Genomic DNA, 72089 nt, shown 5'->3' with positions numbered 1-72089 from the left:
GTCGCATGGTCTTAGTAGCTGTAGTAGAAGTCATTCTGAAAACTTCTGGCCATTTCAAGTGGGCGTCGATAACAACGAAAACCATATAATCTTCTAAAGGTCAGCAAAGTCCATGTAAATACATGTCCAAGGAGTCTGAGGTCATGACCAAGGGTGTAGACAAGCTAGGACAGAATCATGCTGAATTTGCTGACACGTGGTATAGCACTTTCCTTTCCTCTCAATGTTTTTGTTGATCCCCAAACATTAGACATGACGCCAGGTGATGACCTTCATCCATACGTTTCCAAAATTATCTTTGTGAAAAGATTCCAAAACCTGAGATTGAAGTGAGTTTGGAATGATCACTCATGTTCCCCATAAGATGCACCCGTGATGCATGTTGACATGACACAAATTGTGTAAACTGAGGAGTCTTATGAACCAACATTGTACCCTGTAGTGTCATCCCCTTTACAGGAAAAATCACATTAATGTTTCTTTGTTGATGTTTGTGCTAGTGACATGCCACCTATCCATGAAATTGAGATAGAACACTTGGGCTGAATTGCCTTTGGGCTGACAAGAACTTGGGCATGGCAGGTGCGACAGCCTATCAGCACTGACATGATGAGTCCCTTTACGGAATTGAATAGCATAGGAATTAGCTGAAAGTAGCAGTGCCCATTGCTGCATACAAGCAGCAACTAATGATGGAATTCTGTGTTTCAGTCCAAAAACTGAAAGTTACGGGTGATGATCTATCAGCAAGGTAAAATGTCTACCATACAGATAGGTACAGCACTTCCAAATTCTGAAGGGAAGGTTGAAAACTTCTCACTCTATTTGCACATAGATCTTCTCAGGAATAGTGAATGTTTGTGATGCAAAGATTATTGGTTTTTCCATGCCATTAGGGAAAAACAGGGGAAAGAATTGCACCCACTCCATATGGTGAATGCCAATTGCAAGGGTGTAACCTAATTACTGTGTGAAACTGGTGACAAGACTTCAATGTTCACTCAACTGTCCAAATCAGCTTCCACCAGAGGCTTCAGAATGTAGAGCACAACTCTGGGCTTGCAATACTTTGACTGACTGTCAGAGTTAACAGTGAGCTTCTCCGATATGTTGCTCATCTGTCCAAATTCTTTTTCAAAAGTGCTGAAGTGTCTGTCCAGTATTTCTTGAAGACTTCAAGGTGCCTTCATGATTGCTTTGATCTCATGATTTCCAATTCACCTTTAGCTTCTCAAGCCAAGATCTGCCAAATAATGGTGGATACTTTCCTTCAATCACATACAAGGGTAAAGACTGTCCAAATAGCTGAACTTTCACTTGGAATATCCCTTTTGGGATTAACTATTCTCCTGAATAAGTCTTCAAAACCATGGAGATTTCTCTCAGAGGAATTTTTGACAATCTGGTGATAGGTAGATGAAGAAATCAGTGGAACAGCAGCTCCAGTACCAAGCTCCGTCCTTTTAGGAACTTCTTTGATCAAGGGTGAAACCCAGATGCCATCTCTGACTGCAGCTTCCAATAACACATGTAGTGCTAGGTCAGCTGAACTGTGTGACAGGTCATTGTGATGTGTCCTTTCTTCTGACACTTTCTGCAAATAACTAGGCATGCCCAGCAATCCTTCTCAGAATTTTCTCAGAGTTTTCAACAAACTTACCAATGTTGCCAAAAAAGTTGTCATTTCTCTGTTCTTCTGTTGGACTTAATGCTTTCCAATGCACTCTCCACAGAGAAATTATTTTTGTTATTTCACTATCTGCATCTGACTGGCCTCTGCTGGCTGTGCACTTACACACACTTTTGGCTGTAGTTGGGCTCTGCCCATTGGCTAGAGACCCTTAGTGCAGGCTACACTGTTTCTCTTGCCGCCTGCTTGTAAGTGGTCAACAGAGATGGCTGCTTACTTCCCCTTCACTATTTCTTTGTTTGAACAGTTCTGGCAGTAACTGAAGAACCTTTATTCTGTCTTTATCTGTGTACTTCTCCCTCTCTATCTGGATGGTTTATGCTGTCCCAGGAGCAAAAACAGCAGTCTGTCACCTTGTGCCTCCAGGTGAACTTAAGTCCTTTTTCAGTGGTATTATTTGCTTACTTTTTCTTCTTCTTGGTCAGGCAATGGGAGTATTGGACACTGATGGGATATAAATTCCTTGTTGCCAAATGTTATATTTCTGGAACCAGCAGAGGAGATAGACACAGATGCAGAGTGAGCTGATGGACATACCTGCAGAATGTGGGGGCCAATATATGAAGCTAGAGTCGGAGAGTCACCCCTGTGTAGGGAAACAGCACAAGGCTGATGCAACCTTTAAGCCTCATTTTGGGGACTCATTGCCACTTTGACGGCCCTTTTTAGGGATGAATTTTACCCAGAGGAAGCCCCTGACTCCAAAGCTTCAGGACCCGCATCAGTTTGCAATCGATTTCTGGGCCAAGTTTAAATGGCTGTTTTTTACCAATAAAATTTCAAATGGTTGGTGGTCTGAATACCTGAGAGACCGTCTCATCCCACAGGTGATACTACAGTGGTGATGATAATCTCCGCTGTTCAAACTAGCACCATTTAACCCGGAGGAGATTATCAGCAGGGTGTTCTCAGTGAGGAAGCCTGAAGTCCAGCCATCAATTCCTAACTCACTTCTTCACAGGCTGGATTCAGTACCCTTCAGGATATACCACAAGGCTGTTCTCCAAGGGAGAGGCAGTGAGGAAGATAATGCTGGTTGTTGGGAGGAGAGGAGGTATTGTTGTCCTGGAAGGTTTTATACTTATGGTAAGTATTTTATGCTTGATTAAGGTGTAAGTTTTTATGGGCTGGAATGTGCCTAATACTGAATATAGGTAGTTATGAATTTTGTAGGGAATTAAATAAAATAAATAAAAAGAATGAAGAGTCCTTGTGGCACCATAGAGACTAACAAATTTATTTGGGCATAAGCTTTCATGGGCTAGAACCCACTTCATCAGATGCGTGAAGTGGAAAATACAGTAGCAGGTAAATATATAGATAGTACATTAAAAGATGGGAGTTGCCTTACCAAGTGGGGGACACCCCTCCATGTATAAAATGGAGATAATGGTAATGACCTCCTTTGTAAAGTGTTTTAAAATCTATCGGTGAAAAATGCTATATAAAAGCTGGGCATGGTGATTACACAATAAACAATGCTGTTCTTCAAAATAAAATCAATTTAGACTGGATAGTTAGTTTAAAAAGAAGCTCATTGAATCATAGAAATGTAAATCTGGAAGGGACTTTGATGTCATCTAGTGCAGCCCCTGGCATAGAGGCTGGACCAAGTAAACCGTGGCCGTCCCTGACATGTGTTTATTCAACCTGTTCTTAAATACTTCCAATGACAGGGATTCCACAACCTCCCTTGGAAGCCTATTCCAGTGCTTAAATACTCTTAAAGTTTGAAAGCTTTTCCTAATATCTAATCTAAATCTCCCTTGCTGTAGATTAAACTCATTAGGTCTCGTCTTACCTTCAGTGAACATGGAGGACAAGTGATCACCATCCTTTCTATAACAGCCCTTGACGTATTTGGATACTGTTATCAGGTCTGTGACTCACTCTATCTTCTCAAGACTAAACATGCCCAGTTTTTTAAACTTTCCTCTTAGGACAGGTGCCACAGGATTCTTTGCTGCTTCTACAGAACCAGACTAACACGGCTACCCCTCTGATACCTCTTAGGACAGGTTTTCTAAAACATTTATCTTTTTTTTTTTTTGCTCTTCGCTGGACTCCAGGGGTGCTGAAACAATTTGTACAGTGGAGGTGCTGAGAGCCATTGAACCAAACTATAAACCCTGTATATGGGGAAAAACACTTCAAGCCAGGGGGTGCTGCTGCACCCCCAGAACCGCTAGTTCAAGAACCTATGCTGGATTCTCGCCTATTTGTCCATGACTTTCCTAAAGTGTGGTACCCACAACCGAATATAGTACTTCAGCTGACTTGTTTGAATCTGAATAAACCAAGGATAATTTGGGTTTTTTATCCAATGTAATTGTTTCTCAATAACATAACAGATTTTTTAATCACAGATAGTTCTATTCAGATGAGTCACTTTTATTAAGACCCAGTCTGATTTGATTAGAAAACTAACTTCAAGAACATCCCCTATTATCTTCCATTCATCTGATCAGCAATCTGCAGCTGATGCCCCATGGAAAAAATGTTTTTTAAATGGTTCTGCTAATATTTTTTTTCTATAGTTCCTGTTCTAAGGGCATTCTGCAAAGCTGTCAATATAGCATCTTTCACCAGAACTAAATGTAAACAAAGAAATGGGCAGAGGACTGGAAGAGATGAAAAAAATTGGATCTTGAATGATGAAAGCAAATCTCGCTTAATGCTTATGATGAAATTCCATTCTAAGCCAGGCCTAGCATCCTGTTTTCTTCTTTATTTTTGTCTCACAGGGCCAGACTGTTATAACATTACTCACGTTGGGTAGCACCTTACTTCTGAAGTAGCCTCATTGAAGTCAGTGGGCCTATTCATGAAAGAAGGTATGATTTGTTCCACAGAATGGGCACCAGCATCTGGCCCACCATTTTTTTATTCATCCTTCTTGGATTGTTGGTGGCAGTGTTTTCCCTGCTTCTTTTGCCTCTTGAATCCCGCAACTTTATTGTCTGGAAACATATCTTTAGATTCATGTTGTTCTCTCTCAGTTTCTCTATTGCTCTGCTATTATTATTTGTATTTTGGCAGCACCCTTAATAAGATAAAAGCCCCATTGTTCTAGTCACTTTAAATACACATACTAAGAAGGAGTCCTTGCTCCAAAGAGTGTATACGCTAAATAGCCATGGACAACAGTGGCACAGAGATTTGCTCAAAGGTACAAAATAAACGAAGGATAAATCTAAGACTAGAACCCTGGTTTTCTTTAACCTGATCCACTGAACCACGTGGCTTCCTGACCAACTTGTGCTTAAATGAGTAACTGTTTTATCTGACTCTGTGAATAGTTGTGAGGAAAAATTTCCATGGAAGATCCAGAAGGCTGTTCCTGCGTGAAGACTGCTGGTTCCACAGAACAAGCCCATGATGGAGAATTCAGCAAGAAACAAACTCAGGAGTACCACTTGTCTTTCCTTCCAGTCAGAGCCCAGCATGGTCTGTTGATCAACCTTTTGTATCACCTTTTATCCTCATTCTGCTACCCATTTAATGCTTTGTTCACCACACACCTGCAGTGTCTTTACCCTTATGCCACTGAACCTCTTGGACCTAATTCTTCTCTCTCTTGCTTCCGATCAGAAATAACTCCATTAAATTCATGGAGTTACACTGGTGTAACTGGAAGGATAATCAGGTTCTGTGCAATATTAACCCCTTCTGTGTCCACTCTTTCTCATACATCAGTACAGAGCCCTACAGCACTGCTGTAAAAATAATTTGCTAATATTAATGTCTCTTATAATCAGAGCAGACCGACTCCAGAAGCAGGAATAGATCCAACTTTTGTGTTAATGGAGTTTTCTTTAAAACCCTGCTGGGCTGTCTGAGTAGCTCCACATTTTGGGAAACGGAATCAGGTAACTTGATTAGCATAGCAACCAAAATGACTGTGATTTCCTGTCCCTTTAAATGTTCAAGGGGATCTGTATTCTCTCTGCTCCACAGTGCAAAGCCTCATGTTCATGTTTGTTTCATGTTTGCAGACAGAACAATAAAGGCCGCTCAGCCCCCTGCCGCTCTGGGGTTTCCACCGCCGGCTCCTGCCAGCCCAGCCGGGCTCCCACCGTGGGTCCCACTCAGTGCCCGCTGCTGGCCTGGGGTTCCTTCCCCCAGGCTGGCAGAGGGCTGAGACCCCAGCTGGCAGGAGCCTGCGGCTGAAACCCCAGAGCGGGGCTGGCGGAGACACTCAGCCCACCCCTGAAACCCCAGCGCTGGACGGGCTGACCCACTCAGCCCGCTCCCGCTCTGGGGTTCTGACTGCTGGCCCCTTGCCAGCTGGGGTCCCTGCCGCAGCCCCACTCACCTTGCTTCCAGCGCAGGCCCCTGCCAGACAGGGTCCAGGCTTCCGGCCCTGCTCAGCTCCACTCACCTCAGCTGCCGATCTGGGGTTCCAGCCGCTGACCTCCTGCCAGCCGGTTATCAATTTATAACTCAGAAGCCTGGTGTGCAGCTTAAACTAACTAAACATGTGCCACCAGACACTGGAAAACTCAGCAAGGGCAAGGATCACACTAAACTAATAAGAGCTGCTTTTTAATTTACTTTTAAATAAAGCTTCTGAAACATTTTGAAAACCTTCTTTACTTTAAATATAACAGTAGTTTTGTTATATATTATAGACATAGAGAGACCTTTTAAAAAACGCTAAAATGTATTACCGGCACACAAAGCCTTAAATTAGAGTGTATACATGAAGACTCGGCACACCACTGCTGAAAGGTTGCCGACCCCTGGTTTACCCTGAGGATTCTATTTTTAGCTTTTTCTCCTTACGAAGTTCCAGAGACTTTGAGGATAACTCTCTGTGAGCGAGATTATGTCACGTGCTTGCAAAACAACAGATTCCTGTTGAGCTTTCTCTTTAGTCTCTTCTTTCTTCTCCACAGATTATGGTGTTGTTGCCTTAGTGGTTCGTGAAAGCCTGACAAGCTTTTAGGCTAGAACCTCTCATGTGTCTAATCTTCTGAGGCCTGGAGAGAGCTCCTTGACCTTGTTGAACATTAGTCTGCAGGACTAAGGGTCACAGTTTGCTCACAGTTGGCTTTTGGTTGCTGTGCATGTGTTCCCTCTGAACTGTGCTCATTGTGGAATTTGTATTTTCTGTGCTTTTCTGTGAATGCGTTCAGTCTGGGAACCAAATGGTTTTCATCCTGGCAGGAATTAGACTAGGGGTACATTTACATATCATGTAAATTCCAGCATGAAGAGACAAACCTATGCTGGCTCAGATCAAGGTAAAACACTAACAATTTAAGGCCTTGGCTACACTTACAAATTTGCAGCGCTGCAGCAGGGTGTGAAAACACACCCTCTGCAGCGCTGCAAATTGCGGCGCTACAAAGCGCCAGTGTAGTCAAAGCCCCAGCGCTGGGAGCCGCGCTCCCAGCGCTGTCCGTTATTCCCCACAGGGAGGTGAAGTACGGACAGCGCTGGGAGAGTTTTCTCCCAGCGCTGGCGCTTTGACTACACTTAGCGCTTCAAAGCGCTGCCGCGGCAGCGCTTTGAAATGCAAGTGTAGCCAAAGCCTAAGTGTAGCCCTGGCCGTCAGAGCGGCAGGAGTGGCTATCCACCTGAGCACATGACTAGCATCTTGGATAGGCCAGATTCGGAGAATTAAAAAAAATTAAAGTGTGACATTTTTCATGAAAGAACATTTTCAAATAAATAAAATAACAACAACATTGGGTCAATCAAAACATTCTGTTTTGATACATTTGAAATGTTCAGATTTCAATTTAGATATTTTAAAAAATATAGAAAATAAAGTAAAATTCTAAAGAAAAGATCACTTAGGAACAAAAAAAAACCCTTTTCATTTTGAGGAATTTTGACTTTTTCAAAATATCATTTCCCCATTTTCTTCTAAATTAAAATTCATCAGCATTGATAAAATTTTGCAAAAAATGTTGGGTTTGTCAAAATGCCATTTTCCAATGGAATACTATTTCAGTGAACATTTTCTGACCAGCTCTTGATTTAATACCTCTGAGATCTCCCAGAAACATGGGGAATTTGCCTGTTGCTATAGTCTTTACGTGAACAGCTGTTGTGAAGTTGTTGTCATGGTTAGTGTGAGTGTGTGTGAACAGTGCTTCATTCATGGGTCAATACATTTATTTCCAGTGATGTTTATTGGGCCACGTGGGCTGGTAATGCCAGCCTATGGAACTACTAATCAACCTGAGCCATAATATAAGCTTCCCCAACATTTAGAGGAGTTTGGATCTGGAATTTTAGTTTGAGTCCCTCTCTATATGGATGAGCTCCACCATCACAGCTGGGATATCATATAGCGATGACATTATTCCAGAGACATCAAAGGGCAGAACATGTTTGAAATGTGTTTAGCCGCTATCAATATTTATGCACTCATTTGAGGGACAATAAATTGATAGAATGCAGCTTTATAATGCATCAAAATGGCATCAGTTTAAGAACTTTAAATGGAAAATTCCTGCAATGGGGAAGTGACTGGGGGAGGGGTTTGTCCAGCAGACAGATTATTGCCACTTCAAATGCTAAATCCTAGAAATGCCACTGCAGCTGAATGATCTAACTTTCTTCCCCAATTCTGATGAATTTTCATTTAGGAAAAACTGGCTGAAAGATGACAAAGCTGAAAGGTGATCTGCCATGGAGGGTTATGAAAAGGTGGTGAGGTCTGGTGGGGGAGGAACTTGACTCTCAAAGGACCTATACCCATGTCCCAGATCTACTATTGACATTGGACAAGTCGCTTCATCTCTCTGCTTTTGTTTCCCCTCCCACCTTGTGTCTGTCTTTTCCATTTAGCTGGTAAGCTTTTCAGGGCAGGGACTAACTCTTCCTCTGTGTTCGTACAGTGCTTAGCACAATGGGGTCCTGGACTCAGCGGTCACCTCTTGGAGCTGCTGTAATATAAATTAATAGGAATAGGAATAATAAGTCCAGGCACAGTAGCATTTCAACCCTGGAGACTGTAGATCAGAAGTTAAAAGGAATCATTGAAAAGATGCACCCCCTTTCATTCCTAATGAACATCGGTCACTATACCACTACACCATTTCTCACAATTGGTGCTCTGCTTAAGAGAATTCTACATTTGGAATAAAAGAGGCATTGCAGGTCATGACTGAGGAGCACCGGCAGAGCTGCCTGGATGAATCTTGCATGTCACCTACTTGCATTCATGTCAGGCTCAATTTATTACTATCTATAATCAATTGTTATTCTGTTATCTATTGTTCTCCATGTCTGCTGAAGGAATGGGTTTAACTTTAAGGAAGGAATGGGCTTAATCTGCAACAAGGGAGATTTAGGTTAGATATTAGGAAAAATGTTCTAACTGTAACCGTAGTTAAGCTCTGTAATAGGATTTCCCATTATGGGAGTTTTTTAAGAACGGGTTGGACAAACAACTGTCAGGGGTGGCCAAGGTTTACTTGATCCTTCCTCAGTGCAGAGGGCTAGATTTGATGACTTCTTGGGATCCTGTTCAGTTCTACATTTCTACAATTCTATAAATCTAGGCATTTTATCAAGTTGCCCATCACCATATCTGAGTGCGTTCCAGCAGAGGTAAACTCAATCTGCTAGTAAGATGGTATTTTCATTTTTGAACTTCCTACCCTATTAGCCCATTACACTCATTGGTTCTAATTTCACTCACCAAATATTAAATAGTTGCATTGTTTATTTTCCTTCCACATTTTGTTCAGTAATCACTATCAAAGGTCACTGTGAGTCGAGTTCCTTCCCCACCAGACCTCACTACCTTTTTATAACTCCCTATGGGAGGTCACCTTTCAGCCCTATCTCCAGCACAATAAATATGGCAAAAAGCAGCTTTCTTCTTTTCTTAAAAAATATTCCCATTTATGGTGGAAGACAGAATATCCTAGTCCAGAAAAGAATTCTTCAGCCCAACTACTGAGGAATGGTGAAAAAGCTAATGTAAATGTGCCTGCACAGGTCCTAAGAGCATCTTTGTCAGGTATCCTCGCCTAATCACCATGGTGACAGTATCACCTGGTATGAGAAGTCTCTCAAATAGGTGGATCACAGGCCATTGAGAGCATTTTAGATCATAACCAGTATGTTTAACTCCACTTGGAAACCAGTAAGTGTCCAGTGTACATCACAGAACACGGGAGTGGTCATGTTCACCCCTTTATTAAAAGAAACAGATATAAATCTCCTTGGGTCTTTTTTCTTGCTTGTCCTTTCCTACCAGCCTCATTCCTACTGTATCCAGGCTTCATCCAGGAGCCAATCTCTAACAAACGCAGGATAAGGTCTGCAGCAGCAGCACTCCCTGAAATAGAGATATAGACAGTAGGATGACAGCAGCATACTGAAAATACTGTAGCCCATAGCTCCTCATTAACCTTATATCTGTAACTCTGCATCCTGGGGGGAAGCCTTGAGGTAACTCTGCACATATCCTGAGATAAGAAACATCCATCCCAGACTTATTGGGAAATTCTGAACATGTAGGGAGAGAACAATACTGATGTGCAGGTCCTGGAGGCAAATTCTACTTTACATATACATTTTTTTCTCTCCTTAGGTAGTGCAGGTCCATGAGAATCTGGACAGAACCTGCTAAATTTGGACCAGTCGATGACAGGTGCCACAAAAAGTTCTAGACAAGATCATGATGATTATGGTAGCACTTAGGAACCCCAGTTTAGGATCAGGCCCCTATTGTGCAAGGCCCTATACAGACAAGGAACAAAGATCACAGCTCCTGCCCCATAAGCTATGTGTGAGGCACAGACAGAAAACAGGTCAGAAGGCTGATGTAGCAATAATAATAATAATAAGAATAAGAATAAGAATAAGAATAAGAATTAATAATAATAAGGCTGAGATTTTCAAAGGGAGCTGGGCCCCCAAATCTCATTATTATTAATTATTATTATTATTTATTATTTATTAATTAATTTCTTTGTATTACAGTAGCACCGAGGCACCTCAGTCATGGACCGAACCCCATTGTACTAGTTGTTGTAAAAACACAGAAAACAAAGACAGTCCCAGTCCCAAATATCTTATAGGATTAGGCCCCTTTGCAAAACCCTGCCAAACCAGAGATTGGCAGGTGTCTCAACACATCGCTCACCAAAGCATGAGCTGCCTTGTTGTTCCAATGCACCAAAGCCTCATTCCTGAACTCTCCATGCACTGGACGGGAAAAGGCCACTTTCTGCAGCAGGAAAAATAATCACGCAACTGAGAGAGGGAGAGGGGAAGAGTGTCACGTGGTGGCAGCAGCAGGCGGGTGGGAGTGGAGGTGGGGGGGCTTTCAAAAGCCATGAAGAGTGAGGATTCTTTTCTCTTTCTTTCTTTAACCACTTTCTCATTTACATTTAGAAAAATGACATATAGTAATTAGGTTCCTAACTCTGCCAAAACTTTAAATAGGATTCTTTAAAAATAGCCTTTAAAAGTTCAGGTCTTTTTTCAACAGAGGAACAATAGAGTCAGTCTAGTATTTTTTTTTTTTTTAACAATAGTCATTTGGAAATGCAGGCTGAATGCTGACAGGTTTTGACTAACGGAGAAAAGTTTTGGAGCCAACTATAATACTTTCTCTCTCTTTCTCTCTCCCTCTTTCCTCCACCTCTTTCATTTCTCTCTCCTTTTCACTCGCTGTCCACACTGTATGCATTAGAAGTGGAAGAAATTCTATTCTTAACTACTTCCAGTCATGTAGGTTGTCGTTCTCGGTGGCGGTGATGCTGCTTTTTCCACAAACTAAACACATTTGACTGCTAATTTCCAATGGAAAGACACTGGAAGGTTCCTGAAATTAATGGTGTAAGACAAGTGTACAAACTGTCAGCCTCTGAAGTGAAAATTAAGGTGTCACCTTTGCCGAGGCTAAGTATGGGAGGTTGGAGAGGCAGCAAAGATTCATAAAGATTCTCAGCAAGAAAAAAAAAATGACTGCTGATATTTCAGACTTGGAAACTCTGTGTGTGAGAGAGAGAAAGAGAGAGAGGAAAAATATTGGTGGGGGTGGGAGAAGCGGGTTTGTTGGTACAACGAGGAACTTGCAGGACTTTTCAAGCAGAAAACTCTATTTTACACTGAGAAATCAACAGCTTTGCTAAGGACCTGCTGTTGGTATCTTGCTGCTGCACAGTATGTGCTGGGCCCTGAATAATGCTTGTGGGGAATTGTGGGGATTTTTAAGCCACAGCCCCTGACTTTAGTTTCTTCAGAAGCAAAACCATCAATGGCAGAAATATACAAACCATGGAGTTGGAGCCTCCTCTAGCACCTTCGTGCATCAGGAGCAACTCAGCTAAAGCTAATGGAATTATATGCCAGTCCAAAACGAGGGTATAGGAGAAGAATTAGGGCTATTATATCCAGCTAAGAATAAACACTCCTGTTTATTCCTTTGCCTAGAGCCCACATTAGACATAAGATGTGCTGGCAGTCATTAAAGTTACTATCCTAAAGAGGGGATTGAAATAATGACTGTCCATAATATTGAAGCCCGAACCTAATAGTAAGATCTCCTATAACGGATACCCAGACTCCTTTAGACCTTCTTATCAATTCCTGAAAACGTTCCTTTGAAATTAATGATAAGCAAGGACTCTGAGGGACATTTTATTCTAATCACCATACTGTCTGAGCGGACTTTTGTGTTTGTGGCTGTAAAGTTGGGTCAGTGCCTAAAAGGCCACTAGACTAAGGAGCATCTGTGCTTTTGTTGTAGACATCCCCTTTGGTTAAGAGTAGAACTGGTTGAAATTTTTTATAAGTAAAGAAAATGTAATTGGAAAATGGCCTTTTTTTAAAATAATGATTTGTTTTCATATTTTCAAAATATTCATGTTTTCAGCAAAATTCAGTAATAGAAAGTTTTGGGTTTTGCTTTTCAATTTTCCTCCTTCCTACTTTACCTTTTTAATGTATGCGTATGTGTATATATATATATAATTTCTCTCCACTTTTAAGTGGCAAAATAATAAAAGGTAGAAAGAGGAGAAAGTCTTATTTGCCACGTCACATAACAAGAATCAGAGGTCGCCCAATGAAATTAATAGGCAGCAGGCTTAAAACAAAAATAAGGAAATACTTCTTCACACAATGTACAGTGAATCTGTGGAACTCATTGCCAGAGGATGTTGTGAAAGCTAAAAGTATAACTGGGTTCAAAAAGAATAAGTTCATGGAGGATAGGTCCATCAAGGGCTACTAGCCAAGATGGTCATGGATGCAACTCTATGCTCTATGTGGTCCCTAAGCCTCTGACCACCAGAACTTGGGACTGGATGATAGCGGATGGATCACTCAATAATTGCCCTGTTCTGTTCATTTCCTCTGAAGCATCTAGCACTGGCCACTGTTGGAAGAAGGATACTGGGATAGATAGACCATTGGTCTGACCCAATATGTCCGTTCTTATGTTTTTGAGGACTAAAGTACTTTAGTTAACTGATGACGTTTGGGCTCAATGTAAGAGTGGTTAAAATGCAATGGTCTGTGATATGCGAGAGTTCAAACTAAATGATTGAATGGCCCCTTCTGTCCTTAAACTGTATTATATTATGAAATCACTAGTGACTTTCACTACTTATAGATTATTCCAACCTCATGTTGATAAAACCTTTATTGCTCACCATGCCATCTTCCTTTATATACATGTAAACATGATGATCAGTTCAACTGCTGTTCATACAAACTCACTTCATGCATGAAATGCAGCCGTTGTCCAATAGTCTATAGCAACTCTTACATTACACTGTGGAGAGTAAAAAACTCTGTAACCCCTTGAAACTGTAAAGGAATCTTAGGAAGGTGCAGAATATGAATACCCAAGTTGACCAGAGCTGAACTCCTAGTCCTACTCTTGGGAGAAGTGTCATGAGATCTTTAGTAACCACGAGTGACCAGTACTGTGTTATTAAGGCTTATGGGAAAGACGGAAGAAAGGAGTTTTAGCATACTTTTTTTTTTAAAGATATCTTTTTTTGTCTAGGCTCTTTCACCCAGCAGTCATCCCCACTGTCAACAGTAATGATCGTAAAAGGAAATTCATAAAATAGAATGCTTGAAGTGTGAGCAATTTCTTTTTGAAAGTGAAGTGGGTCATGGAGGAAAGACGAAAAAAAAAGAGGGAGAAGGATCTACCGCAAAAGACATGTCCTGTATGTTGAGAGCTAATTTAATAAGCAGCCTCTCCCTGCTTGTGGGCGATTAAACTAAATTGCCAGTCTAAACTTTTCTATGCTGCATTTCAAATGTCAACACATTACTTTGCTATTCCTCTTAATTTCTCACAAAGAAAATGCAAAATGAATTCATTATGTTGGAGTAAGTGGAAAAAATGATGAGTTTCTCTAGAAGAGTAGGCAATGGGGAGAGATTGGGCCAGATGATTATATTGAGATATTTGAATAGCTGGCCATTAGCAAGAGGATCCCCATTACTTTACTGATAATTATATCCTCTCCGCTATGACTTCCCTGTGGAATAATACAATGTTCCCAGTGTAGGAGATAATGAAAAATACCATTCAGGTAGTACATACATGCCAAGAATAGAATGTTGTATTTCTTCCCTTCCCCCCCACTCATGTAGATTGTAATAGATTGCACACCTACGCAATATGTTAATACCTGTTTGGTTGTTCGAGGCTGTGTACAGGGCAAATAAATGTATCTTGAAAATGGAGCTGGCAGTGGAATATCATTCTCCCGATGTAATTATCTCTCCTGTTTAGTGGGCCCGGTGTTTCGCTGAGTACATTTTTGTTAGCTATTATGCAAATGACTTTCAAAACCCACCACGGTGTAATAATGAGGACTTTGGAAGGGATCTTATAGAGATGAAGTTATTTCTCTTTTAAAGAGGTGGGGGAAATATAGCTGTGCGTTCTTTCTAATTAATCCATCATTTTGCACATGCGTTTCTGTTGAGCAATCAAGCAAAATGATGGAAACAAACGAAAAGGAAAGAAGGAGGGGAAATAGAACAGAAGAAAAACACCCACTTATTTACTGTAACTACGTTTTTGTTTTATTTTTGTTCTCCCCTCCCCCCTCAAGAAATACACAACAATCTCTCGTGTGTTATTGCTGCCTTATCACTTCTTGGCATTCTTATTGTGGTTCTATTTTCATTTTGGGGGAATCTTGCTGTGTACTGTATATCTCTCTCAGATTCATTAATTTTCACAGAAAAGTCAATTTGCATCAAAATGCTTTGCTGTTTGGCTGCTGCTTTCCATATCTAGGGGCCTCATGTCTTGCTTGAGAGCTTTCATTTCAAATTATTTACAAGAGGGCAGACCAAAATATACCATTGAAATTGCACAGGTTGGGATCCTGTGAGGTGCAGTGAAATCATGCTTTGAGTTTCTCTGATTCAAGGGTTAACTAGGACAAGTGGATTTTCTTCTTTGTCTATTTCCCCTCTCTCCCCTCCATGATCCAGCACTTACTACTCAACAGGGAGTGTAAACAAATGCAGATGAATTTCAGTAATAACCTATGAAAACATTTTTTTTCTTTCTATGTGTTCATATCAAACAATGTTTTACAATGTTTAGAAGACAGACAATGCATAAGTATTAAAATAGTGTGTTATTTATGGACCCTATTAATGAATCATAATAAGCAAACTGCTGATACATTTTGGGTTCGATTTTCCTCTCGCTCACCCTGGTGTAAATCAGAAATGACTTCAGTGAAGATCGAATAAGTGAGAGGAAAGTCAGGGTTTCCTGGGCAAAGGAAAGGAATTGGTTCAGCATCTGTAATCTGAAATTTCACCTGTCACACAGTGATGTTCTTTCTCTTTGAAGGAAACTCCACCAGATTTTGCAGAGAGACAGAAGTGGAGTTCAGCCGGTTGGTGGGAAGGAAAAGAATGTCTTAACTTGTTCATACTTTTTTTGCCAAGAGGAATGATAAAATTAGGCAGAAATTCTTGGATGTCTCATTCGTGGATCCCTTTGCAGTTAGTCACCTAACTAAATGGCCAGATTTTCAGAAGTGGTGAACACCAATAGCTCCGACTGACTCCAGCAGGAGACCTAACTATCCAGCATGCACTTAGATTCTATGTTCTTTAGGGTAAGAGCGGTCTTTTTGTTGTGCATTTGTACAGTGTTTAGCACAATGTGATTCTGGTCCATGATTAGGGCTCCTAGTCATTACAGTTAGAATAATAATTTAATAAAAACCCAGGCCACTGAATTGGCTACCCAAAACATGAATGTATGTGCACAGCATTTAGACAAGCAAGCTGGAATAGTTTGGCCATAGATTTTTAAATCGACTTATGATATATATATAGATAGACAGATTTTTGAATTACAGAGCACCTGGAATCCCAGGATGTAAGAATTGTGCCAAAATTTTTTTAGCAATTTGATATCTTGAGGGATGGCGATATATTGGATTAGATTACTCAGTCCATTGTAAGATGTGAGACATCCCTTGTGTTGGATGTAGAGTGGATTTTTCTGTCCATAACACATGATTTAATTAATGTATATTTCTGCCTTCAAAATGTTTTCATTTTTTGTTAACACCAGACAGAAAAAAATGTTTATAAGTAAATTAGATGAATGGAGAGATGCGGAGTTTGAATGGATGCACAGACAGATGGAAAGAGTGGATAGGGATTTTGTTTTATGTCTTTTTTTAATTTTATTAATATTTGCTTAAAGTAATGCTTATTATTTCATTTATTAGTGTTATGATTAATGTTATTTCACTTAACATGCAGCTTTTTTGTGCGTTATGTTACATGGCTTGAAATGTCTGGACAAAATCACAGAAATGGAATAAATCTATTAACATCAGTCTACTCAGTGGTCCTGAAAATCAATCAATAGAAAACATGTTTTACATATTTCAATATGAATTTCTTCCTGTCACTCAGCAATGTTTTTTTTTACCATAGAAAATGTATATTTTTACTAAAAAGCATGAAATTTGAAGATTTAAATCTCATTCTTCAGTCTTGATGCAAGGATACCATTATAATTTGCACGGTGCCTGACAGGGGGTGAGCACCTGTAAGAAAGAAAGAAGGTTATTGGTACTCCCTATTCAGTCAATCATTGGCCTCTCTTCTGAGATTTCCAACAAAAATAAGAATCGTTGCCATGTGTGTTAGGAGGATGGGCACCTGTCCACTTATAATCTGACTGAGCCCTGGTCTACACTAAGCTCGGGGGTCGAACTAGGGTACGCGAATTCAGCTACGTGAATAACGTAGCTGAATTCGAACTACCCTAGTTCGACTTACTTACCGTCCAGACGCCGCGGAAGCGAACTCCGCGGCTCCAGGGTCAACTCCGGCAACTCCTCCTGCCGCGGTGGAGTACCGGAGTTCGAACTAGCGCTTCCGGGGTTCGAACTATCGCGTCTAGATCAGACGCGATAGTTCGAACTCCGAGCAGTCGAACTCGCCGCGTCGACCGTCCCGGTAAGTGTAAACGTACCCTGAGACATCCAACCATATTCACATAATCTTTCAAATAGCCACTGGAGACTGATGATTTTCACTTAATTATTAAGGACCTGATCAAAAACTCATTGAAGTCAATAGGAGTCTTTCCATTCACTTCAGTGAATTTTGGATTAGGAATAAAATATCCAGATTCGGTCATAAATTACAGTAAATGTGGGCATGCCCAAATAATGGTGCTCCTTTCTTGAATAGAGGCCACCCACTGCCTATATGCCTTTACAGCTGCTCCTACCTCCAGAGAACTATGGTACTGAAATGGACGTGGAAGCATGAAACTCATCACTTCATAGGTTTCAAGGCCAGAAGGGACCACTGTGATCATCAAGTCTGACCTGCTGCATGATGCAGACCATGGAACTTTCCCAAAATAATTCCCAGGGCAGATCTTTTAGAAAAACATCCCACCTTGATTTTGAAATGGTCAGTGATGGAGAATCCGCCACGACCCTTGGTAAATTGTTCCAGTGGTTATTTCCAAACTGAATTTGTCTAGCTTCAACTTCAAGTTGTACCTTTCTGTGCTAGACTGAAGAACCCATTATTAAATATTTGTTCCCATGTAGTTACTTATAGACGATAATAACTCATTTCTTAACCTTCTCTTTGATAAGTTAAATAGCTTGAGTTCCTTGAGTCTATCACTATTAGGCATGTTTTCTAATCCTTTAATCATTCTTATGGCTCTTCACTGAACCCTTTCCAATTTACAACATCGTTGAATTGTGGACACCGAAACACAACACAGTATTCCAGCCACAGTTGCACCAGTGCCAAAAACAGTTAAAATAACTTCTCTACTCCTCCACGAGATTCCATTGCTCATGTATCCCAGGATCACATTTGCTCTTTTGGGCACAGTGTCATACTGGGAACTCATGTTCAGCTGATTACCCACCATGACCCCAGAATCTTTTTTTTTTTTTTTTTGAGTCACTGCTTCCCCGGATAGAGTACCCCATTCTGTAAGTATGGCCTATCTTCTTTGTTCCTAGATGTATACTGTTACATTTAGCTATATTGAAACACATATTGTTTGCATCTGCCCAGTTTACCAAAGATCCATATTGCTCCTAATCAGGGATGACATCCCCTTCATTATTTATCGCTCCCCAATTTTTGTGTCATCTGCAAACTTTGTTAGTGATAACTTTATGTTTTCTTTTAGGTCATTGATAAAAATGATAAATAGTATAGGACCAAATACTTATCCCTGCTGGAGCCCACTAAAAACTCACCTGCTTGATGGTAATTCCCTGTTTACAGTTATATTTGAGAACTATCATTTAGCCAGTTTTTAATTCATTTAATATATGCTATGTTAATTTTATATCATTTTAGTTCTTTAATCAAAATGCCATGCAATACCCTGTCAAACACCTTCAAGTCTCAGTATATTACATCAACACTATTACCTTCATCAACAAAATTTGTAATCTGTTGATAATGCTCTGTTATCTTGCCCAGGAGCAATGTCATGCTGACAGGCCTAAAATTACCTGGGTCGTCCCGTTTACGCTTTTTAAAAATTGGCACACCATTAGCTTTATTCCAGTCTTCTGGAACTTCCCCAGTGCTCCAAGATTAGTTGAAAGTCAATATGCATAGTCCAGCAAGCGCCTCAGCTCCTCAGCCAGCTCTTTTTAAACTCTTGGATGCAAGTTATGTGACTGGCTGATTTAAAAATGTCTGACTTTAGTTTAACAACCTCCAGAGAAACTAGAGGCATGAAAAGTGTGCTTTCATGGCCATTTGATGGGATTATATCATCTTTCCCCCACAAATACAGAACTGAAATATTTATTGAACACTTAGGCCTTTTCTGTTTTATTATTGATAATTTCACCATATTCATCTAGTCATGGATGAATACCACAGGCCAATACTCATTGCAACCAATCTGCTTATACTAGTAGCACACTCTGCTATTTTAGACCTGACACTTTCCCTCTAATAGGGCCAACTACATGGGATGTGGATATGTTCATTGAAGGATCATAATGCAATGAGCAAACTAACTGTTCTTGATCCAGTTTTACCGAGGTCCCCGGAAGTGAAAGGTTGACAGCGTGCCAACTAGCCCCTACTGCAGCATCAGTAAATGTAACATGGTGTCCTATGCAAAATGATGAGAAACAACTATATTTATGGTTTTTTTTCACAGCACAATGGACATAGCATCTCCAATGGCAGCAGCTTATTGTACCATCCAAGAAAATCATGTACATCAGGGATCGGCAACCTCTGGCATGCAGCTCACCAGGGTAAGCACCCTGGTGGACCAGGCCAGTTTGTTTACCTACCGTGTCAGTGGGTTCGGTGGACCGTGGCTCCCACTGGCTGCGGTTCGCCGTCCCAGGCCAATGGGGGCGGCGGAAAGTGGCGCAGGCGAGGGATGTGCTGGCCATTGCTTCCTGCCACCCTCATTGGCCTGGGACAGTGAACCGCGGCCAGTGGGAGCTGCGATTGGCCGAACCTGCCAACGTGGCAGGTAAACAATCTGGCCCGGCCCGCCAGGGTGCTTACCCTGGTGAGCTGCGTTCCAGAGGTTGCTGACACCGAATGTACATCATTGTTACAGTTATGTAAGAAGATGGAATATACCAATTGCCAATATATTTTTGGCGCCTGACTCTAACAGCATGCAATGCTAGATGCTTTAGAGAGGAAAAAAAACCTTGACACCTTACCCTCATCATATCATGGGGAAAATTTCTTCCTGACTCCATTAAGTGATCATCATCAAAACTTAAAAAATACCATGAAAAGGTGTCTTTGTGGTGACTGAAATAAAGACCCTACATTTCAGATCCCGAGATCAGCTCTTAGCTAACATAGGGATCACAGGAGAGATTGAGATAGGGCTCTTTCTTACTTATGGGAACTGGTTTACTTGTTTACCCTTGCTCATACCACTTGGCAAATAGCACTCTGTACCTTAAGCTTGTGTCTGCCCTCCCAGTAACCACATATGCCATTTTCTCTTGTACCGCTGGTTTTTCTGTTTTATGTATGTCTCTTCTATTTTACACACACATTCTGAGTTCTGCTCACCCCTGAGCCAGTCCAGCTGCACATCTGTTTGACTGATACGTACTGTAAATATGTTCAGTTCAGAGAACTTGCTGTAAAGGGTCTACCCCAGATGGAAGGAGCCTGTCTCCATGTCCTCCCCTATGTCCCATCATTGTGAAAAATGGCTACCTTAAAACTAGGACAGCAACAGAATTCACAGTGGTGGTCTCGCACTTCATTTTAGCATTTACTGCAGCCCTGGGATCTGACTAGGGAACCTGAGCTGTGAAAGGTCAGTGTATGTGCTAGCACTGCACTGGGCAGATGAGATCATAAGCATACTGCTGACTTCAATCTCTGTTCTTTTGATAAAATATATTAATTAACATAGGCTTCAAGTAATTACAAAACTGCCCCTAAATCTGGGCAACCTAGCAGCAACTACTATAAAATACAGGCTCAGGCTTCAGTGGAATGCACTTAGAGACTTTGATCTTTGATCTCCCATTTGTTTCCATGGGCAGGAATTAGCACTTTCCAATTAAAGTTCTTCATCTGCATTACACAAGGCTTCATTCTTGTTTGATGGGTTACATAGTTACTGGGTACATGTGTATACAACACAAATGTTTGCTATTACATTACAGTGGGGTACAAATAAGTGAAAACAATGCACACGACATCCCACCAGTTTTCATGAAGTTTAGACATTTGACACATGTTTATACATTTTAACATCTACTTTGAACTCTACTAACACACAAGTGAGCTGATCTGGCTCCCAGCTGTGAGTTTGCCATTCTTAGCTGAGGTCTGCAGCCTAGGCCAGAGCTGACAGTTGGCTTAAGAGCATCACTAGGGTCACTTTATATGTTGTGGAGGAATATCATTGGGGGGGGAGGGGGGAGAACTGAATGGCCTGTCGAGGGGTGGGGGCTCCCTAGATCTGGATGGTTCCAATGAGCACCCACACTTAGCATCCATTGCATAACATTATGAGGATGTTTTGGGCCTGTGTCCATGTGTGTGTGAGAGAAAGAGAGAGGGAATGTATATATCTAATTAGTTAAGTGCCAGTAGATGGCACTCGAGAATACATAGCATAGCTTCTGGGGGTTGTATTTGTTTTTTATGTGCCACAAATGGCTTCTTCTGTTAAGTATTTTACATCAGCTCTTATCACATAGTGAAAAAGTAACCCCTCTGCCAGGTGGAGCCGGCAGCAACCAGGGCTGGGTTCAATATCTAGGGGTTCCTTTTCATGAATAGAACACAGAACCGGCTCAAGCCCCCACAGCGTAAAATGGGAATATTACACACCACCCCTTGGAGCCTCTGAGAGGCAGTACTTCCCCAATCGCAAGAACAGAGTCCAAGTGTAGAAAATAAATGTTTAATGAAAGAAGGGAAGTCACCCGGCATTAATTAGAGAAAATGCCACAACCAGGATTCATAAACATAAAACTGTGAGTAGACGCCCACCCCAGAGAATGTGGGGCACTGCCTTCCACCTCATGTTCTTGCATTCTACAGCCAAAAAGCTCCTTTCCTATGCCTCCCCTCTGCTTCCTCACCACACCCCACTCACAGCGGTTGTCCTTGGTCAGTGAGGACCCAAGGTTCAGAGGTGCATCTGTGTGAGTTCACCTCCTACCTAGTGAAGAAGGCACCTACCTTGTTCCACCATCTGAGCCCTTCCTCTAGCTGGCCACCTCACCAGTCACGGTTCATCTCTGCTGTCCGCCCTGCCAGCTGCTATTCCTCACCACCTGGTCACCCTGCCAACAGCTCCTGAGAAGAGACTGTTTGCCACTGTCACCGACTGCTCTCACCGGCCACCCATCAGTCACTTTCTGCTTCCACCTTACCTCTCTGCTGTGACATCTGCACGTCAGTCTACACTACACTCTGATCGGCGGGCAGTGATTGATCCAGCGGGGATCGATTTATTGCATCTAAACTAGACGTGATAAATTGACCCCCGAGTGCTCTCCCATCGACTCCTGTACTCCACCGCCGGGAGAGGCACAGGCAGAGTCGATGGGGGAGCAGCAGCAGTCGACTCACCGCAGTGATGACACCACGGTAAGTAGATCTAAGTACGTCGACTTCAGCTACATTATTCACGTATCTGAAGTTCTGTAACGTAGATCGATTCCCCCCCCCATCCCCAATGTAGACCAGGGAGTGATTGTTAGCGCTGAGCAGGCTGAGCAGAAACACTGCTCCACCAGAAGTGATTTCAGCTCTTATTGAGCACTTAAAATAACAAAAGGCTCCGAATGAAGCCTATTTAGCTCTTTCTTTGAACAGTGGGGAGGAACAGGTTAAACCAGACCAGAGAACCTTAGGGAGAGTCCATATCTCCTAGCTGTGATATCTGCCCCCTTCCCTCTTACTTTTACAGGGGTCTGGCATTCGAGCCCCTGCCTTAGTGAGTTCCTTTCTGAAATTGATCCCTCAGTCAGGACAGGTTAAGCACATTTCTGCTCCTCTTTACTCATGCAATAAAGATAACAACATGGGTAGCAACATTTTGCATTCAGTAATACCGTGTTTTCCAACCCAACACCAGCTAAAATTGATCTCTTTTGATCAACCCGGCTCCTGTCTTCTGGATACCTACACAGAGTAGGTGTGTCCATGTAAATACAGTTTGCTCCTCAACTCTCTCCCTCTCCCAGCTAGCTGTCAGGGGAGAATTCATTCAGATCCTGCTTACACAAAGAATAATGTTTCAAATATAAGGGCCTGTTTACACTTAAAACGCTACAGTGGCACTGCTGCAGCACTTCCCTGTAGACACTACATATGCCAAGAGGAGAATTCTTCCATCAGCTTAGGTATTCCACCTCCCTGAGAGGTGATAGCTAGGTTGACTGCTGGAACCAATTGAATTGTGGGGGTGCTGTGAGCCATTGAACCAAACTGTAAATCCTGTCAATAATGGAAACCACTTCAAGTCAGGGGGTGCTGTAGCACCCCTCACACCTTCAGTTCCAGCAACTATTACAGCCATCGAACGAGCAATGTCTACACAGAGACTTAGGTCAGCTTAATGATGCCTCTCAAGGATGTGGATTTTTTAGACAGGCTTACTTTTCTTATTTAGACCAGGCTGAAATCCCGTTTTACAGACAGCTAGTTCAGGCCTGTAGGCAATCCCTTTTGGCAGAGAGTGGCTTGTTAGTCAGAAACATCCAAAGCTTTCTTTGCCTGATAGTTCCATTGCCATAACTGTTCTTAGGGCTATCGGGCCAAATTCTGTCTTTGGGTACATATCTGCAGCTCCTGTGGAGGTGAATGGGATTTGTACATATGGAACCGGAGGCAGGATTTGTGCCATAACAATTCTTATTATTGCTGATTAGAGAATGTTCTTTTTTTTTTCTCCTGTTGGGGAAAAAATGAATTTCGGGGGGGAAAAAAAACCCTGTGAATATTTGCCTGAAAATGGCCAGAAACTGAAAATAATAATAATAATAATTAATAAAAGGTGTTATAGTTGTTGGCTTTCCAATGAAAAAATCAAAATATTTCAAGGAAAGCAGACACTTTCTGTACATTTTGTTTTTGTTTTGTTTACTCAACTCCCAAATTTTCTGTCAAAAGAAAGATTGGACAGAAGATTTCCTACTAGCTTTCATTTTTTTCCTCTAATATTAACCCTCAGTTTTCCCTGCTGCAGTTTAAATCCATTACTTTTTTTATCTGTCTTCAGTGACCTGGAATAATCTGTCCCTGTCCCCTTCATCCTAGCCCTGGTTATTAATTTGTTGAAAGTTGAAATGTTTCAGTTGCAATTTTATTTTCTCTTAGCTAAATGTGCCTGTGATTTTTCCCCTAGCTCTCTCACAATGAATACTTAAAATCTGCATTGGGAACAAAATAATCCCATTATAGATTTCCTGGAATGGAAATAAGATTTTTATTTTTCACATTTCAGCAGCTTGAATAGGTACTTAAAAAAACCTCAGCAATTTTCTGTCACTCATTTCCCCTGTAGATACCCTGCTGCCAATCGTCTCTTCCCATAGCACCACCTACAGTGGAGGTCTAGCTGCAGGCTGGTACAGGGAGAGATTAAGCATTGCATCGATAGCATTATGGTTCCTGGGAGGCTCCTGCACTGCTGTTTCGAATGAGAGATTTACAGAGGCAGACACAAAAGCATTAAATGTGAGTGTGGCGAGTGTTACCATTTTAGACACTGCCACATCTTAGAAATCACCTTACGTGCCCAAATTGAATCTCATTCTATGTCAAATCTCTCCAACAGGAAGAAATATTCCCACCTATATTTAGGGCCAAATCCTATACTCGTGTTCTGTCTGCTGTGCACTGTTTTTGCAGTGCAGAGAGTCTGGAGAGTTGCCCTAAAGGGGAAATGTGGATATTCCTATTATTAGAAAGACTGTAGGTGGTGTAATGCTGATGTAGCTGGCTATATGCCACCCACTCTCCTCCTTCAGTGTTGCAGGCATGTCAGGGTCAGAGAGGCATAATCCGGTGGTGGAAAAGCATCTTGCTCTCCTGCAATCCTTGGCCAGTTGAGTGGACCCTTGATTTCCCTAAATGAAATCAGGGATGAAAATGGCTCCCGGTCAGAATAGAGGTTGCTGAGGATCAGGCTCACAAAGTGAACATCTTGTTGGACTGTTAATGAATCACAGGACCGCCTTGTGCTGCAAAGCACCAGAATTCACATGCAGCTCTCATCCCAGGTTCTCCTGTCAAGCCCCTTGAAGTCTGAGATCAAAACGATTGCAAATGGTTTGGTATATCAATGTTGTTCAAAACAAGTTAAATAATGTACAACACTTTGATGGAACTGAAGATAGTAGGCCCAGGATGGACCACTCAAGTTACACAGTCCATCTGACCTGATGAAGCGTACATATCTGCTCATGATATCGTTCCCCCGGGGGTCATTTTAATCTATCGTTTTGAATGTCTGAAGTGACCTTCTCTTGGTCTAGTCTGCTTCCCATTTGCTCAATGTTGAAAACTTTTTCAAGACTACCCATCTCTTCCCTTATCTTCATTGCACTTTATCCTACCACCTTCTGAGATATCTATCTATCTATCTATCTATCTATCTATCTATCTATCTACCTATCTATCATCACAGTGTATAATTCCCTTTCTATAACTTTATTGTTACCTTGAAGGTCATCATAGATTATGATTGTATCCTTCTTGAGTCTGAAAGTATTGGGTGAAAGTCAGGCCCAACAGAAATCAATGGCAAAACTCCTGTATATTTCACCCTATAAATTTGGCCTAGCTCTGTGACTCTCTTTTGAAACCCTTCAATCATGTTTTTCTTTCCTTCTTTATCCTTTCTCTATTTTTTTTCTATACCTTCCTAAATAATGGGGACCAAACCTCTGCATATTGAGCCTAATTCTCTCCTCACTTACAGCATTATAATTCCATTGACTTGCACAGCATTATTCCTGGTTTACATTGATGAGGAATGGAAATCAGGCCCATTATTACAGCCACAGCTACATTACAGTTGAGTAGAGTGGCACTATTAGCAGAGTGTTTTTACTATTATCTTTAGACTGCAGCATCACAGTGCGGCCATGTAACTGTTATATACAGAAGAATAGGCATAATACTACACCTGTTAATAAATTACAGCAACTCCCCTGACCTCCATTCTTGGATTGTGTCCTCTGTTTCCAGAATCTCTGCAGAATACTGTGGCATAATTCATAGCTCAAAAAACTCTTTATACATAATTTAAACCATTTGCACTCTGATCCTATTGAAACACTACTGCTATATTATGCTGAACCCCACAGCAAATGTTATCCCCCAAACAGGGTAGTACGTCTGCTTCTTATGTAAGTTTTTACAAATGGTCATTCTTAAAATCAACTCATGCTCCAATATTGTTGTCTGTGGGCCACACCCTCGGCTACTCTAAATTGGCATTGTGCCATTGAAGTCAATGGAGTTGTGCCAATTTACATCTACTAAAGACTAAGCCTATTTCTATTCCATTATTACACAAAGAAGTCCAGAATCTCATCTCCATGACATGGGTATAAATACAGCGAAATTCTGCTGAAGTCTATGGATGGGTTCTGAATTTACACTATATACCTCTACCCCGATATAACTCAACCTGATATAACATGAATTCGGATATAATGTGGTAAAGCAGTGCTCGAGCGGGGGTGGGGGGGGGCTGCACACTCCAGCGGATCAAAGCAAGTTCAATATAACGCGGTTTCACCTATAACGCAGTAAGATTTTTTGGCTCCTGAAGACAGCGTTATATCGGGGTAGAGGTGTATATATTTACACTAACTAACTATAATGGGGTTCAAAAAAGAACTAGATAAGATATGGAGGATAGGTCCCTCAATCGCTATTAGCCAGGACAGACAAGGATGGTGTCCTTGGCCTTTGTTTGCCAGAAGCTGGGAATGGGCATCAGGGGATGGATCACTTGATGATTACCTGGTCTGTTAATTCCCTCTGGGGCACCTGGCCTTGGCCACTGTTGGCAGACGGGATACTGGGCTAGGTGGACCTTTGGTTTGACCCAGTATGGCCCCTCTTATGTTTTTATGTTCTCTACTTACACTGCATTGGTTCTTTACCACTTAAGGCTCCCAATAGGCAGAGAGGATTTTCTGGTGTCTGGCTATGCTGAATTAAAGGTAGTTTTAATTGATGGCAGCCAACTTGACTGATACAGCAGGGACTGAACTAGAGTTCTTCAGTGTTAAAAGCATGAGTGTCCCTACAGCTTGAGCTAAAAGGCTGGGCTCTTTAATTCCCACCTGTAACAAACCGACAGCCATTAGGTCAGGCACAAAGGGGGACACATAACACACAATGACCACTGGGTGACATACTTCCTCTGGAGAGAGGAAATTCATCCTGAGTGTCTGAATCCCTCGGCAGTCTTAATTCCGGAGGAGCCCCCATTTTTGTGATGGATGATATCTTAACTAACACACCAGGGATTGAACTGGGGACATCTTAAAGTAGAAATCACAACAGCTTAAGTTAAAGAACCACCCTCTATAGCTAGCAAAAGCAGCAAAGAGTCCTGTGGCACCTTATAGACTAAACGACGTAATGGAGCATGAGCTTTCATGGGTGAATACCCACGTCATCGGATGCATGTCCTCTATAGCTAGTGGCTTTAATCAAGTCACAGTCTCTGTGGATCAGGCACAGAATGGGGCATGTGTCACACACACATCGGTGGGTTACGCTGTCACCTGCAGAGTGGCTAACATTGTTGGAGGGGATCGCTGCCTCTTTTTTCTTCTTTCAATGTAGAACTATTCAGCTAAATCCATAGGGCACACACAAAGCCCCTGGGCTGCCTGAACAACAATAAGCTTCATTCTCTTGTCACATTCAGCGGTGTAAATCGGGAGCGGCTCCACTTCAGACAGTGACATTACGGTGGTGTAAAATAGGAGGAGAGACTCTGGCCCCATAAGTGGATGAGCTATAGTCTTAACCCGTTCATCACAATCATAATAATTAAGAATGAATAATAATACTCTTCTATACCACCTGGATCTCCAAAGCCATGTACAAACTGAGGGGCAGACTGCATAGGGCTCATTTCTTCGCCCAGCGCTGAAAGAAGGCAGCGGCCTCAAATAAAGCTGCGGCTTGAAACTGATTTAAAATATTCAGTTAAGCTCTACTTATTACCAGCAAAAATGGCACACGCAGGGCAGCTGAAACAGTCCTTTTTCTCATAGCACAACTGGGATCAGCTGACTGGAACTCTCACTTATGTTATCAAAGGGCCCTCTTCTCATTTTGTGTTCCTTGTTTCTATTTAGAGTTAATGGTAAATGTCTTTTCCTTATCAACTGTCAAATTGCCAGAACACACGGTGTATGCTTGGGACTGGGGGATTAGGGGTTGTGGGGCGAGGGGGAGACCATCTGCTTCACTGACAAGAGTTTACTCCAACTATTTTATATTGAGTAATTATCCAAGGTCTCTTGTATTTTGTGTGTCTCAGAGAGGAGGCATTAAAATGTCCACTGTTAAATGCTTTTCACATGGAAAGCAGGATTTTATGACCCTGTAACTGCAGGATCAGTGGTTTTATGCTCTTTAGCCTCTGCAGTGATGTGTGTCTGGTTCCCCCATACAGGCCATGCTGTTGTTAGTGTTGATTCAGTAAACACCATTTTGTTTCATCTCCATGGATATTGGGTCTATAGAGGACAGATTGCATTTACTGATAGTGCCTCATGGTCTTAAAAGCACACTTGACTAATCCCAGCTATCATTTGTGGTTTGCAGTTTTTTAAACAAGGGCATTCATTTTTTTTTAATGGAAAAAGAATGAAAGAGAAGTAAAAGAAAAACAAGAAACAAATTAAATGGCAAAAGATATATTGTATGTATAAAATAAATAAGAGACATTAAAGAATCCACAAATCCCAAAGTTGGCAACTGCATAAAGCCATCAAGTTAGCTATCCAAATCCACCGAGAAGCAACACACACCTGTAATTCTCATTTACTTCAGTGGAAGACACAGACCTACATCCTTTCCCCTATAAAGTTCAGACCCTGATGTTTAGACGCCAAGTTCATCTTCCGTGTAGCATCTTCCTACTATCTCCACTCCAATGAACAATGCCCTCATTCCATCATATTGTATGACTGACTGTTCAGTGCAGAATGCAATGCCATCCACAGCCTCAGAAACCACCTGACATTATAATCAAAGAGGCTGATAAAGGAGGTGCTGTTGTCATCATGAACAGGTCTGACTACCAAAAGGAGGCCTCCAGACTACTCTCCAGTACCAAATTCTACAGGCTACTTCCCTCAGATCCTACTGAGCAATACACTAAGAAACTGCACCATCTACTCAGGACACTCCCTACACTAACACCAGAACAAATCAACATACCCTTAGAGCCCCAACCGGGGTTATTCTATCTACTACACAAGATCCACAAACCCGGAAATCCTGGACACCCCATCATCTCGGGAATTGGCACTCTCACTGAAGGACTGTCTGGATATGTGGATTCTCTACTCAGACCCTATGCTACCAGCACTCCCAGCTATCTCCATGACACCACTGATTTCCTGAGGAAACTACAATGCATTGGTGACCTTCCAGAAAACACCATCCTAGCCACCATGGATGTAGAGGCTTTCTACACAAACATCCCACACACAGATGGAATACAAGCTGTCAGGAACAGTATCCCTGATGATGCCACAGCACAACTGGTTGCTGAGCTCTGTGCCTTTATCCTCACACATAATTATTTCAAATTCGATGACAATATATATCTCCAGATGAGCGGCACCGCTATGGGCACCTGCATGGCCCCAAAATATGCCAACATTTTTATGGCTGACCTGGAACAACGCTTCCTCAGCTCCCGTCCACTCATGCCCCTTCTCTACCTGCGCTACATTGATGACATCTTCATCATCTGGACCCATGGGAAGAAAACTCTGGAAAAATTCCACCACGATTTCAGCAGCTTCCACCCCACCATCAACCTCAGCCAATCTACACTGGAGGTCCACTTCCTAGACACCAAGGTGCAGATAAGTGATGGTCACATTAACACCACCCTATACCGAAAACCTACCGACCGCTATGCCTACTTTCATGCCTCCAGCTTCCATCCCGGGCACACCATACGATCCACTGTCTACAGCCAAGCACTGAGGTACAACCGCATCTGCTCCAACCCTTCAGACAGAGACCAACACCTACAAAATCTCCATCAAGCATTCTCAAAACTACAATACCCGCACAAGGAAATAAGGAAACAGATCAACAGAGCCAGACGTGTACCCAGAAGCCTCCTATTGCAAGACAAACCCAAGAAATAAACCAACAGGACTCCACTGGCCATCACATACAGTCCCCAGCTAAAACCCCTCCAACGCATCATCAGGGATCTACAACCCATCCTGGACAATGATCCCACACTTTCACAGGCCTTGGGTGGCAGGCCAGTCCTCAACCACAGACAACCTGCCAACCTGAAGCATATTCTCACCAGTAACTGCACACCGCACCATAGTAACTCTAACTCAGGAACCAATGCATGCAACAAACCTCGATGCCAACTCTGCCCACATATCTACACCAGCGACACCATCACAGGACCTAACCAGATCAGCCACATCATCACCGGTTCATTCACCTGCACGTCCACCAATGTAATATACGCCATCATATGCCAGCAATGCCCCTCTGCTGTGTACATCGGCCAAACTGGACAGTCTCTAAGGAAAAGGATAAATGGACACAAATCAGATATTAGGAATGGCAATATACAAAAACCTGTAGGAGAACACTTCAACCTTCCTGGCCACACAATAGCAGAACTTAAGGTAGCCATCCTGCAGCAAAAAAACTTCAGGACCAGACTTCAAAGAGAAACTGCTGAGCTTCAGTTTATCTGCAAATTTGACACCATCAGCTCAGGATTAAACAAAGACTGTGAATGGCTTGCCAACTACAAAACCAGCTTCTCCTCCCTTGGTTTTCACACCTCAGCTGCTAGAAGAGGGCCTCATCCTCCCTGATTGAACTAACCTCGTTATCTCTGGCCTGCTTCTTGCTTGCATATATATACACCTGCCCCTGGAAATTTCCACTACATGCATCCGACGAAGTGGGTATTCACCCACGAAAGCTCATGCTCCAAAACGTCTGTTAGTCTATAAGGTGCCACAGGATTCTTTGCTGCTTGTTCAGTGCTGTAAGCTCTTCCCGGGAAGATAAATTCTTGCCTAACCCTTACCTTCTGCAGCTTCAAAACATTTGGGCCAGGGTGTAATGGGTCTTTGGCTGGGTATATCGATTCCCTGCCATTGCACAGTACTCAGATTTTGCTGTCTCTTGCTCTCTTCCATTCTCTGCCTGTGGCACACAACTGTTTAGTCTCCTGAGGGCTGAATTACTTTGGTCTCATTTTGGTTGTTGGGTGGCTGGGTAGTGTTTAGTGACCTATCACACCAGTTCAATAGCATTGGAAGTCTATAGGTTTCAGTGGCGTTTCACCTGATTTGCAACCGAGCATCAGGCCCTGAGCCTTGGGATTTTTTGCCCAATGCTAGCCAGAGGGATTGGTGCCTCTGGCAATACAGGTTCTCGGTCATGTTATACTTCCTGCCACAATTTTAAAGTTAAAAAAATAAAAGTAGTAGGCAACTAAAAGAATATCAGACCTCTCTGTTGTGTCAGTTACGTGTTGCTCCTTACAGGCCATTCTTCTCAGCAGTTATATGTCCAAGCCACTGTTGGATATTGTAATCTGACCTTCATGCTGATGGCAACGGGTCTAGGGTGGAACATCACTATTGACCAAGACAAGAAAAATCAACATCAGTTCCAAAAAGGCAGAAGCCCAAAATTCTCCTCCCTGGGCACCAGTGCAATCCCTAGAAAACAATGGCCTTGATAGTGTAAATCAGGAAAAGATTTGGCAGAATGATCTAGAAAAGGTCATTAATTCCTGCCACTTGCTCTATGGCATAACAGTCTGCATACATGTTTGTGGATAGAAGGAGAGCAGGCTCTTGTCTAAAACATCCTGGGCCAGATTGTGAGCAGCCCTTTTGCAATGGAGAACAGGCATATGCATGTGCACGAAACTCTCCTCTAGAGTCTGAACCATGTTTGGCCTCTGCTTGTATTCCAGAGTCCTTGTGTAACACCAAACTAGGTCCCCCTCTAAAAAACTATTCTTGTTCTGCAGTTCCGCTCATCATACTACACTGCTGAGTAAGACAAGGACCCAATCTAACCCTATATAACTATCACTCTTATTCTGGGTAATGAAAATCATAGATTGGCCACTGACCCCAAAAATCAGTTATTTGCCCAGCTCTCTCCATGGGTAGGTGAGTGAATTTGTCAACCCCAGGTCTTTAACGCGTGTCACCAGCCAGGTGGGGCTCCCACTGCTGGACAATCACCAGACAGTTGTGTTTGGATCCACACACTGGATCCATGTGCTTCTGAGTAACCCTGAGATAGGGTGGGCTCTGAAGCTTGGGTTTCTCAGGGACAATTCCCAGGCACAGACACTCTTTCTGGTACCTACAGTCCATGCTGCCCGAGGACCAGTGCTGATCCCACACAGCAGCCCAGTCATTCAAGCATGAACTCCAGAGCCCCACACCCCTGGGTAGTCTGGTTTATAGTTTAGCATTTCAGCGACATCAGTTAGTCGAAGGAAGAAAGACACAGACTTTGCAGAGGGATTTCTAAAGCAATCACTCTTTACTCTTAGGGCTTGTCTACACAATGCCACAGGGCACTCTGCAGGGGCCTGAATTGTAGGGTGCTTGTCACAGAGCAGCTGCTCTTTATGGGGAGTTAGTGCCCAGTCTGCCTGTGACTGCCATATGAAGTCCTCACCTAGGGTTAATTGACTGCCCCAGGGGGCTAGCAGTAAGCAACCATCTGGACCTAATGAAGGTTACACAAGCTCTACTAGAAGGGAAGTCCTAAAAGAGAAATGAAGTTTCTGTCGAGCGGAACTCTTAGGAGAGGGACCCTAGAGGGTGAGCTCTCTGGGGGACCCACCAGAATGGGGTGCCCATAAGAGGTGCTCCTAGAGAGGGGAGCCTCCTAGATGGAGGGCTGCAGTCAACGGGCATCCAGGAAGGCCTGTTATCAGCCACGGGGTTCCCAGACACTGGCTAGAAATCCGGCCTGGCAAGGACCAACTATTGTCCCCGAAGAAGAAGAGTCACAAGGGTCGGGCCTCCGTAGATCCCTAACTCCAGAGAAGGATCTTGCCCTGGTGGGGCAAGAGGCCTAAAACCAGTGGCAGAGACAGGAACTGAGAGAACCCTGGAGGAAGAGGCTGCGTAGAGGTGAGCACAGGACTTGGGGCGGGGGTCATGGGCTAATATTGACCTACTCACGCTGTTGATAGGTTGGGGATGAAAGTTTTATGTTCTGTGTTGGTTTTTCTGTTAATGAATGAGACCCTCCATGGGGTGTATGTGTGCTCTTTAGCATCTAACAGCCTGTTTGGACTGGTTGATACTCTGGGTGAGGGAAAAATCAAGCCAGGGCTCACCTGCGTCACCACGCCCACCTGCAAGGGGAAATGGAGGGTCAGCGTAGAACGATGACAGTGCTGTAACGTGTTGCGCTTTAACTTCCCCATGCACATCCCGGAGGTGAAAATGAAAAGGTCCCTAGTGTGTGTTAACATAGTTCCTGTCTATAAAAGGAACTACATCAGTGTGAAGGAAATACCTTTTCATTTGTATCAGCTGGTCTTTCACACCCCTGAGTAACATAAGTGGTACTGACACAAGTGGTAGCGTAGGCCTGGCCTTAGGCAAAATACATTAAATCTCCTGTGAGCCATTATCTCCCTCCGCGTCCTCACCTCTCTTGAGCATCCTTTGAGATTTAGTCATTGTCTTTTTAGGAATCCCAGGTCCTCCCTGGTCTGTCTCCCCTCAGTCTTCTTTTCTCTGACTTCTGCAGCCAACTCCTTTCACCTTGGGCCCTTTCCAGTAGTCAAAAGGTTCTCTCTACCTCAGAAAGTATGTCTCTTTGTCTATCCCAAGCCTTCCAGCCACTGTATTTTAATAGCTAGCTCTAACATCTCTTTGTTCTCTCGCTGTGCTGCGGGCCCCGCCCCCCTGCAAACAAGTTGGGGAGAACTGGCTTCCCCTAGGTTTCAGCCAGTGCTTAACTTGTGCCAGGGCTAAGCCTCAGCACCTCTAGGCGTGGCAGTTCATAGCTCCAACACCTCTGGCTTGTTGCATTAGTTATGACTATAAAACAATTGCTTGAGCCTAGGCATCTCTTTCATTACAAATTAAGTAATGATTTAGTTGGAGTTGGTCCTGCTTTGAGCAGGGGGTTGGACTAGATGACCTCCTGAGGTCTCTTCCAACCCTAATCTTCTATGATTCTATGATTCTAAACACTGGTTGCAGCCATCCCATTATTCTAAGGTGTTCCTGTTTGAATGGGATACTATTAAGGTTAACAAAACCAACAAGGAGTCCAGTGGCACCTTAAAGACTAACAGATTATCCACAAAAACAAAAACATAGTCTGTTAGTCTTTAAAGTGCCACCGGACTCCTTGTTGGTTTTGTGGATACAGACTAACAGGGCTACCTCATGATATTAAGGTTAACAACTCTCCATTGTTCCTGGTCTGGGAAAGAGGTGACACCATCCCTGGTATCAGATGGCTGATTCCACATACATTGAAAAAACAACGAGGAATCCTTGTGGCACCTTCGAGACTAACAAATGTATTAAAGGTGCCACAAGGATTCCTCCTTGTTTTTGCTGATACATTCAGCACTCTGAAACCTGTCCACATACACTGAGCCATTCAATGATACAGAAATGTGATAAAACCAACCAGAAATGCATACGTTGTACGTAGACAGACTACCCAAATCACCACAATATGCCATTCAAAAACTGTGTGGTGCAGGAATAGATATCTCTGGAGACTACACCTGGGATCCCCTTCACCTTTAAGTCACTGCTGAAATCCAACCCAGAATGGTCATTACTGTAAGTGTGCATGTGAGTGTGTGTGTGTGTGTGTCTGTCTGTTTGCCTTCATCTACATTGAGACAAGGTGGGTGAGGTAATATCTTTTATTGGGCCAACTTCTATTGGTGGGAGAGCCAAGCGTCAAGCTGCACAGAGCTCTTCTTCAGGTCTGGCTCTATCAACATACACGCACACAGAATCGCACTCACAACTCCCCTCTCCCATTTGAGCTGGCTATGTCTCACATCTCTCCCCCAAGTAACTCCTGCTGGGCAGGTAAGCCAGCCAACTCCCTTGATGTGTCCTGCCTCAGAGGTGCCAGCCAGATGGCCCGACATCTGCAGCAAGAGGATCTGGCAGGTGGTCCTGAAATCTCCCACTTAAGAGAGCTGTTGTTCTGTATCAAAGTCCTTATCCCTAGAAAGACTTCAGCAAATAAATAAATAAGTGATGAAAACAAATCCAAAAACGATAATAAAGCAAATGTGATTTCAGGTATCTTACCACCGCAACCTCCAGAGTTCCCTTTCCCCATGAGCACTATTTATGGCTGACGATAACCGAGTCAGCACCGGCCCATACTCAAATATAATACGGTATGGCATGATGTGGCTTATGACATGGCACAAAGGTTGTGTTGTCATCCACACACAAGTGGTGTTACACAAAACTGTAGAAGCAGGCTGCGGGTTGTGCAGGACATCCCAGTGGGGTGTCTCAGTAACTTGAATATACTGGACCACTCCCCATTGTCATATGCTAGGCACATCTCAACAACAGTTTCAGACTAGGGCACTGGAACAGTTTGTATAGTGGGGGTACTGAGAATCATTGATCCAAACTGTAAACTCCGTATATAACACTTCAAGCTGGGAGTGCGGCGGCATCCCCAACACCCCTAGTTTCAACATCTATGGTTTCAGGCAATGTATTTTAGGAATGATCTGAGGAGCTCCAAAATATTTCATAAATATTATTTTTGGCACCTAATAAACTGTGGCACCTTAGTACCAGAAGCCTAGATAGATAGCAAGATAGGTGTGTGTATGGGGATAGATAGGTAGGTAAATAGAGAGACAAGATAGGTGAGATATTGGACCAATTTCTTGTTGGTGAGAGGGAGAAGCATTTGAGCATACACAGAGCTCTTCTTCGGGTCTTGGAAAGGTACTCAGAGAGAGGCTACGTTAGCAAAATTTATGTCACTCAGGGGGGTGAATATTCCACTCCCTTGAGCAACATTAGTTACACTGACATAAGCACTCATGTGCACAGCACTAGGTTGGTGGGAGAGCTTCTGCTGCTCAAGGAGGTGGGTTTTTTTATGCCAATGGGAGATTTTTCTCCCGTCATCATAGAGTGTCTTCACCAGACACGCTGCAGTGGCGCCGCTCTATCGGTACAGCTGCGCCGCTGTGGTGCTGTATGTGTGTACGTGGCCAGAGTATCACAGCTAAACACATAGTGGAACCAATTGCTAAGCATAAGGCGTTAACACATGTTGGAAGAGACCATTCAAAGCAAAGTGGGCAGTAACACCTCTGCATGCATAGGACAAAGGAGGGCTACTGGTTTACAGATTGGATTTATGGCTCATTACAACAATGCAGCAAGTGTCATCTACAGCGTTGTAGCTGTGCCACTGTAGCACTTGTCTGGAGAAACTCTAAGTTACAAATCAGCTCTGAATGGGTCTATTATTTTTAGCATCTAACAAAGTTATGAAAGTGGTAGGTAAATAGACAGGTAGACTGGACTCAAAAAGAGAAAAAAAAGGATAAATAATAAATAAGAAACACCTCTAAAATTGACCTCAAGTCAGTTTTCCAGTCATAAAAATTTTATTGTTCTGAAGTCTGATATCTCCGGACTTTCCAGGACTATAAATATGTGCTGTGTTTCCCATAGGAAAACAGGCTTCACCTCTGTCCAGTTATATACGGTGCCTTTTACTAGCTCTGTAGGGACCCGGGGTATTGCAACTTAAACCCAACACTGGAGCAGGACGGGTAATGTCCATTTCATGCCTCAGGGCAGTGTAATGTGGGAGGAGAAGTTCTACAATTGGAGGAAAGGAGAAAATAATTCCTGGTAAACCGATTTCTTTTCTAATTACATCAGTTTGACGTACATTAGGGGGTTGAATGTTAACATAAGCACAAAGGAGACAGACGGTAGATGAGGAGGCAAAAGGTGCAATTTAGTTCCTAGCCCTGCAGTTTGGCATATGGATATCACCCCCATGCATATGGTAAGTATATGATACAGTATATTGGACCAGGTTGTGTACCTGGGGAGCTGTATATAGATTTTCAGGCATGCCAACCTGAAGAATCTCAGACCTGTGCATTTATGTCTGGGCTACAGATACGCTGTTCACTTGCTGTTGATTTAGAGTTCTCCAAACATGGGGATTCGCAGTGGGTTTATTTAGTTGCAAGTCAGATATTTCTCTATTTGCCAAGTTGGGGGGTGGAAAGCAACACTGAGTATCTGGAAAAAAACCCCAAAAAAACCTGCAGGTCTAATGTTTGTTGCATAAATATTTGTGGGCATCATGTTGTCCAGAGCAATATCCCCAAACCTACAAATGTTTTCCACTACCTTCAGCTAGGCAACAGGCTGCAGCTATTTTATACAGTTAGTGGTAACATCTCTTGCCCAGAAGGCAGAGTGAGACAGACAGAGAGCGAGAGCGAGCAGAGAAATAACTCGCACAGCTTTTGTGTTTTCCTAGCTATCAATCAAATTCCCTCTGACATTGCTTCATTTATGGATTATTGCAAAAACACTGAAACAATGTGCAATGATAATGTTGTAAAGCCACAGAAATGAAATTGGTAGGAGTAACCCATTTCTCACTGTGTTCCCAAGCACCTCTACACTCTGAATCCCAGCATTGCTTAAGCTTCAGTTCTATATAAGAAAGCTAATCAAATGACACTCAGGAAAATTGACTTGGGTTTTCAATCTAGTTTCAGATCTCTATTGTACTTATTTCAAATGGCATTTGTTATTCTCTGCATATCCTTAGGAGCATGCCCTGTCAAGAAATGCCATACAACTTCAAACCATGTTTTTTCCCACCTCTATAACTTTTTATGTATTCCCTTTTTACATTTTATTACAGCATAACATCTAAAAATGAAATAAAGATTATAGGCAACGCTTCAGGACCTGTAGTTCCAAGGCTTGCCCTGAATATCAAACCTTGTTGATAGGAACTTGCTGCTATACCACCGTAAATTGCCAAAATCTCCCCGCTGACCATCGCTGTAATTATTTCTGCTTGGAAATGAAAGATTTGATCGGCAGAGCGATTTTTATTTTCTTTATATCTCCACCCTCCCTGCTCTCCCTCGCCTATCTATATTTCCTTCCATTCACCCAGGCTGTGCATTTCCTGCTTGATGGGGGATTCAAAGATTAAATCTGTGTTTATTTAGCACAGTTATCTCTAGAAGTAAAAGAAAACAACAGATTACCAACACCAACAACAAAAGAAAGAAAGAAAAGCCATCAGCCAAGTTTACTAGCTGATGCTTTGTTTTTTTTCTGAGTGCTGAGGCAATGCACTGGAAACCAGTCCCTGTACACCCAGCACCTCTTTTATCGATCGGATGGTATTCTGCCCACTGATGACTGGGATCTGTCAGTATTATACACCCATAAGGATCCCACCATATGAGTCATCATCAGGGTTTGCAGCCTGGAACTTCAGATACCCTAACATAGGATTCTACCATTTGTGCTCAAAGAGTAACACTTATTCTCCATGTGGACTGGCCACAAGAGCGGAATAGTATCAGAGGGGTAGCCATGTTAGTCTGGATCTGTAAAAAGCAATAAAGAGTCCTGTGGCACCTTATAGACTAACAGATGTATTGGAGCATAAGCTTTCGTGGGTGAATACCCACTTCGTCAGACGCAAGAGGGGAATGTGCAACTCCCTTGCACAGTTGGTTACTACAACTATTTTTTAAGTAGAGGTAGAATGTTGGAGATTGAGAATTCTTGGCTCCATTCCTGGCTCTGGGCAGGGGACATTGTCTAGTAGCTGGAGCAGTAGCTACACAGAGCATAGCCAAGCACATAGATTGAGCGAACTCTTTTGGAAAGGCAGTGTGGCTGACTATATGGGACCTGAGTCTATATGGGACCTATTCCCAGCTTTACCTACTTATGCAAGGTCACATAGGTTCTAATTTTCAAACCTGAATCTCTTAAATTAGGTGCTTATATCTATATTTTGTCATCTACATTTTAAGTATTTCAATGTAAATTTACTTGTTTAACGATAGGCATCCAAGTTTGAAAACTGGCCCTAAAATGAGTCATAGGCCAAGCCAGGAATATAACCCATGCATCCTGCTTTAACCAGGAGATAACCTACTTTATTTCTTTAAAGATTAGTAATTTTGATACCTAACTTTTATATAGTTTTGTCTGTGTGAATTGTAGAAAAGGAATTTTCTTAAAAAAACCCAACAACTTAAGTCTCATTGATTTTACTTTTCTGTAGTTAATTTGTAGTTTCAGAATTGTTTTTCTTATATGCATATCACTACTTCTTGTTCAAGTTAATTTGTTTAAACATTCATGAAGGGGAAGGTTTTTAATAGAAATGTGCCAAATACTTTTCAATTACTGCAAACCGGGGTGGTCATTGATCCATGAACAATGTGAATTTTCTGTTGGGGATTTTTTTGTCTTAATACTCTGAAAGAAAATGATTTTTCCCCCTTAAATGTTAATTGGGAAAAAATTGAGAAAACAAATAAATGAAATAATCTCAGAATATTTGGATCATAAGTTTGTTTAGGGAAGATTCATTCAAACGATATAGATACATATGTATGTGGAGTGGGGATGTAAATAGAACCCAAATAAATAATGAGGACTTTTTTCCTACCTATTTGTCAGTCACAGAAAATACAACAAAGCACCTAATTTGGGATTAAACTCGTGACCTTTGTCCTTAAAAGCAAGCCTCTACCACAAGTGAAAGCAGAAACGGTCTTAACAGCTAGCAGCAGTAGGTTCTTATCATTTTATATGACCTAGCCACTAGAGGGAGACACCTAACAGAATTGATGAATACATAAAGGGCTGTGATGAAGTTAGCTGTATTTTTGGTGGTGTATGCATTAGCTAGTTTCAAGAGTGGTTTCCCTGGTTGTTTATGCAGAAACACATCAGATATAGTCTTAAAATTTTGTCTTCTGCTGGGGTTTTTGTTAAATATCTTTGTGTTCCTGTAGAAAAAGAGACACCCCGCTTCTTCAGGACAGATGGATTTTAAAGCTTTATGACTGTAGAGCTAAATTGTGCTATAGAGTCATGACTCTCTTTTGGGCTGATGTGGCCCAGCGGAAACTCTGGGACGTCATAATTTATACAGACACTGCTCAATGTAGAACTGCACCTCGGTACAATTAATTCAGTCTCTGAGTCTAATTAAATGCAGATGGATCATGCACACAGCTATGTCCTTCCAAGGCATGGAAACCTAGAATACCAAGTGTAAACACCAGAACTTAAAGGTATGTATATATTGCAATTGGGCACTGGGTGGTGACTGTGAAATGCCGACAGACCCCAGTCGTCATTGGTCGGGATCAAACCTGGGATTTCTGGACCTTAACACATGAGCCTCTGTTTCATGAGCTAAAAGACACTTCTCTCTTATCCCAGGTTGTAGCAGGCTCTTCAATCACTAGCTGGCCTTGCTGCCACTAGAGGGGGACAGAGTTCTACAGCAAGTAAGCGTGGGTTACAATTGCAATACCTGTAGATCAAGCAGTGAAGCCATAGCAACACAAGTTTTTTGCCCAGCCATTTGCCCTAGTAATTACCCATGGTCCAGACCAGGCATGTACAGCCTGCGCTGAAGCCCCTGTTGTCACAGCTTCATTGATATCAGTATGCAAACTAGCAAGATTTAAGATAGCTCGAGTATGTCTACACATGCTGCAATCACACACCCCAGCTGCAATGTAGACATACCTTAAGATATCATCATGAGAGGTGTCATGAGCCAATGGGCCAGAACCTTAACTGGTATAATTCAGCAGTGTTCTGTGACTTCAGAGTAGAGAGGGCCCTCGGTAATTCATGAAGATCCACTGTGCAACTAGGATGGAATATGGGGACCACAAGGGACACAGAGCACAGCTTCAAGGCGGGGATCCCTTATTACTTTCACACATGTGTATGTGAAGAAGGGTCAGGAAGGGTGCAGGACTAGAGGTTCCCTTGCTATGCAGATCCTTGGGTTCTTCCTCCAACAACGAGATGGGACATTAGGACTCCAGAGGCACAGAAGAGCTCAACTCCCACTTTTCAGCCTGGGGAGGTGAGGGTCTGCCTCCTTTACTACAGTAAGAGTTCCCCACCACCCAGATGAGTTAGTCAGATTGGGTGCTTGGCAGGGAACTTTGTACCTGCTCTTAATGGTTGTTACGTGGGTGCATAATATGAAAAACAGACCCCAAGTACCACATCCTCAGCTGGTAGAAATGGGTGAAGCTCCATTGAAGTCAATGCAGCTACGTCTACCTACCCCAGGTGAGAATTTGGGTGCCAACTTAGGAAAGTACCTAAGCATGCACATCCCTGTTCCGGAGAGCAGTTAAGCATGTGCTAAATCCCATTGACTTCCAGGGGGTTTCTACACATCCTTAAAGTTAAGCATGGGCTTAAGTGCTCTCCTGAACTGTAATGAGTTGCGGCCTATCAAGTGACCACAGACAGTGCTTAATTTGTGCCAGGACTTGCCTGGGCTGAGCCCTGACAACTCTAGGCTTGGCAGTTCATAGCCCCAGCACATCTGGGCTTCCTGCATCAGTTATTAATGTAAAAAAAATTGCTTGAGCCTGTCACCTAATTATTTTGAGCCCCTGGACCTTTTTCATTACACATGAAGCACTGAATACAAGCAAATGCAACAAAGTGCCTTTCCCCTTAATATTTTCTGGGATGTGTGTTCCCTGAATCCCTCTAAACCAAAGTTAGGAAATGCCACTTAAGTGAAAAGGTCCAACCTTATCTGCATATGTTATCTGCATCTATTTCTGTCCACACTGCACAGTAACAAATTTGTAGTGGCAGCTGGTCTGGCAAGAAAAATCAGCAGGTAACTCTTTTTCCTATGCCTCTTTCTTAAGCCTTCATTCTCCTCACGCCCTTTCTCTCCTGACACTACTGCAGTGTTATGCCCAATTATTAGAACATATAACTCACTTGTTCTCATGCCGTTATTTCTTAGGCGACTGGGGCATTTTTGTGTGCATTCTGTGTTCAGGGTAGCGTGAGAGGCAGAACCATGGAGTCCTCAGGGGTGGGATCAGCAGGGTCGCATTATTTTGAACTGCATGGTTATCCATCATGTGTGCAGATTTTCCTGGGGACAGATCCTCAGCTCATGCACATTGTCAGAGTTCAACGGACAACAGTGGATCTATGGCAACATATACCAGCGAAGGAGCTGCCCTGTGGGCTTTTGGTTGAGCAGGAGGAGTCTGCAGAACCATTTTGGTGAACGGAAGAATCAGAATCCTCTTTTGAATTTCTTTTCCTGCCACAGCCAGAATGATCTCAGGGTATTTGTATACAGTACAGCACTCCAAGGTGTGGCTGAAGCTCTGTGAGACACACCTACACTGTTAAAAATAGCAGAGTGAATGCAGCAGTGCAAGCTTCAGTGTGGTCTGTGTAAACTTGCCTGGAACTCCGGATACCTATTTGAATTGCCGAAGCTCATGGCACTGCATCTATATTGTTAATTTTTGCAATACTAGTGCAGATGCGTCTACCCAAGCTGCAGTCACTTGGATCGTAGTATAAACATACATGTACAATTCACAGCTTTCAGATAGGCTGGAATAGACCAATCGAGTGCTGAGAGCTGGCAGTTGGGAATCAAGGCGTGAGTCTTATGCACAGCCCTGACATTGACTCTAACCTGCCTATTCCTCGGTTTGCCCATCTGCAATATAGGCATAACACTTACTTCACAGGACTGTTGTGAGGCTTAATGGATGGTTGTCCAGTTATTTGAGAACCTCAGATAAAAGGATCTATAGATGTGCAAAGTAGTATTACGTTGCACAAAGCCTGATGTATTTTCCTCCAGGAAAAAAAAAAAAACAAAAAACCCCACAAGACTTTATGCAGACTTAATTGGTTTTTTTAAAATTTATAAAGAGGATTAAGAAAACGGAGCCTTTCTAAGTCTCCCTACTGGCAAATAAAAAGGACTAGAAATAAAGTCTAGAAGTAAAGAGGATTTATGGTTTTAAAAAAAATACGCAGAGGGTAATATACAAGTTACTATTAAGGCAAGACAAGAAATAAGCACATTTTGAATGAAGAAATGGTGGAGACACATAGAAAGACATAGGCACATTGGACAGGGAAGGTTACACAAGGGAAATATCTGGGAACTCTAATCATTTGGATCATGGGTCCTCAGCCTTGGGGCCATGACCTCTACTGGAAAGGGAGGGACAAACAATTTCAGTGGAGTTATAACCATCCTCCCTTTCTTTCTGGCTAAATGGGAGAGGAAACCCGAAACCTTCTTCTGTTGTCATAGGTGGTCATGGTTACAAAGAGGAGAGTTACTGATTTTAATAATTTAATACTGGATTTAGATACCAAAGAGAACAGATCTGTATAGTCCAGGGGACAGACTTTTTTCATCTCTAATTTCTTTTAAACAAATGGAGAAGACAGTAATGACTGGCCAACATCAGGAGACTGAGGGTGGAGCCTCAGCTGTCATAAACTAACATAGCTCCATTGTGACGCTATGCCAATTTCCAGCACCTGAGGATCCGCCTCTGGTATCAGAGCAACATTGTTCTGGATAAAGCAACAGAGTCCTGTGGCACCTTATAGACTAACAGATGTATTAGAGCATGAGCTTTCGTGGGAGAATACCCACTTCGTCAGACGCATGTTCTGGATTGTTCTGGATGTCAGATTGGCCACAAGAACAAGCTTTCTTATGAGGTTTCAAGGATTTCCTGGCTTGAGCGGACTGCATAAACAGCATATTCTCATGTTACTTTGGTGTTTCTACTTCCATACAAAACTGGAAAGCATGATGTGTTTTGAACCTCCAGAATCTTTTCTTAGGGTCTGTTCCATTTCAATTTTGCCCAGTTCAATTATAGTTTTCGGATTTAGAGTGATTTCTAGAGCTGGTTGAAAACAAAAAACCTATTTCACATTTGTGGGTTATTTTTATATGCTCAGAGAAAACCCATTTTTCATTTGTGCAACATTTTTTCACACATCTTTTCTGATATTTCTTTTTTTTTATTTAAAGCATTGTAAATGTTATTGATACAGCTACTGATATTCCTTGTTAACCAAAACCCCAATTTTCATTAAACAAACACAAAAAAAAAATCATTTGAAAGTATTCAATATAGTTTTTGAGAAGTGTGGGAAAAGTATAGAAAAAACCACCACTTTTTTTGGTTAAAAAATAAGAATTTTGACAGTACCCAACATTTTGCCTGAAAATATTTATTTTCAAAAAGAAATTTTTGGATGAAAAATATGTTTTCAAAGAATTTTGACCAATGCCATTTATTTCTTATATTAATTGTCCAGTCTCACTTCTATGAGTTTAGTGTTTGTAAAAGTTTGTTTCCCCCACAGTCCTGGAGTATGAAATCTGTTTATCCACAGAACAAGATCTGCCACAGGTGTTTTGCCAAAATACCTCACCCATTGTCTACAGGGACAGGTATGTGTGGTTAGTTTAGTGTCCACTCAATGCCTCTCCCTTCTGATTGCTAGCAGCTAAGTAGCACCAGGTGAGTCATGACTTTCTGTGAAGTGTAACCAGACTACCTCCCATCTCATTTCATAAACATGGACTGGAATTGAACAGGTGATCTAGAGGTAAAAGGATTTGTAGCTCAGACCCAGTTTACTCCCTTATGAAAGAATACATTGTACAACAATCTACTTTCTTCTTCTAAAGGGAATAATAAAATATTGTAGAGAACAATCCTGCAATGGCACAGGCATAACACGACTTAATGGGCCTTTTCATCTCTATTTCCTACGTTTCTTATGCACATTTTACCTAGTAATGCACATAAAAGCAGGTGCTGCTATCGGGAGGAAAAACCTAGTAGCTTTGTACCTGCATCTCTATTGCCCATATAATAAATCTGTGGTGGATTAGCCATTACCGCCTTTTGATTATATTCTATCAGTAATCATCAATATACCATGTTAGCAAGCTTCCTAATGCAAATTACCAGCATGCACAAGCATTATAAAGTAATCTACTTTGGGAGATTCTAAGCTTCGTCTGTCCCTTCTATGGCTTCTGATGATCACCGGGGCAAATTTAATAAAATGTTTGATGCAATTTGTGATATAATGCACAGAGTCCCAAGCAATGACAGGGAGGGAGCCAAATGGCTGGAGTGATGAAAGTGAGTGGCTCTGAGTGCTATTGTATGGATTCAGCATTAGAAAACCAGGCTGAGCTGAATTGTTCCCTGTGGGGCTTAAAAGTTTGATTTTTCTTTTTCTCCATACAAGGAATTATGGTGATTGCAAATCCTAAAGCACTAAAGTTATTTAGAATAGAAGCTGTAAATATATACAGTAGAAAATAGGCATTTTCCTAGGTTTATAGCTCCAAAGGATTAAAGTAGGATTAAAAAGAGAAGAAAATAGATTTCAAAGCCGTTAAGTTTCCTAACCTTGCGAGACACATTTTTCCAAATGAACGAATGGAGGAAAAAAAAAAGGATAAATCTTAAAATAATAATAACAAAATTAAAATAATACATAACAACAATAAAAATAATGCATAAATAATCCTGTATTAGCACAGAGACTTTTTTTTCCCCCCAAAGGAACCCGGGGTCTGAATTCTGTAGCATGTTATGCACCCGTAATGGAACCATCAAATGTTTGGGACTGAGTTGCACCTCTCCAGTGGAACAAAGCAGCTGGCTATATGCTGCAGGGAATACCGTCTGGGGTTCTTGGCTTCTGTAGAACAGCTAGAATGGTTCTCTACCAGGCCCTCCTAGCGGCAGGCGTAAGAGGGCCTGCTGAGAGTCTGGACAGAATACAATGCACTCCAGCTATACGCGGCTGCAGAACAGAATCAAAGGGGCAGGCGGTGTTGCAGCCAGAGCATAAGTTAGAGCATGGGAAACTGGGTAGGACTGAGAATTTAGTAGCCACTACGGTGCCTTAAAGACAGTTTTATCCACCCCCAAAGCTCGCTTTGTGTTCTTGGGGTGTACTGATCCAAACCCCATTGAAGCTAATGGGAATCTTTTCACTGACAGGACAAGCACAGTAAAGAATAGGGGCCTTCAACTGCATTGAAACCAATGGGGCTTGCAGATGCTCAGCATCTCACAGCAAGCACTCAGCACCTCGCCGGATGGGCCTGACATTCCCCTCTATTTCACGGTTCAGACATCTGCCTGGTTTCTAAGCAGTCATTAAAATGTAGCTCTAGTCCACTCTACTCCTGCACTGCAAGGCAATTCCTGAGAAATTGTGTTGTAGTTTGTTATGTTTTAAGTGTTTTTTTCCAGAGGAATAAATTACATACACCTAGTCTACTGACAATATGCACTCAACTGTGACTGCTATTGAGCACTCAGCAACGTGCTTTATATGGCTGTGAACATTTACATTAGGGTTATTTAGTATGCCCAAATGGAGTAGCGCAGCTGAGGGATGCTTGCGGTATGTTTTTAAGGAGGTGGGAATAGAACTGGTCAATTCTGCACTGCGTTCCACATTGCTTAGGCCTTTGCACTGGTGCAAAATAGATGTAAGATGCTACCCCTGGGGTAACTGAGTGGCACGTTCTGAGAGGGTTTTACATAGGTATAAATGGATATACGAGGTACAGGGCAGTGAAAACTCAAGTCTAAGCCCTATCTGTGGTGCCTTGACTTACTATGTTCCTGTCCTGAACTCTGGGCCTGTTACTTATTTCACATACATCTGGACTAATGACCAGAAATTCCTGCACTGACTCAGAGTCATAATCTATGTGAGAATAAAAATAATTGAGGTAACTTGAATTTGGGGATCCCAGCGCCATGAACTTAATTAGCTCATGCAGGGACTTTGCAGTACATTGGAGGGAAGATCCACTACAACCAGTCTCACCTTAGTACCATCTCAGGACTCACATAAAAGATGGGTGTATGTGATCAGATCTAGCAATGGGGTGGACAGTCTCCTATGGCTTTGGTTGCATGAAAAGACCTGGCTATACCCTCTCCCCACTTATCCCCCTCCAAATGTTAGCCCTGCCCACATCTCAAACCATCAGAAATAACAGGTTTCAGAGTAGCAGCCGTGTTAGTCTGTATCCGCCAAAAGAACAGAAGTACTTGTGGCACCTTAAAGACTAACAAATTTATTGTAGCATGAGCTTTCGTGAGCTGTAGCTGTAGCTCACGAAAGCTCATGCTACAATAAATTTGTTAGTCTTTAAGGTGCCACAAGTACATCAGAAATAACTTACTCCACAGATTCCAGTGTCAGAAAGTGCTCTCAGCTGAGCTGTTAGGTTCCGATGCTGACCCAAAGAGCTGACACCTTCCCATGTTTGCTCGGAGACCTCTGCTCTCAGAATTATTTTAGGGATTGTAGATGGGTCGGACTCACCCCCGCGGTGCCTCCTGCTGGTGACTTTGGGAATTAGCTCATTCCAGGCAATGGAGTGCCCTCTGCAGGCTGGTGATCCACCTGTCCTCTGGCCCCCGTGTCCCTACCTGGACCCTGTGCCCTTTCACATGGGGTGCTGCCCCCTAGCAGTAACCCCTTTCTCACTGGGTCTCCCCTCCTTGGGGAACCCCCACCCTCTATCCCCACATTGCCTCAGTATTGGCTACTGCCAGTCATTGTCTAGCCCCACACTCTGGGGCAGACTGCAGTATCAGCCTACTCATCACAGGCAAAGGGGTTTGGACCTGCTGCCTTGGCCTACACCTGGGCTGCCCTCTGCAACCCCCAGTACCTGTTATTAGCCCTCTGCTAGGCCGCAGCCTGGGGCTTTCTAGGCTGGAGCTCCCCAGCTCCTCGGCCTTTCCCCAGCCCTGCTTCAATCAGGTATCCAGTCTCAAGCTCCCTGCAGCCAGGCCCTTCTCTCTCTGAAGGCAGAGAGAGACTGCTGTCCTGGCTTCTAGCTTCCCTGGCCTTCTTATAAGGCCCTTGGCTCAGTTTGGGGCGTGGCCCCAGCTGCAGCCACTTCCCCAATCAGCCCAGCCTAGAGCAGCAGCTCTCAAGCCCTGCCAGGCTGCTTTTAAACCCCTCAGGGCAGGAGCAGGGTCCACCCTGCTACAGGGATGCTTGTTATACAGGCGGTCAGTTGAGGATCATAGTGGTCCCTTCTGGACTTGGAGTCTATGAATTGATGGTTGGTCTGCAAGAGACCAGGATAGGGGGAAAAATGTGGCTGTGCCACAGGTGGTGGAGGAAGTAGAAGTGGAAGTGAAAGGCAACGAGCCTATGAGGGGCTTAAACTCCAGAGGCCAGAGCAGGGACTGGGGTCTAGCGCCTAGTAAAAGGGGAGATGCAAAACCGTGTTGAAGGGAAAAGGACCGGATAGCCATAGGGAAGGGTCAAGAGATCCTGGTGATCCTTGATACAACGATGAATGGTTAAAACCATTTTGTCTGGTGATAATAAATGGAACCCCAGTAGGGAGGGCTTTGCGTTGAACTGAAATACTGCCTCCTTAGTGTGTTGGCCCCATGGCATGGTCATCCAGACAGACAGAGAAAATATAGGTTTCAGAGTGGTAGCCGTGTTAGTCTGTATCAGCAAAAAGAACGAGGAGTCCTTGTGGCACCTTAGAGACTAACAAATTTATTTGGGCATAAGCTTTCGTGGGCTAAAATCCACTTCATTGGATGCATGCCGCGGAAAATACAGTAGGAAGATATATATACACTGAGAACATGAAAAAATAGGTGTTGCCATACCAACTGTAATGAGACTAATTAATTAAGGTGGGCTATTATCAGCAGGAGAAAAAATAAACGGTTGTAGTGATAATAAGGATGGCCCATTTCAAACAGTTGACAAGAAGGTGTGAGTAACAGTAGGGGGAAATTTGCATGGGGAAATAGTTTTTACTTTGTGTAATGACCCATCCACTCCCAGTCTTTATTCAAGCCTAATTTAATGTTGCCCAGTTTGCAAATTAATTCCAGTATAGTGAGCATGTGACAGGTCTCAATAAAAAAAAATCCCTGTGAATTCAGTACAACAACGACTCGTCTCTTCCTTACCACAAGGGACGTTAAAGGCCTGGTTTTTTCCCCATTCTGGTTTCATTCTGCTCAGTGCAGGGGGGAAAACACAGCCACCTAATATTCTGCTATTTTTAGCCCTGCTGGTACCCCAGCTTATTTTAGAGCAGACTGAGGGCTTCTCTAACTTACACTTGAGCTTCACCAACCCCCTAGAGGCAAAAGCGCCCTAGCACACTCCCATTCCCCACTTCCTCATCGTCACCCTGGGTGGCCCCGATGCTGGGAGGAGCTGGGGAAGCGGTGTGATAGAATCAATTTGCTGACTTTCTTTTGTCCCTGAAGCCCCTTTGTTGAGGGATCTTTTTACACAGGGGCCAGTTCCACTGTCGATTTGGCTCCTTTTTGCTACTGCAGCAATATAAAAGTGTAGCTGACAATCGTGCCTTACCACTCTCTGTGCCACCGGGATGCAGCTCTTTGCAGGTATTAAAATGGCTGAAGTGAGGGATGAAATGAAACAAGGAGCACACAGAGAAAGACAAGGAATATAAAAAGGGAGAAAGGATGAAGTGATTTTGAAGGGGACTAATAAAGTATGTGTCATACTGCTGATTGCTTTTTTTTTTTTTGGCTTAAACTGCTTCCAGTTTGCTGCTGTCTGATTTGCCAGCAAAAGAAGCATGCTGAAAATCTCTGTTAGCATCCTATTAACTAGGTGAAGTTTTAACTGGGTTTCAGCCTGTTATAAATTTGAAGTAATGAAATATAAAAGTAAATATTTTTGCCAGCCTAGTCTGCCCTTTGCAGTCCTGCTTCCCTCTGGAGACACAAAATCTGCTGGCTCTGGATTAGATCCATTTGCAATTGCCAACAGATTCTCTCTGATGAATCTTCAAGCATTTGAGTCAGGTTGGACAGGCAAAACGTCCATCTGTACCGTCCCTGATGGATGTAGCAAAGCTTGGAATGCATTCACAGTACCGGAGCAGAAATCAAGGGATCAGAGAACAAATAGATATGCTGATTTTTATTTTTTTTAACACAGGGTGGATCTTCTCTGCATTTCTCTTAACAAATACAGTGAAGTCACATCACAAACCTCAGCAGATGGGATGCTCTGGGGTAAATTTTTTAAAGCAAGTGTGTATGGGGGATTTAATCAATCAACTTCCTTGATGTAAGTGGGAGTCATGCAGCTAAAACCCTGCACAATGCTTTAAAAGCATACCCTTAAATGTCACCTATGCTGTATTAAGGCTGCTGCAGGAGGAAACTGTCTATAGCTAATCTTAGGCATATCACTGTAGCGGTATCTGGCAGTACCTTTTCTGGGTATTATATTTCTATCAAGCCTAGGTTGCCTGACTGCAAACAGTTACAGTAGTTGAAATTAAAAAAAAATAATTCATGCCTATATCTTTCCTCACCACGGACGACTGTGCCAGGTTGGTATATGATGTTACCAAACCACAACTGTCCAGTCACTGTCCATCCTGTTTTGCACTCACTTTGTATGGGTGTCTACAACCGCACAAAATAGACGGCAGGGCATGATCAGGCACCACATCAGCTCTAAAGTTATTTAGGGCACATTTATATTTGTTAACTGAAATGCAAAGAAGATCCATTATTTGTATCCTGGCTACTGTTGCTTAGTAAAGTATCACTCAATGGGTGTAATATAGTGATGGTTGAAACCTCAGGTATCTGTTTTGATCAGCACTCAAACTTTTGCCCAAACTATCTAAATCTCTTGGTCTGCAAATTGGGCTGGAAATCTCATGAGAATAGGCTTTGCTGGTTCTTCATAAAAATGGCGCTGTGGGGTCAGACCAATGGTCCACCTCATCCAGGATCCTGTCTTCCAACAGTGGCCAGGGCCAGATACTTCAGAGGGAATGAACAGAACAAGGCAATTACTGAGTGATTCATCCCAGTCCCCAACTCTTTTGTTGGTTGTTTTATTTTTTTTTGCCCCAATTTAGAACAAAGTATCCTAAAAATTGAAATTCAGAAATGTTTAAAGGATTCGTTTTAACATTTTGAATAGAAATGAAACATTTCTGCCTTTCCTGAATCATATTGTTTTGTTTTGATTTATCATCAAATCAAAACGTTTTGTACCAGTTTGGTTCAACATTAATTTGTGTCTCCCCTGGATTGCAGAGTTGTTTTATGGTGGCTGCAGTTCAAGTGCTTTCTGCTCCCATTTTCCTCTATGGGCCAGGCTTCCAAGCTGAATTATATCTTCCATAATGCACAACGATAATTTGACTCCCATGAAATATTATGACTGTTCAACCAGAGGTAAAAATCATAGTGCATCATGGGAGATGTAGTCCAGCCAGGAAACCCAGCTCCGGAGAAGAGACTGGGGACAAGTGACATTGGACTACAACTCCCTGAAAGGGGGTTCCAAAGAGGATGGAGCTCGACTGTTCTCAGTGGTACCAGATGACAGAACAAGGAGTAATGGTCTCAAGTTGCAGTGGGGGAGGTTTAGGTCGGAAATTAGGAAAACCTTTTTCACTAGGAGGGTGGTGAAGCACTGGAATGGGTTACCTAGGAAGGTGATAGATGCTCCATCCTTAGAGGTTTTTAAGGCCCAACTTGACAAAGCCCTGGCTGGGATGATTTAATTGGGAATTGGTCCTGCTTTGAGCAGGGGGTTGGGCTAGATGTCCCTTCCTGAGGTCCCTTCCAACCCTGATATTCTATGATTCTATGATATTCTATGATTCCCTTGTGGCACCTCATCAGCTAAATCAGACACAGACAATGTGAAGATGACCTAAAATGAAATGTTTGAATTCAGTTTAACAAAATTGAAATATTTTGATTATATTCAACCTAACCAGAAATGAAAGTTTTCATTTAGATTTTCCATAGGGAAAATCTAACAGTTTTGGCAGAAAAATAACATTTTTGTGGAAACTGCATTTTCCACTGGGAAAAAACAAAAAAACAAACAAACAACAAAAAAACATGTTGGCAGAATGTTCCTGAGCAGCTCTGATGATAGACAGATGGATGGATGTTCATTTTATTCTGTGTGATTCTTACTGGGATCTTTAGCCAAACAAGCAAATGTGGGAGAGAAAATCTTGGAACAATTTTTGCTGGCTAGATGAAAACACATCTACAAGACACTCTGGTATTAAGTGAGAAGCTTGAGCAACCCTATAAAAGAAATATGACCTTGAGGACACCTCCAATAGTTCAATTGACAGATCCCATGCTGTTTGATATCTAATTATTATTGTTATGAACGATATGCCTCCCAGCCAAGCAGCATGGTCAGCCATATAGGAGACACCTTGGATTTGTCTGCCATATTGAATAAGACGGTTGGGGTCACTAATACCTAGTATCCTGCCTCTGGCACCAGCCAATACCTGATTAGTCCAAAGGAAGGCCATCTCTCCTCCTTCCCCCCACTTAATGCAGCATGTTAACTGTTCAATTCAGCACATGGGTGCGAGTGTGAGGGAGAGAGAAAGAGATATGTATTCTGGGCCCTGCAGGCAGGCAGTTTATGCCCTCCAGCTAGATGCATACGCGGATGTGAAAGCAAAAATTCTAATTAATTAGGAAACAGAGACAGCTCTCCTTCTGGTTCTGCTTTAATGTTCTTTTTCTGTCTCCCCTTCCCCTAGTCCCCCTGTGCCCTTGGGTGTGTGCATGTGCCCCCCTTTGTGCATTCAGAGCACAGAAACGGCTCCTTGGAATGGTGTAGCATCTTGTTGGCTAAACGAAGAAGACTGTCAGGCTTCATTAGTAAAAATTAACTGTAAATCTGGCTCATTCCCACAGGAGGGCATTTTAAACACTCCATCAGGGCCTGAAGAGGGAGCCTGGATTGGAGTCAATCAGGAAGCAGCATGAACCTGCAACAAAGCCTGTAAGGTTTTGATTTATTTATATATTTATGTATTTGGCAGCACTGATAGCTCCTGTGCTGTGTTCCGTTTCTCCTGTCCCTTCCCTGCCCACACCTCCTTCCCCTTTACCCATTCTTTCAACCTCCCCCTTTTTTCTCTCCCCCCCCCCAGTCTCCCTAGTGCCAAAGACCTGTGCAATATCATTTTCCGCATAATGAAATCTAGAGTGACATTAATATAAGTGTAATTTTATAGTGGGGAATGGGCCTAGCTGATCGTTTCTACCTGCTGTGTTTTGATGATAGACATTGGGATGTCACCATCTGTGTAATGAAATTTCACCTCCGTAATGGTTCAGATTATCAAACATTCTTCCAAGCTGTCTCAGGGAAAATTCTTTATTTATTTACCAAGAAGGATGGAAAAGTTTCTACTCTCTGGGACGCGTCTGGGGCTGGGGAAGGAGAGGGAAGAGAGGACGTGTGTGTGTGTTGCGAGGTGTGTGTAAATCAAACAATGAGCATGACAAAAAAAATAAACATGCCGGGGCAGAAAACGTGATTGTTTGATCTTTATGCCCGGTGCTATGTCCATTTTCTATTATTTCCTTTAACAAGAAAGGATCAGATGCCACAGTCATATAGAAAGATAAGGATGGATAATATTTGAAGGCAGCAAGTGAGTACTCTGGACATTTCATGGCTCTAGTTTGCCTTTTTCCATGCATAGTCGACCCCCACGGCTGTAAGTGAGGGCTGCATAACACAGGTTGGCCAAACATGGATAAAAAATTCCCCCTAAATGTACATTGTGGTGATCAGAGAGTTAGCTGTGTGGCTCCCACTGTAGCGAACCAGAGTCATACAGGTAAAATCTCTGCTAAAGTTTAGAATTCACTCCTGATGGCCTATTTCTCTTGTTGACTCGGGACAGGGGTTAGCAGAAGGAATCTCCTTGGATTTTCCTCTCCACTCTGCTCTTCCCTTCCTCCCTCAAAGGCTTCACACTGCATGAGCCCGCCTTCTCTGAGACAGGGCTGAATGCAGCATCTGCCCAAGCCCATCAGCGGCTTCTTCACTTGGCCGGAGGGGATTGTTAAAGAGTGAGCCTAAGTTCTCTCTTTCCTCCTCTGCACCCACAGCACTGCAGACCAAATGCTCGATACCCTGGGTAAGGGACAGCTGTGCTCCAGGTTCCCAATGCTGAGTGGGGCAGAAACGTCTCTTTGTTCTGCAGCAGTGCTCATCAGTTGCAGCTGCTTCTGAATGACCCTCGGTCCCCTACTGGAGTTACCTCCCTAGCTGTTCATTAAAGTGCCAATGGATTCCCAGAAGCCGAGCTACAGCTGCTAGGGAACTCCCTTGGTAGGATGTGCCTTACATATCCTGGGACCCTGGAGCTGCTGCACCCCTGGATTCTTCCCCCAGAAGGCAGAAGCACTACACTGTTAGCATCATTTAATGGGGGTGCAGTTACATATATTCTGAATGAAGGAGAGCTTCCCGTGCTTTGATTTTTCTGATTCAGGTGTGCTGTGCTCATAGAACTACCACTGAAGGTACCTGGATTTGGATCCTGTGTACTGTGAAGCCACTAGGCCACTTCCCAAGTCCCACCTTAGAGGTCTACCCCTTAGAGCTCTGTAGAGATGAGATGTCTTGAATTCTGAGCACTGTCTCCACAGGCGTAAGCAGATAGACGTTCTCAACAAGTCGTTCTAATAGGATGGCATGAAGCTTGCTTACACTTCATCAGACCCTTACTAGAGACCACGGGTGCCAAGAGAGAGTGAGTCATAATGTGTCAATAGCTAGGCAGGTGATGATCCAAGACTACCAATAATTATGCAATACATGTTCTTTTTACCATTTTACCCTGCCACCCATCCTGACCTTCTGTCTCCTTCTTCCACATCCTAAACCATGAATGTGAAATGCATTTTTATTTATTTATTTGTACAGCACCTAGCACAATCGGGATCTGAATCTTGTTTGGGACCTCTAGCCACCATAATACAAATAATAAATGCCAGAATAAACTGCAATGGCTGCTTCTTCCAGAACAGTCTTTCTTCCATGCCAACAGGGCTGATTTGCCTTCACATATAAGCCGCCAGGACACTGATTGGATGGGGAGAAGGTGATGGTTCTTAGAAAAGGTTCACATCCATACCTCTAATTTCTAAAGTTCTGCTCACTATAAAGAAAATCCACCCTGGGGCACTGGCTTTGTATGGTAATAAATGGCCTGTCACGATCTGATGCTCTGCGGCCACCTATGTGAGATGAGCTGCTGGCCTTAGTCTGCTCTGTCTTCGTTTCCCACAGCTTTCAATCTAGCATCTCTCATGTGTGCAGCTGTGAGGCTTTATTCATGCCTTTGTTTGTGCAGATGTACAGCATTCTCCTGAGTACTGTACATCGTCTCCTTGGACTCTTTTATGGAGCAGTGGGGGTTGTCTGGGGTCCTCTACTCCCTCTCTCCCTCTAGAGCCCTCATTGTGATCCTGTGACCTGGAAACCTGTCCTTGTTACCCCCCCCAGGATTTTTGTCCCCCTTGATCTCTTGATTTCTGAATTCTGTGGCCCCTCCCCTCACCCGAGTGACCCTCCTTTGCCTTGGTGCTCACCAATCTGTTACCCCCTAAGTCAACATCTATCTTGGCTGTGACCGAGGACCTATTTTGTTCCACTAGGCACCAACTACTTAGTCCCTAGACATCTTCTCAGACCAGAAATGTTTGTCCACAATTTTCTTCTCAGTGTCCTCTTTTTTTATTCCTCTGAAGCCACACTGCAATTTGTTAGGTGTCCCCCATGTTCCATTGACCCCATTTTCTTTTTGAACTCTTCTCTCTAACTAGTAGGGTTTAGCCCATTGTGTCCTTGGGGGAAGTGGAGGGGAACTTCTTTCAGGAGCCTTGTCTGCTGTAGGTCAAATAGTCCATCACTCTTCTTGATTCCTTTTGTAGCACCTCCCCTCTCTTTCGGAGAGATATAGGACTCTGTCAAATCTTGCAGGGGTTTTGGGAACTTTGTAGGGCCTCCATGTCTCTACAAAGCTCAAACAGGCCAGCTCATTCTTTGTCTCTTGGAAGCAAAGATTTTCTTGTTATAAAGTCAAAGGCCAGCTGATCTTCTAATGAATTAATTAATACTAGGCAATCCAGTGCTGAGAGTGGAAAACATTCTTTAAGTTTTTCACCAAATCCTAAATTTTAAGAGAATAATTTCTCAAGTAAAAAAAAAAAGTTTACTAAATTGAGTAATTCTTCCCTAGACGTTTTTCAGACTCATGATTTTTTTTTCAAGTTCTGGATAATTATATTGTTAGTAGTTAGTGATAAATGTTAGTAATTTTATTTTATGAAGAACAATTGAGAACATGTGCACACTTCTGTGACATGTACGTTGACTGAAAGCTTGAGATGGATGAAATTCACTCCTGCCTCAAAGGAGCAGCACTAGGCTTAAGCAGGACCTAAGTTATGCAAAGCTCTGGTGCTGGTCCTCTGGGGCAGTAGTGAATTCCACCCAGTGTAGGATCAAATTGCAGCAGGCAAGTGGAGGACCCTTCGCCCCAGTGTCACCACCAGCAAGTGCTCAGCCACAAATGCAGGCAGAGGACAGCCTGACTTAGAGACAATTAAACTAATTTTAGTTTCAGCTTTGAGTCTGAGACCTGCTGGAGAAGCAGAACAGCTCACGGGAGTCTCTGATTAATTCCCCAGGAACAGAGTCTTTGAACAGCTGTGGGATGTAGTGCAGGGGTCAAGTAGTCCCAGCCCTGCAGAGACAAGTGTCCAGAGTGGCAGAGATCCAACCTGGTGCTGGCTACTGAGAACCAGCTGAGACCTCCACTCCACTCCAGACCAGGGAGCCCGGAGAGGATCATGCCCCAGCTGGGGCAAAGACATTTTAAGAAGAACTTCAAATGTTCACAATGCTGCAGCACTCATCTCTGGACAAAACCGCTGCTCCCTCCCTGCCTGGGGAGGTGCTGGGTGCTAGGGGTTGAGAAAAATCTTGATAGAAAATAAATGATGGAATATTCCCAGAACAGCAACATTTAAAGCCATCACAAACTGCTTTCCGTCTGTATCCCTTCCCCCACACCTTCCTTAGGAATAAATCTGACCCAGATTAATTGTATGTATCATGGCATGACTCATTACTTACTTCAGTTTGATGCTGGTGTAATTCCACTGAAAGCAATGGAGCAACATGAATTTTACATAATAGTAAATTTTTTAACGTTTGTATTGTAGTAGCACTTGCACACCTCTGTCCTTGCTTCCAGGCACTGTACAAACACATAGCAAAGAGACCAAAGATCGTAAAAGCTATGTATCAATCTAGAGAACACAGGTGGATAGAACCAGCTGAGGATCTGACCAAACAATCATTGGAGCTATTCCTATATACAACATCTAAGGACCTGGCCCAGTTAAGTTATACTTGTATAACATGGATCTATGACAATTTACCCCAGCTGTGGATCTCGTCCAATTGACTTTATTAGAGAAAACAGTGTAATGTGAATTAATATCACTTAAAGATCTACACTAGTGTAAAACTGCAGTAACACAGGAATGAATCAAGCCCATTATTCACAGGACAAAGTGATCTAATCTCCACTATTTAAAACAAAAAACAAAGACAAAAATAAAAAAAAGCAAGTCTTGCAGAGGAGAAGATTTAAAATTTATAGATTTTTTTTCCCCACTGGTGGGAAAATGACATTTTGTTTTTCCTCAAGTTAAAAAAATAATAAAATAAAATATAGAACACTTGTTGGGTTTTGCTTTCATGAAAAATTGGCTCTGACAAATCCATGCCACATTACCATCCTTGATTGCTCTGATAGAACTCATTTTCATCTCCTGTTCCTCTAATTACATGAAAATTGCATACTTTTTATGCATGACACATTTTCCGCAGCTTTAGAAAAAGGTTGTGAAGGGAAAAAAAAAAGAAAACATTTATCAGTTTCTTTTCCCCATTCATAGCGACAATATATCATCTACCCGGCGATCAATCCAGCTTTATGTGCCACTTTTCTGCCCTATTGTTGTAACCAAAAAGGGAACTGGATGAAAAAATATGTTTTTAGTTTGTTTGCTTGTTTGTTTTTTTTCCTAGTGCTTAAGAATGGAGATTTGAGATGCACTTGTCATTGGTCTGTTTTTTCTTTTCTCCCTCCTCTACAAGCTTTCCATCATTTCAATTTCCAAAGCCTAGATGAATGATACAAATAAGGACTAAGTGGAATGGAAAAGACTAACTTTGAACAATTGTGCTTCTCATTCTGTTCCCCCCTTCCTCATGTTGCACTGAAGATTTATTTTAATAGTCAGATGAAAAGTGGAAATCACAGGCACTGCTGTAGCGCATTAAAAAGTAGATACAGAGAATAAATCAATTACAAGTACTGGGAGAAATTAGATGCCATCTTTGGGTTTTTTAGTTGTTTGTTTTTGCAGTGAAAAACAGACCAAAAAATAACTAAGAATAATTGTAGCGAGACTGTATTTAACCTGAATGGGATTCTGGCTGATGGATGTATTTTCATCTCCCAAAGGTGATGAGTGATATGTTCTTCCTCTATCTAAGATCATGATCATGAAATGGGTCCCATGCAGCGAGACCCCCATGCATTGGGTCACAAGTCCTAGGCACCACTTCACTTCCACTTAAATGTATATTTGAGGATCTATATGATATTAAAGTGGTGCGTAGTCTTGAGCTTCCCCTTTGCACAGGAGCAAGTTTTTATAAAGCTGCTCCTCAAGTCTCCTATTCATCAAATTACTTAAGCACATAATTCTTAGTATGCAGATAATCCCATTGATTTCTATGGGACTACTCAGATACTTAAACGTAAGCACGTGCTAAAAGTGCCTCGGTGAATAAGGGCCTAAAAGTCATACTGGATATTCTGTACATTCAGTTCAGCCACAGACTGAAGCAGAGAATGAGACTGGGCTTTCTGTAGGGCTAAACAAATGTAGAGTCCTGGAAAATACTGTTGTGGTTTTTTCTTGGCCATCTCAGCACCTGAACAAATTGCAGAGACAAAAGCTTTCCAGACAGACCAAATGAACCTGTATGCCAGTGCTGGCAGACAGTGCAAGCACCTGGATTCAGCCTGACACTTTGGAAAGCCTAGTAACCACCTAGCAATGATATTTGTTTTATGAAGGACACTTTCCTAGGGGGGAACGCCTGACTTATGAACAAACCGTTGCACTGATTCGGGCCCAGCATTTTCAAAAGAGAGAGGGAGAAAAAATTTTCATAGAATTCAGATCACTAGAAATGTTTCCATGAATGAAAACAACAATAAATGCCATTCAACAGAGCATTTGGATTCCAACATTCCTGGCACTGCACAACACAAACATCCCCTTATTCTTTTAGCACCGGGAGAGACAGAAAATGAAACTGACTAGAAACAGACTGAAAAAAATGCATAACTGGCAATTGACAAGGCTCTATGTACAGGGCCATTGAGAGTTTCTGAGATCAGTTCTATTCCTGGCTTTATTTATATCTCAAAATTTAGGGAAAAAAATAAAAGAAAGAAAAGAAAAGTTAAACCCAAGCAAGCATCCAGCAGTATTCTCAGCTGACCTATGTAAACATATTACTGTGACCAGCTTCTTCCCTCACCTGTTCTTACACCCACTTGTTACACCTTTTCTTAACTTAGCCCCCGATCCTGCTGTTAAGCACATATATAACTTTGAGTGAAGTTATCACAGATAATAAAGGCATTGCAGGGTGACTAATCCAATTTCACTCCAACCCCTACAAATCTTTTTATCTCAGTAACTTGTTCAGGTGCTGAGGTGGCCAACAGAAAAGAACATTGTTATTCATTTGAGTTCAGTTATGCACATTGCATTTTTTCAGGATTGGGAGCTAAGACTGTTAACTTTTCAGGGCAGGGACCATCTCTCACTATAGATATGATGCTGGCCCCACTAAAGCCAATGGGATTTTTGCCATTGATTTCAGTGGAGCCGGGATTTCACCCTATATGTTAAAAGCGACAAAGAGTCCTATGACACTTTATAAACCAACAGACGTATCAGAGCATAAGCTTTCGTGTGTCTGACGAAGTGGGTATTTACCCATGAAAGCTCATGCTCCAATACGTCTGTTAGTCTATAAGGTGCCACAGGACTCTTTGTCGCTTTTTACAGATCCAGACTAACACTGCTACCCTTCTGATACTTGACCCTATATGTTGTGTACAATGGGGCCCCGAACCCAGCTGAGCCGGTACATGCTAGTCATAAACAAACCATAAATAATGTTTTCCTTGTTTAAGCTGTGTGAAATAGAAGACAGAAATAGTAAGCTTAGGGTGTGTTGAGAAGAAACCGTTTGTGGCAATCTACCTCACATAAACTTGCTGTGTGCATTAACTGTCCATATGGACCTTGCTGCCTCACAGTAGATATTCCACAGTGTGCTTTAATCAACTCTAGTTTCAAATCAAGGTGCGCTAGGGAACTGTTCATTCACAAAAGCCAAATCCACATCATACAGTTACAGTGCAAGAGGCTAGCAGGATAGATTTACACCCCAGCTTCCTGTGAACTAAGTGTTCGGCTAGACAAGCCCTGACATTTTTATAAAAAAGTTCTACTGCTAATAATCGCAGTGTTTTGAATAACAAAGATAAGAAAAGTTATTTTAATTGTATTATTTCACCCAACAGTGCACCTTTAACATGAAGTTTGAAACGTTAAAGTTACCCCCTCAAATTTAAAAACTATTCAAATTTTTCTTTCGATAACTTTTTTCTGCGTTTTCATATTACCAAAGGCATGTGTGTTTGAAGACCGTTTTAAACCTTCCTTTGTTATTTACTTATGCTTATAATTAAAACTGATTGAATAGTAAAATAAAACTTCAATTCAGGAATATTTCATAAACCAGAGGGCTAAATTGGGTTCCTTTGTGGTTATATTCTTTGTTATTCCAGAGCCCTTGGACAACCATTAGGTATCCATGAAAAAGACTGCGGTCTCCCAAGGAATCATGAATTAAGCATAGATGGATCTGCATTAGACAATTCATATCAGAAAATGTCTTACACGTGACACCTTATTCATTTTATTCTCCTTTAAAAAACATGTTAGTCATCCAATCAAGGAACACAAACAGTACCATGTGATTTAGTTGTGACCTGGTGGACAGAGCCCTTGTCAGGAGTCTACCCTCACTTGAAATTGGGCGGTTTCAAAGTGAGGACCCGCATGTCTTCCCCCACCCCAAAATCCTAGGGTAGGTCTCCCCTTCGGCTGCCACCACTCGGTCGATTACGTGGGCCGAGACACCCCTGTTTCCCCCCTTGGGAACACAGATCAATTCACAGAGGAGGAACCTTCCCCCTCCCCCCTGATTCAACTCCTTGAATCTCACACACACAGGGAAGCAGCCCACTTCCCCCTCCCCTTCCCCTGAATTTGCCCAAGGGAAGGAATTAACCAAGTCCAAAGAAAAGAAAAGAATTTATTAAGAGAACAAAAGAAACTACAGAATCTCTATGAGCCCAAGCTGGACACTCATAGGGTATAACCTTATCAATCTCTGGAGAGAATCCCCTCTCCCCCTTTTCTCAGTAAAAGCAATATCAGCAAACAGGAATAAAGCATTTCCTTTAGCAAACACACAATTGCAAATATAGAAATCAAATCATAAGACTAATTCGCCTTTCTAATTAATACTCACTATTAATTAGTAGAAACTACTCCAGGAGAACTTGGGGACATGACTGTCCTCTGTTAAATCCAAAAACAGTTCTCACACAGACAAAGGCTTCCCTCCACAGAGATTTGAAAAAATCTTATCTCTGATTGGTCCTCTGGTCAGGTGGTCACCAGGTACTACATGTTAACCCTTTACAGGTAAAACAGACCTTAACCCTTAACTATCTGTTTATGACAGCCCTGGATGGGAATTTGGGAGCCCTCAGCTCTAGTCCCAGGTCTGCTACTGTTTTGTTGGGTGACCCTGAGCAAGTCACTTCACTGTTCTGTGCCTCCATTTCCGCAACTGTAAAATGGAGCTAATGATATTAACTTCCTTTGTAAAAGGCTATGAGATCTACTGATCAAAAGGGCTATGTAAGAGCTAGATATTATTATAACATGAACAAACACATAGCATAAATAAGAGATATTTCTAGACTAGGGTAAAACATGGCTTGTTGTTTAATATGCTAACTAATATATTTAACCTGTTTTAGAATCCTAGTGTAGACAGGGCAAGTTGCATTATACCGTGTGTTAGCTAGTTCCTTCAATCCCCAAGCTTCCTCTAGGGAATGCCAATTATTTACAGTAAACTCCTGTCCTCAGGGAGCATCCTACAGGGTAGGAAGCAACACTAGTTCTTTAATACTTTCATATAGGAGAAAATGAAAAGCCTGATGAGCTGAGTGGTGCATGTATCATTTGTCTGACTTGAAAGAAAATATACAATTGTGCCAATTAAGAGGAATTACTTAGTGAGAGACTCATGGGATTGTAATTAGAAGAACTAAGGGAATGAATTGAGGAAACAAAAACATATAAGAAAAACCAAACCAAAACAAAAAAACCCTATGAGGCCTAGTAGCCTGTAAATTTTAAATACTGGTGTGGACAAAGCCCTCAGGACCATACTGCAGGAAAGAATCTGACCTCTGCTGGGATGGGTGTATCGGAAATGGACAATACGATCTAATAGGGCTTTTCCACCTCTTCATCTCCACAGTCTCTGTGCTGATGGGAGACCAAAAATGTTGTGTTTCTGCTGTTGGAAAGGGAGGAGGCCACATTACGGGATTCTGCCCCTTCTGCACATTGCAGCGCTAAGCTCGGTGGCAGCAGCCTGCATGAAAACATTGGGAGGCTTGCAAGAGGCTTAAAGAAGTAGCAAAGGCCTGGCCAGTGGGTGTGCAAACTAAGCAGATCCACTGGGACATAACCCCATGTCGAGGGAGGAGTGGGCTACAATACAGCCACTTGGGGAGTAACCATAAGCTGGGTGATGGTCTCTGCAAGGCTTCACCAATGTTTGTTCCCTTCTTCTGGGTTGAGAGAGGGAGGGCTTTGATCGCCCTGTCCCTTGCATCATTCCAGACAGAACTTAAAGAACTACTGGAAAAATTAAGAACAAACAAACAAACAAACAAACTCCTACCATTTAAATACAAATATTTTAATTTTTAATGAATAATTTATCCGCTGAAAGATGTCGTTTCTGTTGACCTCAAATTATTTGTGACTTTAACACAATGCTTTTTGCCTCAACAATGTAGGAAGCAGAGAAGGCCACCTTTCATTGTCATTCAGAATGGCAAGTCATGGTCATTAATGATGCTAATGAATAATCACTGGGCCAGGGAAAGAGCATGATGGCATTCCCACACAGGCCCCATAACATCATCTGAAGCTGGGCTTCGGATCTGGGCAGGAAACAGGAATGCTCCGTCCTCTTCTGTGCAGGTGGGCAAGGTGTTGACAGTCCCTTGGTGGGACAGCTGTCATAAATGGTAGAGATCAGCAGCAAGTTACTACCCACTGGGGCAAGGGTTTAGCAGGGAGGGAAGCACGGCTGCCTGGAATGCTGTGAAGTGACACAAGACTGGGTTGCTCCTTTCTATGGGCTAGATCCACAAAAGGACTTAGGTGGCCAGCTATCACTTTAGGTGCCTACGACCAACATTTAGGCACCAGTGAGATCCTCAAAACTCCTGTTCACCTGCTGCCTAACTCTAGGTGCCTGGGGAATTTAGGTACCCATACCGTTCCACCACTGAAGTCCCCTAGGCTCTTAAGCTTCTGCCAGTAAGCATACAAACAGCTGCCTCAGTCTAGACACCTGGATGCCCATTTCACCCTTCAGACACAGTGAGATCCTTAAACTAGATGTTCCCCTGCCCATTCCACCTACGGGGCCCAATCTGATATGTGTTCTCAGGGTATGCCTAGACCCAAACAAAACCACCAGAGGAGGAGATAGTGGGGGTGGTACTCCCTTATAACTTTTAATCCACTGGTTAAGCCCTCACTTAGGATGTGGGACACCTATGTTCAATACCCCTCTCTGCCTGACGTAGAGAAGGGATTTGAACCGGGGTCTTCCCTCTGACAGGGGCATGCCGTAACAACTGGTCTATAGAATCTCTCTCACCTGCTCTTTGGCTCAATACCTATTTGTCTGCTACCAGCCTGACTCCAGTTTACACTCTTGAGCCCCTGGTGTCAGCCCAGACTAGATGTCCTGAATCCTGGCCCTCTTTCTCCAGTGCCATTTCAGACTATGCTCAGCACATTGAAAATGTGAGTAAAAATTTCCAATGGTAGGAGCCCAAAGTTAGCCACTTGTGGCCTGGCTTTCAAAAGTACCCACTAATATTGGGTGCCAGGGCTTTTGGGCACACAGTTTAAAGGCACCTTGGTATCCAAAATGGAACCCCCCGCCCAATATTATTCCATGCTTGAAAATATAGGCTGATCTCACTTGCCTTCAGCTTTCAGACACAATCACTGACAAAGCTGTGATTAAAGTATAGAATTTCAAGGTCCCAATCCTCTCTGAAGACCATTAGACAATTTTGACTCCAGAGGACTCTTCATTATGCTAGATTACTTAGCGGTCTACCCTAAAATATTAAATTTCTATGCCTTTATCAGCACATAAAGGACAAGTATCATCAAAGTGAAAATCACGTATTTACATTACTTCTTTGGGTGTAAGAACCTGTTGAAATTTTGAAGGCTTTAGGCTGAGATGGCTGTATATTAAAAAGAAGCAAACAGAAAGAAAAGAAAGGATCGCTCCAATTGCAGGTATAGCCAAGAATGAGAATTAATGTCTGAGGCCTAATGAAGCTCAAATGCCCTGAAGTGAAGTCAGACCCATATGGCTGAAAGACTATTTAAGGCATTATTTATTATTTTGTTATATATCTTATGCTTACAGCACTGGCAGTAAATAAACACGCTCAAGAAGAAACCACTACTTAACGAGGAGTAGATGAGATTGAATGTGACTATTCCAGACCTGTACAAGAGGCATTGGCCCATTAAATGAATGTGTAAAGCTACTTCTTAATGTGTTAGCCAAGTAATCAATTTCTGAAAATAGCAAATAATTTAAAAATAGCCCTGGCTGACCTGAACCCGTACTGGCACCAGACCAGTCATATCTCAGATACCTACCTATACCCTTAATCAATCAGTGCTGACCTTTTTCTTTCTTTCTTTCTTTCTTTTCTTTTCTTTTCTTTCTCCAGTAGAATTCAGTGGTCAGCCAATCCCCATAAATAAACATCTTAAGCTTTAGACTTAAATGAGCTTCATAGCCTAGTAACACATTGGTGTGGGTGTATAGGGGGAATCTGTGCAGTGGTTACAGCAGGGGATTGAGAGTTAGGACTCTGGCGGTCTATTCATGGCTTTGTCATTGTCTTGGTGTATGACCTTGAGAAAGTCACTTAACCTCTCTGTGCCTGAGTTTACCCAGATATAAGTGGAGGACCTCCCAGAGGTCTTATGCACTTTAGGTGATTAGGCCTAAGTTATCCATTTTTTGGGTACTTAACCGGAGCCACTTAGAGACATGCAAAAATCTGAGACCACTTCAGAAATGTTGTCTTTAATGTCTGTAAAGTGTGTTGAGATTTTATGCAAAGTTACATTTGGAAATGAAAAGTTAGATCAGGAATTTCAGTTCTTCCCATCTCATACTGAAAGAACAAGGGGGCATTTGATGAGGCATAGAGGTTTTTAAGGTCAGGCTTGACAAAGCCCTGGCTGGGATGATTTAGTTGGGAACTGGTCCTGCTTTGAGCAGGGGGTTGGACTAGATACCTCCTGAGGTCCCTTCCAACCCTGATATTCTATGATTCTATGAAATTAAAAGATGGGAAATTAAACACTAATAAAACAAAATACTTGTCCACACAATGTGTCATTAAATTGAGGAACTGGTTGCCACCAGCAGTGGTCAAGGCGAAGAGCTTAGCAAAATTCAAAAAGGGATTTGATATTTATATGGATATCAAGAATATCTGAAATTATAATTAATTATTAAAAAAATGTGGAAGGGATATTAAACTTTGTGCTTCAGGGTTTAAACTGATCTGTAACTTGTAGAGATCAGGATAAGACCTATGTAAGGGCAGATTATCCCACATCTGCCTTCTGAGGGGTTCCTGCACCTTCCTCTGAAGCATCTGATAATGGCCTCTGTCAGAATCAGGATACTGGATTAGTTTGGCCTTGGATCTGAGTCAGTCCGGCAATTACTATGTTCCTATTATTGATATCCAGCAGCTGTTGGTTTTGGATCCCTCTCTTCCCCAGGCAACTTTCTAGAAATAGATGACGGGAAAGATTGAAGTCCATAAATGCCCCTTGTGTAATGCAAACAGACTCTGGTCAGCGGTGATCTAACCCAGGACCTCTGGAGCTTCACACATGAACCTCTACTGCATAAACTAAAAGACACCCATCTTTTAGCCAAGGCTGTAGCAAGTTTATCAATCTCTAGCTGGCCTAGCTGCCATTCGACAGGGACAGAACACCACACCAAGAAGGCATGGGTGACACTCGCACCCTCTGAAATTCCAGGTATTTGATTATGTGGGATATGCCCAGCTGAGTGTCAGGATAGATTCCTGCATCATTCTCCAGAGAAAGGAGACCATCCCTGCCATTATTTAGTGGGTAAAAAATTCTCCTAGACACCAGACCTGATGATGAGTTTGACCCTGTCTGTGTGACCCATAATAACTATGGATTAAATGTATAATCAACTGTAAAAGACACACACACCCCTATTCCATGTAAACATCTCTCACCTCAGAGCTGACAAACACACTATACCAAACACATTTCTTACCGGATATTTATCGATAAAGAGTAACATGTAAGATGAGTATAGAAAACTCACAACTTGTCAAGATCCATAATCATTGCTGATCTCCAAGCTATCTGGTAAATCCACTGCAGGTGTTTAATGAGATGGATATGGGGATGGCATTGCATTATGAGGAGCTTAAAACAAGCTTGTGAGAAAGTTTTCAGATCACCCCCCAAGCTGTATCATTTAAGGTTTTATTACTAGGAAAAGGGAGGGTGGCAGTGATTCCCAGCATGGCCTGATCCCTTCCCGGTAATCATAATGACAGATCTCTAGCACAGGAGTATAGCCCATGAAAGTGCGTCTTAGGCAGCTCCAATGAGCACATGAAAAGAGACTGCTCTAAGCAAGGGGAATCCAAATACAAACTCCAGTCATCCCAAGGTAATGCGGCTACCTTAGACTTGAGACCCTCAGATGTTCCTGAGAGGGCCCTAGTGAATTTTGTAAAGTCTGATTTATTGGAGGTTGATAAGGAATTTATTAAAGATACCAAGAAGAATGACCAGGAATAGCTTTGGAGGGACCCTGGAACCTAGATTTCACCAGTCAGGAAAGACACGGTTGTGGAAGCTGAGATACCCTGGAGAGCCCTAGAGACAGCTTGTGGTACCCTGTAAAGAGGGACACTCACCACCAGTGCTGCCTAGTGGTTAGGCCAGGGTGCAGCAGGTCGTCCTCCTCTGTGACATCCTTCGCCTTCTCAGTTATAATCCTGTCTTGTGGAGTATCTCTGTTCTTTTGTGGCTCAGCCCTCCAGCCAGGTCACACTTTTCAGTCCACCCCTTTGGGGGTATATCAGAAGGAAATGCAACCACAGAGAAGTCTTTCAATGACTGCACAGACTTCAGGGCTTTCAGCTTGGTTTGAGGACTTGGGGTCTGAGCCATTGAATATTCAGGGTCTTCCCCAGCAGCTTTCTCCAGTGGGGTAAAGGCTTCAATTGTTATCATGTCTTTTGGGGAGACCAGGCCCACCCTCACCACTGGGCTGTACAACGTGGTGAACTAAGCAGCTGCCTCCCTGGATCACTTCCTACCTAAGTCCCCTTTTCTCCCACGGTAAATTAAAGAACTGAAAATAAAATTTCTGATCTTGACAATCAGTCACCAGTCTCTCCTTTGCAGGCTTTATCAGGCCCGTGTTGCTTGACAGTTATCAGGCCGTGTTGCTTGACTTATCAGGCCGAGAGTTCCTTGACAGCCCTTCCCCAAACCTTTGAGCAGAGGTCAGCTCCTGTCCAGTGCCTGCCCCCTCCGAGCTGCTCTGTGTCCCTTTTTTAAACACCACCTCCAGCTTCTGCAGGCTTTGAAGGGCTCGCAGGGTGGGCCAGCTGGGCCCAGAGCTTCTCCTTAACTCTTGCGGTCCAGTGTGGGATTTGTGTACCCCATCACATACCCCAAAGGCATCATTCAGCACTATTAAGGTTATCACACAACTGCTCTTTTTCCAGTTACATAGGAAGGGAAAACACTTTCAAGAGGCTTAAAAATAATTCTATTTGCCCAATATTGAAGATGAGGTAAAGGAGCATTGTAGGACACGTGATTTATGTCGAACATGGAGGAAACCTACCATTCTCTGCAAGGCTCCATTTCAGCCTTTACTTGTAATTAAAGAAGCATTCCACAGGGTTACCCTGGATATCCTCCTTTATGGAAGAAAGGTCAGAGGCCCTCTAGATTTTGTTAGGGACACCTGGGTGGAGCCCATAAGTGAATATATAACCAAATTTAGAGAGGATTTAAAATCCATGATGGATTTTGTGTAGCAAAATCTTCAGAAGAGCCAGGAAGAGTGGTACAAGAGAAATACCCGTGAAAGATCATTTCATGTGGAAGACTTGGTATTAATGCTATTTGCAGGAAAGAAGCACAAAATGCAAAATTCTTAGGTTTGGGGAAAGGGTTAAAGAAGTTACTTGCAATGTAAAGAAACCCCTCACTGCGGGTGACCCACCGACTGGATATATAAAGAGACTAAATGCTTATCACAACAGTGAGGCTGGTGTAAATATATGTTGTACAGGTGAGGACTGCATCACAGCCTCCCTAATAAATTTGGTGACTGAGAGCCATGGGGAAACGTCACTGGAAAGCCTTGCTATATGTAAAAGGTTAACCCCGGAGGAATGATTAGAAATTGTGGCTCGGTTGGAAGGCTATCAGCGGGTGATTTTTAACAAGCCAGGTTGGATTAACAAAACGATCCGTAAAATCAACACATGCAGGTCCATCACAAGCATCCAGTGGAGCCAATAGAACAATGCTTGAGAGGATATTACAGAGTCCCATAGCCCCTGTGCACCCCCAGTAGTACCCAAAAAGGATGGCTCTGTAAGATTCTGTGTTGACTATAGAAAACTTAATACTGTCACAGTACCCGATCCTTACCCTATGCCCAAGACTGATGACATAATGGACGTGCTAGGCAGTGCATAATTCATGAGCACTTTAGATCTTGCCAAGCGATACTAGCAAATCCCTTTAGATAATGAGGCATAGAAAAAATCTGCCTTCATAACTGTTTCAGTTCTTTATGGACTAATCAATGCAGGAACCACATTTCAGAGGCTTGTTAACCAAGTGTTACATGGACTACAAGACTTTGCTCTTGCTTATATAGATGATATTGCCATTTTTAGCAGCGCTTGGCAAGATCACAAAAAAATCCTGTGGGGATCGTGTTGCAAAGACTCAAGATGCAGGTTTGATGAGTAAGGTGTCAAACAGGAGCAGTCATTGCATGGGTCAGATAAAATTCATTCCCTAAAGATGGAATCTATTTCAGCTGGCCCATACCCTAAACTAAAATACAAGCACAATGCTTCATAGGCATGGCAAATTATTAGAACAGATTTGTAGAGGGTTTTAGTGATATTGTGTCAGCTATCAGACCTCTCCAAAAAAAGAATAAACCAGACAAAAGAGATCTGGACTGATACTTGTCAAAAGGGCGTTGATAAAGTAAAAAAAAGATCGTGTCCGAAAAGCCAGTTGTAGGAAGTCCTATTTTAATAAAGTGTTCAAGCTGTGTTCAGGGGTCATTTTAATGCAAACAGGGGAGAGCACCATTGCATTGCATTCTTAAGTAAAAACCTGACTCTCTCCTCCTCCCTCCCCCCACCAACTGAACAAAACTAATCTGTCGCAGAGAGAGAGAGAGAGAACTATGTGATTGGGTAGATGGTCAGATAGTTGCAACATTACCTATTCAACAGAAAATTACAGGTGTTAACAGATCACTCTCCACTGACATGGTTGCACAGGACCAAAGGTACCACCTCAAAGCTGTTGTATTGGAGAATAGTGCTGCAGGAATATGAGATGGAGATTGTGCACATCAAAGGGAAAGGAAACGTGGCAGCAGATGCCCTGTCCACAAAAGAGAACCCAGAACTGACACCTAAGGAACAGCCAGAGGCAAGCCTTACTGTAGTATTTTCAGGGAGGAGGTGGGACACACAGACTGCCTTGGAAAAGGGTCCTTGTTCTTTGTAAACAACCCTTACCTCAGACCTGACAAACTCACCACACCAAACACATTTCTTACAGGATATTTATTCACAAAGAGTAGAATATAAGGTACCTACAGAAAGCTTGTGACTTGTCAAGTTTCATCATCATATTGAGAGGTATGGATGGGTAATATTGAAGGAATAATGTATTTATTTTGAAAGTATGCTTTATGCTTCACTTTGAGTGAAAATTAGTAAGCAGGGGATATTGTGTGTTGGCACTGGCCTATTTGGGCGAGGTGGAGTTGTCACCGGCCAGTTTAGGTAGTGATGCAATGCCATGCTCAACTGTTTAGTCCTGCACAATGCTAAGAATTTCAATGGAAAATTACCAGAAGCAACTGCAAACAATCAGAACCACTTGAAGGTAAAACAGGAAGTTTCCAACAAGACAGGGGTTCATCCTGTCCGTGAATAGAAACCAAAGGCTGTTTTCAATATAACACAGAGGAAGGAGAAGCACTCTGGATCCATTTTCTGAACATTTGGATCCTGATTCTTGGGAAACCATCCAGCTCTGCAACAGACTTAACTTTGTGCAGAAACCTACTTTATTAAATAGGAAAGGTAACTATTAATGTCTAGCTTCAGGTTTATATTTTATTATTTTGTTTTGTGTTGTAACCATTTGTTACCATCCCTTTCCTTTCTAGCTAAATCTTTATCCTTTACAAAAAAAACCAAAAAACTTTTGTTTGATCACAAGTGCTCACAAGTACTGTGTGCTAGTCACCAGAGCGTTGGTTGAAGGTAAAACTGCCAAACTGGGGTACACTTCACCTTTGGGTGCAGCACATCTGGAATTTCTGTGACTCGCTAGTGTCAGGGTCTGGATATCACAGGGCCAGGGGATGCTAGTGTCAGGGTCTGGATATCACAGGGTCAGTGGGACTTAAGGACTGGGGTGCATCTCCTGTTAACCTGCAATGCAAAGACAGGGCTGGCATAGCCCAGAGGAAAGTGCTTGAGTGCTGAAAAGCTGGTGGTGTAAGGAGCTGACACCCAGCCAGGCATAGGCACATTCTAGAGACAAGGGGTAACAAGGTGACTAACAGTACTAGATACCCTGAGGACCATCACATCGACATCATGTGAAATTATTGGTATCTAAGTAACTGTACTTCTGTAACTGGAATCCAAGTGCATTTATGCCATTTACCGTTGTACAAAAGAACAAGACTGAATTTGAGATGATTCAGGGCATGTCTACACTTACCAGGGATGGATGCCGTGGCAATCAATGTACAGGGGGTCGATTTAATGGGTCTAGTGAAGATTTGCTAAATCAACTGCAGATCACTTTCCTGTTGACTGTGGTACTCCACCAGAACGAGAAGCATAAGGTAAGCTGATGGGAGAGTGTCTCCTGTCAACCCAGTGCAGTGTAGACCCCACAGTAAGTTTACCTAAGCTAAGTTATTCACATTGCTGGAGTTGCATAACTTAGGTCGACTTACCCCTGTCATGTAGACAAGGCCTCAGGATGGATCAAAATCCAAACTCCATTGAAGCCCAATGACACAAATCCCATGGAACAAGTGTCGGGACTTCCATGAAGAAGCACTGAGCCAAAACCTAAAAAACAACTAACAAACAACAGCTCACCATCCCCAGCTTCCAAGTCAACAAATCAGTGATGTTCACAGGAAGCACTGGTGAGGGGGAATATTCACTTTGGGCTTGTCTACATTACCCGCTGGATTGACGGGCAGCAATTGATCCAGTGGGGGTCGATTTATCACATCTAGTCTAG

The sequence above is a fragment of the Mauremys mutica genome, chromosome 6 (genome assembly GCF_020497125.1).
Source record: "Mauremys mutica isolate MM-2020 ecotype Southern chromosome 6, ASM2049712v1, whole genome shotgun sequence".
In the NCBI taxonomy this organism is placed as follows: Eukaryota; Metazoa; Chordata; order Testudines; family Geoemydidae; genus Mauremys; species Mauremys mutica.
The sequence above is the reverse complement of the archived record's forward strand: the minus strand, read 5'-3'. Positions refer to the sequence as shown.